The 67303-nt window shown below is 35.7% G+C and overlaps 8 protein-coding genes and 1 long non-coding RNA gene across 9 annotated transcripts; 6 read left to right on the forward strand and 3 right to left on the reverse strand.

Annotated features, from left to right (window-relative positions):
- The first annotated feature begins 2761 nt into the window (after positions 1-2761).
- On the forward strand, positions 2762-6134 carry LOC117920301 (CASP-like protein 5A1). Its single transcript, XM_034837737.1, has 3 exons — positions 2762-3056; positions 4282-4414; positions 5576-6134. Exons 1-3 carry the CDS (start codon positions 2845-2847, stop codon positions 5765-5767), a joined length of 537 nt encoding a protein of 178 aa, XP_034693628.1. The 5' UTR covers positions 2762-2844; the 3' UTR covers positions 5768-6134.
- Positions 6135-8806: 2672 nt separating this feature from the next.
- Positions 8807-13926, reverse strand: LOC117920303. The gene is made up of 4 exons (XM_034837738.1): positions 13685-13926; positions 12289-12400; positions 9857-9928; positions 8807-9545 (listed from the first exon to the last, which is right to left on the reverse strand). Exons 1-4 carry the CDS (start codon positions 13804-13806, stop codon positions 9465-9467), a joined length of 387 nt encoding a protein of 128 aa, XP_034693629.1. The 5' UTR covers positions 13807-13926; the 3' UTR covers positions 8807-9464.
- Positions 13927-16767: 2841 nt separating this feature from the next.
- On the reverse strand, positions 16768-17936 carry LOC117919815. The gene has a single exon (XM_034837078.1). The coding sequence runs from the start codon at positions 17821-17823 to the stop codon at positions 17332-17334; it is 492 nt and encodes a 163-aa protein (XP_034692969.1). The 5' UTR covers positions 17824-17936; the 3' UTR covers positions 16768-17331.
- A 4242-nt stretch (positions 17937-22178) lies between these two features.
- On the forward strand, positions 22179-22987 carry LOC117921257 (60S ribosomal protein L12-like). The gene has a single exon (XM_034839099.1). The coding sequence runs from the start codon at positions 22263-22265 to the stop codon at positions 22761-22763; it is 501 nt and encodes a 166-aa protein (XP_034694990.1). The 5' UTR covers positions 22179-22262; the 3' UTR covers positions 22764-22987.
- A 6622-nt stretch (positions 22988-29609) lies between these two features.
- On the forward strand, positions 29610-31210 carry LOC117921322 (probable aquaporin PIP2-5). Its single transcript, XM_034839189.1, has 4 exons — positions 29610-30018; positions 30175-30470; positions 30584-30724; positions 30827-31210. The coding sequence occupies exons 1-4, from the start codon at positions 29712-29714 to the stop codon at positions 30944-30946; spliced, it is 864 nt and encodes a 287-aa protein (XP_034695080.1). The 5' UTR covers positions 29610-29711; the 3' UTR covers positions 30947-31210.
- Positions 31211-33233: 2023 nt separating this feature from the next.
- Positions 33234-47693, forward strand: LOC117920270 (V-type proton ATPase subunit G-like). The gene is made up of 4 exons (XM_034837701.1): positions 33234-33318; positions 45574-45681; positions 46834-46934; positions 47225-47693. Exons 2-4 carry the CDS (start codon positions 45594-45596, stop codon positions 47366-47368), a joined length of 333 nt encoding a protein of 110 aa, XP_034693592.1. The 5' UTR covers positions 33234-33318; positions 45574-45593; the 3' UTR covers positions 47369-47693.
- A 2374-nt stretch (positions 47694-50067) lies between these two features.
- Positions 50068-53610, forward strand: LOC117920267 (serine/threonine-protein kinase-like protein CCR1). Its single transcript, XM_034837698.1, has one exon. The coding sequence runs from the start codon at positions 50877-50879 to the stop codon at positions 53178-53180; it is 2304 nt and encodes a 767-aa protein (XP_034693589.1). The 5' UTR covers positions 50068-50876; the 3' UTR covers positions 53181-53610.
- Positions 53611-58782: 5172 nt separating this feature from the next.
- LOC117920271 lies at positions 58783-60295 on the forward strand. Its single transcript, XR_004652227.1, has 2 exons — positions 58783-59295; positions 59420-60295. It is a non-coding gene; the product is annotated as an uncharacterized LOC117920271 (long non-coding RNA).
- A 375-nt stretch (positions 60296-60670) lies between these two features.
- LOC117920268 (putative serine/threonine-protein kinase) lies at positions 60671-63034 on the reverse strand. Its single transcript, XM_034837699.1, has 6 exons — positions 62763-63034; positions 62485-62606; positions 62136-62352; positions 61814-62051; positions 61540-61690; positions 60671-61314 (listed from the first exon to the last, which is right to left on the reverse strand). The coding sequence occupies exons 1-6, from the start codon at positions 62842-62844 to the stop codon at positions 60928-60930; spliced, it is 1197 nt and encodes a 398-aa protein (XP_034693590.1). The 5' UTR covers positions 62845-63034; the 3' UTR covers positions 60671-60927.
- Positions 63035-67303: the final 4269 nt, after the last annotated feature.

A 67303-nucleotide genomic window follows, 5' to 3' on the forward strand; every position in this document is an offset into this window, starting at 1 on the left:
ATGCTTACTCTTCAGCATCGACATTGATCATTCACCATTCATGTTGATCCAAATATGGGTCATGTTTTGACTTGTTGACACTGGTTTCATCGAGAGTGGGTTTTGGATGATCGTGTTTGGCCATACATTATACAGTCAGGATTTTATGTCTTTCATCGAGTAGGTCATGTTAAGGTTGATTAACCTTTGATTACTGCACTGGTATAAAGATGGCGCCTAGAGACGCACACATTCCACATGCTAGTTGGTGAGATGACCATCACATTGCGGGACGTAGTCATCTTATTTGGATTACGTGTACATGGTCATCATGTCACTGGTTCTACAGATATTGATTGGCATGCACTTTGTGAAGAGTTATTAGGTGTTCAGCCGACAAAGACTAATATTTGTGGAACATTCCTTAGAGTTCGTTTTATTACTACCCATTTCTCTCACTTACCACCAAGGGTTGTAGATGAGGTCACATTACAGCGCCATGCTAGAGCATATCTTTTATTGTTAGTTGGTGGTTCATTATTTCCAGATAAGAATGGAACCTACATCCAATTAGCAATTCTACCCATGTTAAGAGATTTTGGTGAGACTGCACAATATAGTTGGGGGAGTGCAACACTAGCACATCTTTATCGAGAGTTATGTCGAACTAGCTTAGATAGTGCAATTTATATATGTTTACTGGATATTTTTTGAGACTTTGATTAAACTACTAAAATTTACATTTTGTCGTAGACTTTTTCTAATTAATTTCATTAACTAATTTTGTCAAAAAATCTATTATTTCGATAAAGATAAATTTGTTATAATACAAATAAATTAATATCTTAAAAAACAATAAATTAAATATCTTAAATTAATAAATTATACAATTTTATATATTATTTATATGTTATATAAATTTATTATTTTAAAATTATTATTTATTAATAAATAAAATATTCATTTGTAATATATTCTATTTATCAATTTATGTTTGTTGAAGTAATACTAGATTCTTAAGTTTAAACATAAATAATTTATTATTAAAGTATATATTTTTAATTTCAATAATAAATTATAATTTAATAGTTTTTAATTAAATTTGAAAGTAAAAAAAATTATAATTGAAATCTCAATTACAGTTTAAAAATATACTATTATTTCGATAAAGATATCTTAAAAATAACAAATTAAATATCTTAAATTAATAAATTATACAATTTTATATATTATTTATATGTTATATAAATTTATTATTTTAAGATTATTAATTTATTAATAAATAAAATATTCATTTATAATATCTTCTATTTATCAATTTATGTTTGTTGAATTAATACTAGATTCTTAAGTTTAAATATAAATAATATATTATTTAAGTATATTTTTTAATTTTCAATCATAAATTGTAATTTAATAATTTTTAATTTAAAAAAATAAAAAATAAAGCCTCAGTTGGCAACTGCAGTTTTAATTAAAAAATGAAGCCTCAATTGCCAATTGAGCCTTCAGTTTAAAATTGAAGTCTCAATTAGCAATTACGACTTTAGTTAAAAAAAATGAAGTCTCAGTTGATAATTGAGGCTTCAGTTTAAAAATAAAGTCTCAGTTGGTAACTGTAACTTTAGTTCAAAAATAAAGGTTTAGTTGAGAACTGCAGTTTAATTCAAAAACTGAAACCTCAATTGGCAATTGCACATTCAATTCAAAAATAAAGTTTCAGTTGTCAATTGAAGTTTTAACTAAAATAATGAAAAAAAAAATTATGACATGGTGCATACATGACATCAAAGAAACCAATTTGAACATAAGTTTCAAAAAGTGGTTAGATGTTATATATTTTTTTAATAAATGTATCATTTTGACCCAAAACTCAGGAATTGAAGATAACCTAATAAGAAAGGTAGGTATTTTATATGCATGCATTAATAAGTGCTTGAATAACTTTGATTAATTTAAATTTATTTATCTTCAAGACATTAAATACATAATTTTAATTTTAATTTTTTAATATGGAAATTTTTGGAAGGAAAAATTAAGATATTTTATAAATGTAAAGTGTTTTAAATATAGAAATATAATATGTTTTAGATGGTATAATCCAATAAAATAAATTGTTAATCCTTATTTTGGTATCAAGTATATACTATTATCTTTTTTATGGATACATATTATATTATTATCCAATACTTATCAAATTTCATCAAATGATAATTTTTTAGAATTCTCTTCTAATATTTTTTATATTTTTATAAAATTCAATTAATAATATTTGACTATGGTATTAGTGGGTACCTATCAAAATTTTCATCTCTAATATAGAAGATATACAACAGAAAGAATAAAATTAAAATATAAATAAATTAGATTAAAATGCAAGCTGTAGCATTGCCCATGTGTGAGCTGACAAGTGCAACGCATGATGTCATGGACTTAACATAGACTAAAAGAAAAGAAAGGAAACTGACTCAATGATCCCAATAATGTTGTCCACGTAGATATATTTGATTGGAGGTTTTGATAGGTACTCTTCCGGAACCCTTAATTTATTTTTTTATATTTGAAAAGAAAAGCAGTTGTAAGTTTGTAACTTGGTTCACCAAGTTAGGGTTTGCATGAGATGGTACAAAAAAATGGGTGACCAATAGGCAACATGCATGTGGCCAAAGCGAGAGCCCAGAGGAATGGGTCAACCTCTTGTCAGCTCTGAAAATGACAAATATAATATAAATAAATAAATAAAAATAGAAGGGGAGGAGATCAAAATTGACTCCGCTACAACTCTACTTTACCCACAGGCGCAGCACTTCTCTGTCCCCTTGACAAACTCCTTCAGAGTCTGTGAATTGAATTGGATTTGACGAAATGTTTGTGAGTAGGCCTGTGGTGCACCCAGTGGAAGCGCCACCGCTGAGAGAGGGAGGCAACAATGCTCCCAGAGTGAGGATGAAGGACGTTCAAGGCATGGCTGGCACGCCTGGTGGCCTTGTTCTTCGCCTCTTCCAATTCCTTTCCGCCGTCGTTTCCCTCTGCGTTATGGTTACCATCTCTGATTTCTCCTCCGTTACAGCTTTTTGGTGTGATTTTCTCGTCCGTTTTCCTTTTAAATATGTAATTACTTTGGAGTTGAATGTTGATCTCCTGTAGAGTAAAACTCTGTTTGGTAAAGGGTAATGATTCAGAACGCTAATCTAATTCTGTCATAATCATGAACTCGGTGTAAAGCCCCCCATCAGACTTGTAAGAAAGGTGATATGATCTTATTTGTGAGAAGATGAAACGTGAAAATTTGGTGTCTTTCCCCTTATTGTGTTGTCTTGGTAATTGCCCAGATGGGGTTTACCCAGAAAGAGAAATTGATTGGTGGTAATTGTGAGGGTTGATGATATGATCTATGAAGCTGATACCATGAGCGCTCACTAAGTGAACAGAGTGAACCCTTTCTCTGGGTGTATTTTGCTTTTGCTGCTAAAATTCGAATACTCCTGTTGCAAGCTGTAGCATGGATGTATATTGATTCTGTAAATTACTCTTCTATAGGTTGAAAAGAAGACTCCACCATGTCAAACTAGCTTTGTTGTTCTAAGTGGTGATGTGAATTGCATTCATTCCATCCTACTACACTTTCCTAATCTGCTCCATGTTATGGATAACATTGGGTGGTAAAGTCAAGTCAAACTCTAGGTGGGTGTTGTATAAAATAATGACCTGTTAAACCGGTATCTGGATGAGGTGGATTTGTGGAGCTGAATATATTATTGAATTAGTTTCCTTATGCTTTTGTTTCCATTTCGTTATTGGCTATTGGAAACGATTGTATATTCTCATGCTAGAATAAGCTTTGTCAAATTGTTGTCCCACCTGCAATAATCATACAATAGGTGATGAGGATCAAGGCATTCTCACAGTTAATGTAATTTAGTATAAGTATGAAGAACCGTCAATCCAGTCTCTGTCTGAACCTCTATCCTCTTCCTTATACTAACTCAAACTTCAGCTTCATTGCATGGAGTGCTGATTAGATCAAAAGGATTTGTTGGCTCAACCATAGGGCAGCTAGATGGTTCAACTGTGAAATCTGGTTCCACCAGAGTGGATTTGATCCTTTTGTTTCATGAAAAACCCCCATGACTAAGTAATTTTCAATCACATATGTTATATACTGCCAAAAGAGTTTCATTACAGTGCCTGATGAAGTGGTGCAATCTGATGTCTGGTTTTCAATTTAGATTCAATTTGCCGCTCTTGCAATTATTTGTGAACAAAGATAACATACAACTTTTGTGTTTTTTTCTGTGTTAGCTATCTTGTGGTGGCTGTGAGCTTGCAAAGTTTGTGGAGCCTGTCACTAGCCATTATGGATATATATGCCCTTTTAGTGAGACGAAGCTTGCGGAATTCTGGAATTATCAGTGTGTTCACTGTTGGTGATGGGGTAAGAGTGTTTAAATGGTCAATTCAAGAAAAAATTGCATGTTTATGGCTTAGTTGGACCTGTTCCTCAAACCTGGTTAAACAACATGAGACAAATTTATGGTATGTTTCCCATCGTTACTCTTTCCATGAGTTAAAAGGCAACTGTTGGGTGGAATAGAAAAAATTTGTGTTTCCAAGTGAGAAAGTGCAGTTTGGAGTCTTAAAAGAGGTTAATTGTTACAAAACTCCAGGAAGTTGTATACCATATCCAACTTATCCCTCCCAGGATGCTTGGTGGGATCAATATTGATTAATGACCTTACAGGTCATTTTCAATCCTTATAGACACTTTTTGTGTGGTTTCCCTGACCAATGCTGTGTCATACCAGGCAAATTCCATCTTGTGGGTGAAAGATTCTGGTTTGAATTATTGGTGTTAATCTGCAATTTTTATTTTCATTTCTAGCTACCCAAAATTTCATGATTTAGAAACTGGAAACTGTCTATTAGGAATGCATGTGAATTATGTTGCCTCTAACCTGGCTTGGTTGAGTCTACTGAGCATTTCTTACTACATTGTACTCCCAACATTCTCTTTTCTTCTTACTTTGCTTTTCATTTCCAGACTTTTGGTTTAATTCCATTATTGCATCTGACCAAGTTATTGGTTGACTAGATTCAGTTCACTGATTTGAACTGCTCAAGTGGAGTTCCATTGGTTTCAAATTCAAGATCATTGATTGACATAAAACTCTAACAACATTCCCTTACTCCTAACAGGGGATGGCTTTCATCAGCTGATGTCTCTTTGCATCCCCCTTCTCTCTCTCTCCTTTGTTTTGCTGGGAAATGTTTCTTCTAGAAAATCTGGGGACTTATATTTCTGTTTAAGGAAAGAAGGCCCTTATCTTCTAGGATTTGGAAATGAAAATTGTATTAAAAGTTCATAGAAATCATATATAACCGGTGCTTATTTTTCAGTATATATTGCAAACTATCTGAATGATTACTTTCTGACATTTTATGCCTATGCAAGCCTTTAGGAGTATCCCTGTTTCTATTCTGTTAAAATCTGTGAGGACAACAACTACAAAATATCTTTTAAAATGTTGCCATGGTATTTCAGAAATTGATTTAGTTCTCATCCCAGCTTACAGATATGAGCATTATTCTGCTGCAGATCACTTCCACGCTTACATTTTCTGCTGCATGTGCATCTGCTGGGATCACCGTCCTCATTGAAAATGATATGGACAGGTGTTCCATGAACCCCTGCACAAGGTTTGAGACTGCTACAGCTATGGCTTTCATCAGCTGGTTTGCTGTTTCACCATCCTTTTTCTTGAACTTTTGGTCACTGGCTTCCGGATAAAAAGAACTCAGAACAGAGAATCAACCATCAAGTACATTTTCTTTTGATATCTATACCACCTGCTTTCTTCTATAACACAACAAACATTGGAGATTTGCTAGCTCCTACTTTGTATATAAGCTAATTTTTCAGGAAAAAAAAATGGTGAGGTAGTAGGTACTCATTTGTGGGTGCTATAAATCTGTCCTGGCAATATTAAATCTCAAGAATATGGAGGAGATTATTTGCATGATGACATGACCATCCTCAAGTTCACAACCGGTTACTAGTCCGTTCTGTGTGTAACGTCTTGGATGTATGCTTACAACATATCCCCACTCCTGTACAGATGATTTCTAAGTGGAGATGCACTTTCTTTTCTTCCTAACTTTTGTTTGAATATCTTGTGCTATTATTTTGTTTATATTATATCTGATGAAATCCTCCACATTATTTTAGGAAGTTCAACAACTTTAAGGCTTTGGACTGTTTGTAAGAAAAACTTGAGTAAACAGTTTCTACAGCATAGAACCTTAATCATGTGGTACCACTCCATAACTCTTCTTCACTAGAAAGTCTCTGCAGATTTATCTGTAATAATCTTTTTATTTAAATGTATGATCCTATATGTTCTATTGTTGTAGTTCCCTAGGCATTGACTATTCCCACGAAATTGAGGTCTAAGTGGGAAGTTCAGTAACATGAGAAATGGGCAGCCTGGCAGCCGTTAAAACTTTCATTTGCTTTAGATGATATTTTAATCATTTGAGGCATGAAGTACATGTTCTTCGGTTTTATTGTCTTCTGTCCCTGTCTGTTTTGATCTCAATGCCATGGCGACCCCATTTTTATAGCCCATGATAACATTTTCAATGTGTTCTCTTTCTTTTGATGGAATAGTGAATGATATGGAAGGGGAAACATAACACAGGTCTTCAAAAGTGTTCCAAGTTCTGTTAGAATTGACATATGTAACAAACCAGAAAATTTCTCTATAAATTGACCCAATACAAGGAATGAAACATTCTGTAATCTGTGAATTACCACTGTTGTGTGTGTTGTCATTTTCCTTTGCTTTCTACCTGTTCTCTGGCGTTTCTGTTAGCACTTTCTTGGTTCCCAACCATTGCTTTCATGCAATCCTTGTGACTATTTGAATGGTGTGATATCACTTGACTTTTTACCCACTCTGGACCTCTATTATTTTTGTTTATGGACCATGCAATACCTTGAGATGCCATAGGCTCCAACTATCATATGTCTTTAGCATTGAAAATATATCTAGTTTCTTTTTTCACTGTTCTGTCTTATGAATATCTCACTTTCTGGTACGACTTTCTGAAGAAAACACAGAAACAAATAGTTGTTGCAAAAGGAAAGTGAAATCTGGTGTGATGATACACTTTTGAATGTATCAAAATATTATGAAATTTAGAATGTATTATCTGCTAATATGACAACATGGGACATCCCATATTGATAGAAATTTTGATGAATGTAAGCTTCTTAATGTTTTTTCCAAATGTCGGGGGCGTTTACTTGATGGGGTTATCATGAATGGATGGGTGGGACCCAAGTAACATTGGGGATTGAAAAAAAAGGAAGAAAAACAACCATAGTCATCCTGCAAATAACTGTGTATTAATTGTGAAATGATGAGGTTTCCTCAAGTGGAGGAATGCTGTTTCAAGAGATAGATGACAAGATCAGCACCCATAACCAACCCATGAATTTCATGCTCCCATACACTTCTCCCAAGTCCCACCACATCCCTCTCTGGTCTCTGGGTCAGCACTAAATTCCCATTTTCCGTCTTCCAGAGAGATGAGATGAATGATGAGGATGGGCTTCTGATCACGAGGACTGTGCTTTAGTCGTTATGGGATAAAATAATTGGAGGCAAAAAATAACCGCCTCTGGATCCCTCCTAACATTATCCTACATGGTAACGTCCATGTTGGTACGTCTGTTCTCCATTATTGCAAGAAGTCTCTTCTCATGCTAACCATGCAGCTCACCCTCCTGCCATTTCACATCCCTTAAACTATATATAATTACTTCACAGCTCTCCCCTCCGTCTATCTTTCAAACGTTTTCTGTTTTGGAAAATGGCTAAGGAAGATGGTGATGAGACAAGGCTGTATCAGTGTGTGAGGAAGTATGAATTAATGGTAAAACAGGTGATTTCATGCCTCTTACATCAAATATGCTACACCACACTTGATATGCTTGTACATTTTATTTTGATTTTCCTTTCTTCTAGTTTTAAAGAAGTGATACGTTAAATGACATGAAAATATGACATATAGTCATAACCAGTGGTTTTGGTTGAAAAAGGTAAAACACCACGCTAAATGAGTGGGGTGGCGATGGGCTGATTAGAATTGTGGACATTCTGTATTTTCAGTTTGATGAGCTGATTGAGATGATGAACACTAAAACAACAAAACTGCCAAAGAGGCGGAAGGTGTCCTCTGTGAGTTCTTCTAAACAACCAACCTTTTCTCCAAAATGATGTGTGTTGTTGTATATAGCATCATGTTTCTTTCTTATGTGATAATCCATCCTGATGATGTACATATATTTTTAAACCTTTGTAGAGTACAGCAGTCCCTGCTGCTTCCGCAACTCAACCTGACAGCAATGAAGCATTGGTGCAGACCATCACCAGATTTCTCCATGAGTTGAGCCCTAACCCTAACCCCACTGATCCTAATTGCTCAGCAAACACCCATGATAGTGATCCCCGGTAATTCTCGTCCCTTGAATGTAACTATTAACTATCGTTAACATGACAGGGGAAAATTGTTGTCAACTTCTAACTGATTATTGTACGTTTATGGCCTAAAGAATGATGATAAGAGTGAACGAATTACAGTAGTTATAGACGGCTTGGACCTTGAAAATTTTAATATTTTCTTCTTAAGAAAAATGTCGTAAATCGTTTGGTCATGGAGGTGGAATCATTCTCATTCAATTTATAATCGTCATTAGCCAGTACTAATCCTGAAGTTATAAGCAACGTACATTTATTGGATATGAGCTGGATCAACATGTCCGTTAATCAGGTTGGAACTCAAATTTAAGCCTAAAACATTTAATCCAAGTACAACACAACCCACTAAAACATTGAATTAGAGTCCAAATGATTTCGAATAGAAACACTCTCCAAATACACTTTTAAGCAGGGTTGGCCAAGGCCTGCCCTATTGATCTGCAGCTATAGATTTCAGGTTAAAAAAGCAAGTGAGAATAAACTATAGGGAGCTTCATTTCTGTAAAACACACATTTTCCAGCTCTAAATTCATGGAGGTTGAAAGATGACTGATTTCTTGATTGAAAAAAAAAAAAAGGAGAAAGGAATTTGCTTTCTTGGAGGGAAATAGAGTAAAGAGAAACTATGTGCAAAACAACCGCCATTGCCGATACATGAACTCCTTTTATAGCTAAGAATTGGTGACAAATAATTGTAAAGAGTAATAAAAGTTCAGGAGTACGTGTATCTTGTCCAAGAAAAAACCATTTTTATGGCAAAATTGACAAGGATTGACAAGCTCAGTCGGTGAAAATTGAGCTCAGGAAGTATTTGTCAATGAGAAAAAAAAAGGCCATTTCGTTCAAGAATGGAGAGCAATAACACCAGTTGACCATGTGAAGGGGAAGCTTGTATGCAGAACTCTCTTGAACCAGACACCGAATTTTGATTGTCAGTTAAATCTATTGTAAGCTGCACTTCAACTTCTCAGCTTCAAGCTCTTGTTTTAAAGATTCCACCCGCTCTAGCAAGGCCATGTTTTCCTGAAAATGTTAGGAATAGTAAGCCAACTAACCTGGATTCAAAATTGAACATGACTACCAGATTGTCACTCAGAAATATTCAGTAGAAAAGAAACATTGTATTTTAAAGGCAAATCAACAATTGCTCCTGTTAACTGCAAATGTTTGCTAAGCTCTGTTTATCTGAATCATTTTATGAGAGACTGGCTCTCCTTATGGTTATTTGCATAATAGAAATGAATCATCCTAACATAATAGTATAATACAATAAAAACCAGGCAGAAAAAAGCCAATGAGAAATGAATCATTGGAGAGAGGTTTAAGAGAGTCACCTTTTGCAGCATTGCCAATTTCTGGTTTGTGCTAGCAGCATCCTCCACCTTCTTCTCAGAGGATTCCTTAACCTGTCAAGGGAAAGCATGCTCATTCAATCCTCAAGAGAAGCAATCCAATTTCACCACTTACAGCCTTTGTAAGGGGTCAAGTAAATCCATCATTCTATTATATTTCACTGCTTTATAAGAGTAAAAGATAGAAGAAAAGGGGGAAGCTATCAGTTTTCAACAGGCCAATTTTTTCTTAAAACTCCACCTGCATAGGAGCTCCAAACACAACTGAGTAGTTTACCAACCACTCCAGTACCTGAAACCTCACGTATGTTGGCAAAGCCATCTATACTACAGATCTATGTTGCATGGTTTCAGATGCAGATGTTGGCTGTGGAAATTTGTCCAGGTGTTTGATCCTTCATGCTTCCAATTTTAGGATACAGGAACTCAGCCAAAAAGGATCTTAATAGTAGTTGCAAGTACTTGGATATGACAAAACAAAAGGGAAAAAGATTAAAACAACAAAGATTCTAGACAAAAAAATCAGCATCTTTTCTCTCTTATTACTACTATCTTTTTGCTCTTATCCCCAAATATTCTTTTAAAAAATTACTTTCCAGTAAACTCTGTTTCTACTTAAGAAAGTTAAAGGTTAAGAAATTAATTAAAATCAAACAGTCATATATGAAGCAAAAATAGGAGTTCAAGGATTCTATAGCCACACAGCCATACCCATGTCATGTTGTGTCGATGTGAAATTCAAGACTCTGAGCATCATAGCTGCAGATTCACCAGATCTCTGAGCATGAATCTATTTAACAATGTCATAAGCAGCCATTTGCTAGTCCTAGGAGAACATCTGACAAACTTTCTAAAACTTCCTCGAAGCAGTAGAGCTAAACCCTTCCTATACCATCTTTTTTAGCTTCAACTCCAAATGCCTTAGTTTTAGCATAAACACATGAAAAATAAATTATACATCATATTGAGATAATACCTTAAAATAATACCCACATCAGATGAAACAACGCATTCATTTACAGGAAATCTCAACAACTTTTCAAACCAGGACTTATACAAACAGGAACATATCAAGTGCCGAATAGTAGGCACCAATGCCAGAGAAATCAATAAAGTAGTCAACAGAAACCACTGATTACTTCTATCATACAACCCAGTGACTCTAGCCATCAAAGAAAAAAAAAAGAGCTGCATAACAATAGAATAGAATAGTCAAAAGTGATAGAAGTATATTTCATGAAAATGATACAAGGACCGGGATAGAAGCATCACTGTTAAAGTTAAATCCTACAAGTTAATCCATGGTATCCTAGAGTTACAAAATCCTGTAAAGAAAGATGGAGAAAAAATTAAAAAGAGAAAGAAAAAACGAAAGAGATTGACATATTATGGTATTTATCCAATCATCAGAAAAATGTTGATGACTACTCAAGGAGAATAAGTTTAGATTCTCAAATTAAACAATTGAGGAGAAGTTAGTGAACTACTACTGAAGCACTGTGTAGCTAGCCTTGTGAAATACTCATACTCTCAAGCCACCAAGGGGCCACATAACCAGGGCTGGTAACTTTTGAAATTACCTGAAAACGACCCTAATAATTTGCATTTTTGCAACAAACTAATTAAGAAAGTAGGTTAAATAACAACTTTTATTGGCTTGAAGTATTAAACATGCTAAATGGATCATAAATATGTAAGTAGGTCATAACTTATTTGGTCAAAACATAAGTTAGTGGGTTATGTAGATCAACTTCGACATATTTGACCTAATCCAATTCAGCATACCATACTTATTAAATGGGTTCTAGAAGTCATGTCAGGTCACCTATATAATAAATGGATCATTTGATCTTATCGGAGGATCCTATCCCAACTCTAACATGATTATTGAAACGATTGCATTTAGGTTGAGCAGATTTTTAGGACAATCTGACTTGAGACGACCCATTGCCTCACCTAGATATAACCCAGCCTAGCAAAAGGGTATAAGTACCTCTTTGATTATTTACATGTGAATTGATCATGATTGCTTTACAATTGAAGCATTACAGGTCTGATCTCCTTTTGGGAATCAAAATCCTATTGCACAGACACTCGAACTACCCTTTCAACAAATTGTAACTACATGATCAAAGACATGCCTCTTGCTAACAATTCTTTGGGCAACAACGCTGATAAAATCTGACTACCTCCATCCCATAGTATGATATAACCATACTATTAATACCATTTTATCTAGTTACATATTTAATTATATTAACATAGATAAAATGTTGAGAAATTTCCCATGAATCAGCAGGTTTTAATATAAACCTAAAACAAGTAGCAGACAAGTTTAGTACTGTAAAACATTCCAAACTAATAGGACAAACTAGTAAAGATATATCATTAAGCTAATTAGGAAAAGCGCATACCTTTATCAATTCATTTAGACACTTGGTAGCCCTCTCTACTTCCTCGTCATATTTCAGTCTCCACTCTGCAGATTCATCCATTGCTTCCCTATTAGCAAGATCAAACTGTCTTCTGCAAGTGTGAGTAAACAGAAAAATTATTTCATCGAAATTAAAAATTATTCCCATTGGAACTTGAACCACGAATTTCCCACAAGCCATCCCTAACCCTTTACCACTTGAGCCAAACAACAAAGTACATAATATTGCAAAAAAAATGATTTTATTCCTCATAGGCAAAGCTATGAGGAAGGTATTCAAGCTGAGGCAGAGACTCAAATCCTATTCTGGAGTATATCCTCCCCACCCCTCATCAAGAGACCTTCTAAACTAGCAAACATTTCCAAAAGTGCACAGACAGAGACCATTAGCTATGAAAAGACCTCATCCAGCATAAGATAGAGACTGCATTGTTTCTGTCATACTTTCTCATATAAGAGACTCCATTTGACTAGACCATGTTTCCATTAATACTCTGAGAATTACAGGAAAACCCAATTACAATGGGAACCTTGTGTTTCCTTTCAAATGTACAGTTTAATACCAAATTACATGGGAACCTACGTTATTGCCAACATCATAATATAAACTTGTATTGTGTGTGTGAAAATTTTATTTCCAACATCATTAATTTTGTAAAAACTTTAACTCACCGAACACCAAAAGGGTGGGAGAAAGAAACTGAAAAACATCACACCTCCTCTTGGAAATAAAAGTCATGCAATGTATAGTAAGGCCGTACACATAACATATCTTTTTCAATCTAGTATAGGCATATTCCTAGATACATGGTGAAGGAACCCATTCTAGAGCTGAAATCAGTACTCATTTCAAGCATTTCCTTTCACACGATAATGATTTTGAAATATGAGGAGTTCTGTAAGATAACATGGAAAAGCAATCCATGATCTCTATAATGATTCATACGGTTCTTCAAAGAATCAAAAACTGTAAGAGACAGCATTAAAAACCTGAATCAATAAATCTCCCATTTCTAAAAACCTGAATCAAAAACTGGAAAAACACAATCATTTCTTTTCTCATAAATCTCACTTGTTGTAAAATAAAAAAAAATATATTATATTGAAAATCATGACCAGTACTTAATCAATAAAGTCCCATCTCGTCAAAAAAAAAAAAAAAAAGAGAATCGAATCTACACTTTATCTGTCCTGGGTTTCGGAAGATTGACTCAGCTCAGCTAAACCAAATAGCATATCTTGAATGGACTTCCCTATTCTCTTTTATTCTTCTAAAAGATTTTCTCATCGACCAAACAGATCAAAAGGGGCTTTTCCTTTTACTGAAAAATAAAATAGCCCTAGAATTGAAAAAAAGAGAGAAAATTGAAACAAACCTCAAAATCTCGGTTTCATCGGAAGAAATGGTATAATCAATGGTCCAGAGCCTGAAGTAGATGGCGCAACCCAATACCATAACCAACACCAAACCAACCAGAATAGGGCTTCTTCCCCCCATTTCTCTCTCTCTACCTTCTCTTTCTCTAGATCAACACCGACATCACAGCCGGCTACCATTTGGAACACATCCAAACAGACCTTTCTCCGGGTTCAAATCCAGTGCATCGCTGCCCTTTCCAACTTATTACACCTTCCTTCCCTTGCTTTTAACTTTCCGCTGAAGCCAAACTCGATTACATTATTATTAATTTTTGGGATTTTTCTCAATTTATCCCCTAAACCCTTTTTTTTAAAGTAAATCATATCTAAAACCATGCTAATTTACGTTTTTAATTTTGATTTTTATAATTTATCCTAATTTATGTATATATCCTACAATATCATACATACCCATAGAAAATATATATTTTAGAATAATATATCATATGGATGATGTATTATGTTCTATTTATATTTAATTTATAAAATAAATTTTCAAAAATAAAATATATTATTTTTTCTATATGTAATATTTGTATAAAATAAAAATTATATCTTATTCAATTTTGTTATTAAAAAATGCACAAATTTTCTTACAATAGTATCAACTATTAAGGATTAAAATGTTTACTATTTATGAATATTTTTTATATTTTATTATTTAATATATAAAAATAATTTATATATAAATATATATTAAATAATACACATATTAGTATTATTTTATAATACATTTTATAAATATTTTTAATTCATTTTTTAACCATAAATTTTTATTTTTTGATCAAAAATTTTTATTTTATAATATAATAATATAAAAAATAAAAAACTGATTAAAAGATAAATTTATGTACACTTTATATTTTAATTTATCCTATCGAAATATGAAAAGAAAATAAATTCAACCACTTATTTTATTATCTAAATAATAAGACAACTGATACGATAATTTATCATATCTTGTTATCAATCAATCATTTATATAAGTTGTTATCTTCTCTCTTATCTTATCTTATGTTATATTCAATTAATTAAACATGATTTTAGGATTAACATATGTTTATTTAAATATAAAATAAGAGAAGTTACGAGATAACTTATCATATCTTATTACCAACCAAACATAAAATATGATATAATACATTTTTTTTTTATCATATCACATATTATATTCAGTCAACCAAATATGGTATCAGAAGATTAAAAATAAAATATAATAAAAAATAAAATAATATATCCTATATCTTATGTGATTAATAATGGGATAAGTTGTGATGTGATTTATTAAACCTTATATTAAATTAAATATACGATAGGATAAATAGTAAAATATATATATATATTTTTTTTTTTTTGGTTATTTAATATACAGGTGATAAATTCATTGGTCTCATTAATTTTCTTTATTATTTCAATACTTTTATAACAATCATTTTGTAAAAAAATATATAGATAATTAGAAAAAATAAATTAAATTTTAATATATCGTGCAGTACAAAGAACTAAGTTAGTTTACTCAATCTAAAAAATAATGGAAAGGGATTTAAGCAAGCATCATATATTTAATATTTTACAAGAAATGAGAATGTTGATTGATGCCTACAAGGTAAGAAAAATACTATTCATATGATTGTATATCATTAAATTGCAGGATTTACTAGGCATGAAAAAAGAAGGGTGGGGTAATATTGTCAATGTAAAATAAGAAGATAAATCACAAGATCATATAATTACCTTAATATATGCAATAATCAAACACAAACCGCCTTTTAAGAGAACCTTTATTATTTTGGAAAAAAAAAAAAACCTCATAAATTCTTTCCAATTTAAAATATTTAAAAAAATAAATGAAAGATTTAAGTGAAAAATGAAAGATTAAGGTAAATTTTTTAGGGAGAGCAAGTAAAAGAAAAAAAATAAATACGTTAGCATTTAAAAAAATAAAAAATAAAGTTGAAATCTAAGGGTTTGTTTCATAATTATTTTTGAAAATATAAAACACTTTAATACATTTTTTTACAACAAAATATATATTAGTAATAATTAAAAATATAAAAAATACTTTAAAATTTTGTATACAATACTGAAAATATTTGAATTCTTACACAATTGTGTGGCTCAAAAGTCAAAACTGTTTGTTGATAAGTGTAGTATAAAATATGCTGAATGACGGGTGTAGGGTTGTTTCCAATGAAATCTGTGTTTTCTGACGGCCTCACAGTGAAATGAGTGAATGTGGTGTGATGGCTTGCTGAACCAAAGGCCGTATCAGAGAAGCTGAACCCTTAGGTAAATACTGCCCATACGGAACCTCTATATACACTCGAATCAGCTTTTCCAAGCACGGCACTCACTCCACAAGTAATGAAGGCTAAAAAGTTGATTATTGCACTGGATTGTCAATTGTCATTTGTCATTTGTCAGCCCAATCTTATCCAGTGGTGTTTAGGAAATACATTGAGCATCCAATTCCGTATCTAAATGTATAAACCAAGCTATCACTAATCCATCAACTAGAGCCCACAGCTTTTGCTAAAATGCGCTTTCGCTCAAGCTAAGTTTTCAAGCGAATTCAACATCCACTTTATGTTGCAGTCACATTAGACAGGTGACCCAGAAGACCCACGGAAAAGAGAAAGATAAAAGGGCAACGGAAGGAAGCTTTTCTCTTCACGGTTAAACATTCCAGCCATTCAACTTATCGCCGTCCACACCACAGCATGAGCGCCACCATCAAACATCCTTATGGTACAAGTCTTGTTTTCTCCATCACGCTACTCAAGTATCAGGTACCAAAAATAAAAAATAAAAAATGAAAAAGTCCAAGCAGCGCCCCTTGTTTGATCATTTGTTAATTGGGATTTGGGCATTGCCAATTGAGATTGAAACGGTCAATTGGGTGCGCCTTACATAAAATTTGAAAGCGGTACGTTTTTAAATTCAGTAACTTATGTCATGTCTCGATGTTGAGCTTTTAAATGACGTGAAAACAAAAGGAACCGATTCAATTTACGTATGGAATGGCCTGAAAACCACAACAATACAAAAGAAGGCGAGAATGACTTCATTTCCATGTCACTGCAATATTACAAACAATATTTTCACGGACTTGTACTATAAATTAAGCAGCATAAACGGTTCCAGAGAGTTATTACAATTTACAACTCACAGGTGACGACAAACATGAAAATAAAATAAAATAAAAACAATCTGTAACTTGATAGGACATGGTTTTTACTTAAAGGCTTGTTCTAGCTACTATGTAGCTTTCGTACCAACCATCGTTTCAATGGAGCCAAACGCCTGCGGATTCATTTCCTCTGCAATCCTTTTTCCTCCGATTCCCATGCCAAATCACAGAAGAAAGAACCCCCCACCCCCGTCTAAAAAAAAGGTGTTCATCTGAAATGATAATTGAGATTTGTCTACCATCTCAACAGAGTTAGATGACATGCATGAGTGATCCACTGGATCTAACTCACACACGCCCAAAACCCAGAGGACTTGGAAGAAAAGAAAACAAACCCCAGGAAAAAAAAACAAAGAGAGGACTATGGGTGATCAAAATTTCTGAAAATATTAATTTGTATATATAGAAATGGTGTTAGTCTTCAAACCCGACCTTCTTCCAAATTGCATTCCTCACCCGACTCAGGTCCCTCCCCTTCAAAGTCCTTCCAATTCCTTCATGAACCGAGAAAGAAGCCACTCTAGTCCTGGCCAAATATTCATGCGGAGGAATCCTACTGTCATGATCATCGTCCTCCTCATCATCATCCACATCTTCGTCACTCTCCTTCCTCTGACTCAGCCTGTAGTCATCCCTCAGGATCTTGGACCAGTCCGGTATGTTGACAGGCAATGATGTTGCAGTCACGGAGCCCATCTTTTTCGATACCGGTTTCTTGGATGCCCGTGAACTGGGAATTGGCTTCTTGAAAGGATCAGGGGACGGGACTTGGCCGGAGTTCCAAACTTCGGATTCATCGAATTCCAAGCCGATGTCGTCAGTGATTTCCTCGTTGTTGCTGCTGCTTTTCTCCCCGGCTAGGTACACGTAACTGGGCCTTGTGAGATAGCTCCTCCTGGTTGCCATTGACCGAGGTGTTGACGCGCTCTTGGCTAATGGCTTTCTCTGTCTATTCTCTTCTCTCTGATTCTCTGGCCTGTTTAGCTATTTATAAAAGTGTACTGGATAAGCTCTCTCCCCAAACAGGATTATACAAGCAAGCAAGTTACTATATCATAACTAAAAGAAGAAAAATTAGCATAATTCCGATAAAATTTCATTACTGGATTATCATCTCTTTATCGGCTGCTATTATTTCAATTCCATTTCTCCTTCCAATGGCTTGAAAAAGGAAAATATATAGACATTTACATGTTTACTAATATAAATTAAAAATATTTACTTAATTTTAAATAGAATCTTAATTCTTAATAATGTTAAATATTAAGTTGTTTATTTTTATAATATTTTATTTTTATTAAGTATTAAATAGTAAAAAAAATTAATATGTTTTTTTCTATTTAAAAAAAGTTATAGATTTTTTTTATTTGATAAAAAATTTATAATAAGTTATAAAAAAAAATAAATTATTTAAATTCTGAAAACAAATGTTTTCAATAAAAGTAAAAAAAAACAACAAATACAAGATATGTATTTATTAGGTGAAAAAAAATTATAAAATAAAAATAGCCGAAGGTGTTGTTGAAAACAATTTACATGAGGTAAAACTATTTATGGAAAGGAAACCGAAATAAGGAAAGAAAAAATTGATATTTATTTTAAAAAATAGAATGACACGGTACGATTAGATTATCAACTTGTGCTTTATTATATAGTAATGGTGGCAACAGAGTGACACGTAGGATAGCGTTTTTTTATCAATTTAATTAGCCTATAAAATAACTATAATTCTGTAGATGGCGAGGAATTTGTGAGGTTTATGACCTCACTGAACACGTGGACCAATCACCTCTCCGCTTTCACCAGCCCGTGTCATTGGTAGTTATTCACATATGACACGGTTTCTAGAGTTACAGTGGGCCCCACCGCCCATTGCCGTGCAGTCTGGATCACTATGTCAGCGTCGCGACACGTCATGTACGAAAATTTAGTGTCCGCTGATTTTCAATTCTTGTCGCCACGCGGAAACTTGGAGCCAAACAGGGATTATTCCCCTGCGCCCCACTCTCTCCACTTTGGATCCTCTAGATGGAGACATACACGTGGAAGGAGGACAATGGATGGGGAAATTTATTGAAAATGTGCAAATAATTGGCATTTTAGCCACGTGCCGAGGTGTGACTTTGTGAATGGTGGGTAAGGTTGGCACCAGTAGGGCCCACAGCGACGAGAAACAGTGCCGGTGGTCCACTCAGCATGACTCAAAAGAGCAAGGCGTGCATTACAACAGCCCTCACTTAATTTGAACTAACGGACCATCTTATTTTCTTGGGAATTATTTTCTGCTTCTCCAATTTTATCCTATGATTTGACAATTCAATTATTATTGTTGATGAAACAAAAATCACACTAACATCTTCCGTGATGGCATCATGCATGTGTTGATTTGATTGAATGAAGCCGATTGTCTTCCTCTTTTCATCTTACGTTATCTCACGAATCATGATGGGGTTCCTACTTTGAATTTGACCATAATTATCGACTCTGCACTTACACATACCATATTAAATTATTATTATTTAAAAAAAAAATTAAAACATTTATTATGAAAACTAAATTTATTTTCAGAATAAATTATATTAAAATATGAGAGAGGGCGAATCAATTGAGAAAAAACGTTTCCGGATGAACAAAGTGCTTGATTCATAAACGATGGAGGTGGAGTACTCCAATGATGATGCTACACACTAATAAAATTTCAAAAATAAAAAATAAAAAATTAATTAGCAACCATTAAAAAAATAGTATTAAAATGCATCGATTGCAGCAACCTCCATTTTTCTTGAATTTTATAATGTTAATTTCCTATCATTAAAAGATAGGGATTAAAATATATCGATTGCCCCAATCTTGAATTTTTTGACTTTTATAAGGCCTAGTTTTTTACACCTGAGACATGAACATGAAGAATAAAGAAAGAAGTAAAAAGTTTGTCAATGAAGAATAGGATTAAAAAACTTTGGCAATTCACGAGAATGCATGTTACACAATAGTCCAAAATTATCATTATTAAATAAATAAAACCATATTTAGTAACGGTTTTTTAAAGTTGTTTTTAATGTTTGTTTGGTAATTTAAGATGATTTATTTTATTTTATTTATTTTTATGCTTTTAACATATATTTTAAAAATAATTTTTCTAAGTAGTGGTCCATTTTTAACAATTTTTCATATTTGTATAATCATTTTTTAAAATATCATTCATAAAGCAAGTTAAAACAATTGAAAACAATAAAAATATGTTATCGGAAACATTTCGTTTTTATAAATATAAAACTAATTTTTATTATCTAATTGTTAAACGTATTTTTCAATTCTTTTATTTTGAAAAATAGAAAACATGTTTAACAACAAAAAAAATAATATATTTTCAAAAAATATCTTTTAATTGTTTTCACTTATCTTTTAAAGATCGTTTTAAAAATTAATTATAAAAATATTTAAAATAAATATATTACATAAAAAAAATATTAAAAATGAGTTTTCAAACGGACTTTTATTTTATAAAACATCCTAAAATGGTTTTTAAAAACTGTTTTCAAAAAAAGTTTTTAATCAGACCCAAAAAATTCAAGCTTTCTCAATCGTATCTAATGTATTTTTATTTATTTAATTTATTTTGGCAAGTAGTTAGTTAATCAATAATGGAGGCCTTAATGTAAAAATAAATGCGGGTGGAGGGGGGCCCTTGTATAGAGCCTGGAGGAAAGTCTCGGAGTAGAAAAGCATCACTTGTCTTAATCAACATTATTATGAATTATATTTTGGCTCATAAAGAATTGTAGATTCGATTATTGGTGGATTGGAGTGTTTGTTGTTTGTGAGCTGAGTGGGAAGTATTCGCCAAATAATTTTCTGGTTGATTGAGGGTTACCGAACAAATTCATAAAAATGAGCCATGACGTCATCAATCATCATTGTATCTTTTTGTTGAGGGGAGGTCGAGTCTCCAATTTCCCATTTGCAATCATTTTTTTTTTTATTCTCTTCTTACGTACTCATTAGAGAAGCTTATTTCCCATCTCTACACCCATTCCTTACATTTCCCATATGAGTGAGGTTGAGAAAATTAAGTATTTATATATAATAAACAAAAAATTGCAAATGAAGAGTACAATTCTAAACAAAACAAAATAGAGCTAAGTTGTACCGAAATGATAAGTTAATGGGATGAATTGATGAGTAATTTTATTATAATTTCACTTTTATTTATTTCAAAAATCATGTTTTATCGGGATAAGATATAATACGAGATAAGATAATAGATGAAACAATATATCATATTCTAAACATGATTATTAGATAGGATAAGTTAATTCATCACTTTTTATATCTCATGTTTGAGAGTGAGGATGACAATGAGACGAGTTTTTCTAGATGTCTACTTTACACTACCCAATTAGGGTTTGGGATAAAAATAAACAGGTTTAGGGTGAGTTAAATCTAGCTTTGACATGGAAAAACTTAACATCATCTAGGAACACTAAGCTACTAGAAAAGAGAGTAAAAATATTGCTCAGTCGGTTGAGCCAATCGATTCAACTAGTTCCTCCTTACCTCGATCGATTAGATTGTAAAGCGTATAAAAGATTTTAATTTAAGGTTTGGAACTTCTAATAACTTGTATTCAACTTTTTAAAACATTTTAAATAAATTTAAAAAGTATTTGACATAAAGTTTTAATTGAAAACATAAAATTATCCGATTATAAAATATTTTAAAGCAAAACTTTAAAATGATTTTAGTGTATAAGTAAAAGATGTAATGCATAATGAACTTAATCCACCAACAATCTTACGAAGAGATCTATTGAAACTTAGTTTTTAAAGGTACTTCTCTTCATGGTTTTTTTTTTTTTTTTCTTAATTTATATTTGGTATGGTTTTGTATTTGTAATCATTACTTTGGAAATCTGATTCTTTAGTCATTTTAAGTATGGTTTTTTTATGGGGCAATTTTGTTGAAAATTAAATCTTCATCTTCCTTCATTTTTTATTTTTGTCAAAAATGTCAATCTCTTGGAGATCGAAGAATCCCTTGTCTGAGTTACTTGATAGTTCATACTTGGTAAATTTGGGCTCTAGGATTATTTGGGCTTTTGATGGTTCCAGCTACACCATATATAACACTTAAAGAAAGCCCATCAGAATGAATGGAGCCCAACCCGTGACCACACTTAATACTGAAAATTCGACCAAATTTCAGGACAAACTGGTCATTTAATTTTGTCTCCAAAACCCTAGCTTATATGAAACCCTAAACTCCTGGTCACTTCCATTGCCTCTCTGGTTGCGCCTCCAGGAACCCTCTCTCTCAGCCTAAACCCTAATCGCCTTCGCCTGAAAATGCCGCCGAAGTTCGACCCAAGCCAGGTAGTCGACGTTTATGTCAGGGTCACCGGCGGTGAGGTTGGGGCGGCCAGTTCCCTCGCCCCGAAAATCGGTCCCTTGGGTCTCTCCCCTAAGAAGATCGGAGAAGACATAGCCAAGGAGACTGCCAAGGACTGGAAGGGCCTCCGAGTGACGGTGAAGCTCACCGTCCAGAACAGGCAGGCCAAGGTCTCCGTCGTCCCCTCCGCCGCCGCTCTTGTCATCAAAGCTTTAAAAGAGCCGGAGCGCGACCGCAAGAAGACCAAGAACATCAAACATAATGGCAACATCTCCCTCGACGATGTCATCGAGATCGCCAAGATCATGCGGCCAAGATCAATGGCCAAGGACCTGAGCGGCTCAGTGAAGGAGATTCTAGGCACGTGCGTGTCCGTTGGGTGTACGGTCGATGGAAAGGACCCTAAGGATCTGCAGCAGGAGATCGCTGATGGCGATGTTGAGATTCCTCAAGATTGATCAAATACGTTCATGTAAGGGTTTCGTTTCTGCTTCTTGATCAGTTTTGGATTTTTGAGGAATTATAATTCTGTTATTAGGGCTTGAAACAACCAAAATGAAATGTGGAGAATTTATTTGAACGCAGAGGAGATGTAATGGCTATATTTAGTTGTTTCGGATTGCTTATTTTCTTTATGCAACTCTATAGTTTTTTGAATTATGCATCTTTTCTAGCTTTTTCATGATTGAATGTCCATGTTTCTCCTTTATCTCTGTTTATTGAATTTCTTTTCGACTACTATCTAGTGATGAATTCCATATGTGAATATACACACTTATTTCCAATAACCCAGCCCCGATAATTCTTTCTTTTTTTGCAAATGCCATGAATTATAAAACCTATTTAGCAGTATTTCCATCTGGGGAATGCTTAACAACAGCCTTGTAGTCTCGTATGCTCATTTGGTGGGATATCTTCCATTTTGTCTCATTTAGTGGGATGATTTATTTTCTGTAGTCAACTTCGTTGAGCAAGTAATTTATCAATGACTAGGACTGGAAGAGTGACTGTCTCTTATTTTAATTGGAATCAGTATAGGGGTTAGGATTTTCTATGGCATCTTGTTTTGCCATCTTCCATGTTTCTGTGTGAAGTTGGGCTCATGTCATGTATTATACCAGTTTCTTGGTAAGTGTTAAGCTAGCATTGTGATTAGGTATTGTAAGATTCCAAGTTTTCATTTCCTGCTGTTTAGCAATCAAATGAAATCAAATAATCCAATTGATTGGCATCCCTCAACCAGGGACTGATCTTCCGAATATCCATTAGAACCACCAATGGTGGTTGGGGGTAATTTGATCAACCCAAGCCTAATATATTTATATGTATTCAAAAGCACAGATGGGTGCCATCCCTTTTGGGGGATAATATTAGTTATTAGAGGATATTTTACCATTTATCTTCCAGAAAGTATGGTTTGTGCATATTCAAAATTCTTTAGTGTATAAGTTTCTACAGACTTTCTTTTTTGGTTTTTTGATATCAATGCATATTTGATATTTTGTTGTGCTTGCCCTTCAAATCCTTAATGGAATCATTTTTGAACCCAATCTCGTTTGTATTTCTTGGCTAGTATATCTTTGCACTTTGTTGACATTGAGTTCTTATATTTGAGCTTAAACAGCTATTACCCAAAGGCCCAACCTCAACTTAACTCATGTTTCTCCTTAATGAAACCCATGCCTCATAATCCTACTAAGATCTCCATTTCAAGAACATGGCCCTCGTTCACCCCAGTGAAATGCCTGTCCTGGGATACTTGCCTGCTTATCTTCCTTAATAGCTTTCACATGTTTGACTCCTTGTTATAATCCATATCCCCATTTGTTAACATGTTATCTTTAACAATGTTCAGAAAAAACCCTCAAAATCTTTTAAAACAAGTCATGGTAATCTCTGAAGTTGAAGTTCATCATGTCAACCTAAATTTTGGTTGCCCACTGATATTTGCCTGAAGATTCTTCATGCACGTCTAAAATTAGGAGTGGAATTCACTGAGTCCCTACTTGAAATGGCAAAGGATCCGTTTGGACCATTCATCTGATGCTGCAGGAAGTTTCTGTTTTGCTCTTTTTAGTTAATTTTAACTGCACCATCACGGCCACGGTTCCCTTTTTTAAGCGAAAATGGCAAATCTTAGTAGATGCATGCTAACCACCTTTATGTTCCCCAGGTACTTTCACGAGAGGCCTGAATCTTTGTAAGTAGACTAGATAGTGGCAACTTTAATTTTATGTCGGCCCTCTTGGGGAAAAGCCCTTTTATGATTGTGCTCCATTACTGAATTCTTAGCTCATACTTGTTGCTAAGCGATTGCATGATTTTTGTTTTGTTTTAACAAAGTGTGTTCGAGCTCTTGTATTGAAAAGAGTTAAGATGATTTTGCCATTTGTGTGGCTTGCACCTCATCTCACCTTACCTTGTTGACTGGGTATAAAGAATTCTTTGGTGTTCTCAAAATCAAGGTTTTTATTTATTTATTTTTTATTTCCTTAATTTCGTTTGTTCTCTTGCTTTGCGCAATGTAGGAAACTGTTTCAAGTGTTCTTTGGAACAGAAAATGAAACCAATTGGTATATATATATATATATATTTTATGGGAAACGGTTTTTTGTTATTTGTTTTGAGCAATCTGAAGGTGTTTTTAAATGGTTTTTTTGAGCATTGTGAGAAATAATGAAAAATATGAAGAATGTTTGAGGAACTTTTTCTATTATAGATGGGGGCATGATGATAGTTTTACAGAGAATAATTTGGTTTTACATTTGGATTTTCACATAAATTTAAAACTATTTTGAAGAATTGTATTAAAAAATTATTATTCGAGTGCTATATATTGAGGGTTAAGACTTATTTTTTAACCATCGCTCTTTTTTGGAAAATGCTATTTTTATGTAAGGGAAGTAGTATTTTACAGAGATGGGAAAGGAAAATTAAAGAAATATTAAATTATGAATTATTGAAAATTAAAGAAATATTAAATTATGAATTATTTATCAATAATTTTTTCTGTAATATACGTTTGGATCATCTTTTTGCTTTTTTGTTTTCCCTTTTCTAACATATTAGAAATTCAAGTGGAAATTCATAACTCGTGTGTGGATGGTATCTTCTTGTATCCTGTATCTACCTGTGAGAGGATTTTCTTTGTTTGTTTGAATTCTGTGCTTGCCGAAATCCAATGTCATGGTCTGCCGAGTGGGGGACCCACTTAATCCCTCCAGAAAGGGGAAGCTGTCTAGGAGCAAACCGCCCAAACCAAAACGGAGAAGTAGGCTTGTAGGCTTGAACGTTCTCCATCGTCTGGGCTTGGGCTGGGTCTTAGCCCATATAACGATGTAAGAATCTCCCGTCTTTTGCAGACTACTTTGACATTCTACCACTGACTTTTTATGAAAACGGTGATCCAGAGAGGTTTTTTTAGAATAGTTTTTTATTTTTAAAAATAAAAAAAATATTCTCAAATAACATTTTTTAATTTTTTTTTAATGGTTTTCACTTTTTTTTAATTGTTTTAAGAAATAATTATATAAATATGTAAAATGATTAAAAATAAAACATTAGATAAAAAAAATATTTTTAAAATATATTTAAAAATAGGTTAATAATATTTTATGTTTTTAAATAGACATTTGCTCTATAAAAATAAAAAAAATTAATTTTCAAAATTGTTTTCTAAAGCAATTATTAAACAAGCTTCTAATGTTTGAATTCCCTCAAAAACATTTTTATATTCGAAATAAAGCACTACAGTCTAAAAAAATAAGGGATTCGTAAAGGTTTAAAAGCTATTTTTAAAAATTGAAAAATCATTTATAATATGTTTTTTTTTCTTAAAAGTATTTTATAAATGATTCTTTTAAAAGTACTTATAAAAAAAATGTTTTTAGTAAAAATACTATAGAAAAAAATATTGTTAAATGCATATTAAAAGTGTGTTTAAGGATGTTTTTAGTAAAATATGCTTAGTATAAATATCTTTTCTAAAATTGTTTTTAAGAAATGATAAGTAATTTTTTAAATTCTTTAAAAATGTTTTAAATTTTTTGTCAAATCAATGATTTTGCTTCAAAAATACCTTTTATGGTAAAGGCGTTTTGTAAAAGGTGTGCCAACCAAATTTATCTTTGTATGATCAAATTGTAGGCATCATACATGTTGATTACTGTTCTAGTACTTCTTCCGGAATATGTTCCAGGCTTTCCAGCTTAGGCTTACCTATTGGTTGTTGTAGGCTTGTAACAGAATCTCTTGGGATGCAGCCTGCAGGTTCATCCCTATTCCCTATTACTGTTCCCTAGATGGAGCCTGGGGAGGGAAATTAACTAGACACTGCTAAAGATAGCACTCCAATAATTCTAGACTTCATTGTTCCCACCAAATGGGGTGGTCCCTTTTGTCGTGGAGGATGGAGCCCAAAGAATGGGATTGGTCTTGTTATTTTGTTGAAATTGATCCAAAGTAGTATGCTAGTTGTAGGGTTAACTAAGTTCAAATATCTCACATGGGTTTAATTTTTTAGCCTGCAAGCAACATTATTCATCAATTCCACCTTTGGAAATCACACTGGATAAGTAGATCCAATACAAATAATATCTCTAAAGAAGGATAGTAAATATCCATGGACTGAAAAGGAAGTTGCATTGACCACATGGACTCCCTCAATACCGTCAATTCACCTTGGTTTCGTCCTCATTTCCAGGAATAATGGGAGGGTTTATCTTGCATAGCCTCACGTTTTAAAGAAATTAAGTTGGATTCGTTTTGGATTGACCACATGGACTTGCTCAGCACCATCCACTTGCACTCACTCATAACCAATACACCTTCCTTGTTTGATATTTCTAGCATCCTTCCTTCATCCCCGCTCTCCTATATAAACTCCTCCTACACCCACATCTCTCTCAACCCATCTCTCATTCTCTGAAAAGCCCCTTCTAAGAAAATATCACAACAAACACCTCTCTTTTCTTCCCTCGCAGCAGGAGGTTAAGAGAGACAGCCATCACCACCACCACCACCACCACCCCCAGAGGGTTCGAGCCCGCTGCTTTAAGTGTTTAGCGTTCTGCGTCGAGGCCTGCAGGTCACGGGTTTGATCCCAAACTTCACTTTCGCTCCCTGTCATCACTCTATGAAATTCCTACAGACACCCACAATGGCTAAAGAGAATAGAAAATTGCATTCGTGGATTGAGGTGGCTCCAGCCCCCATCATATCCCCACATAAGACCTCCAATTCTCCCGGATTGGAGACCATCACTGAGGAGAGAGCTGAGGACTATGACGACGATTCCTAATTGCTTCTTTGGATGGTAACCGGGGGGGAGGGGTTTTGTTCGAGAAAAAGAGATGTAGAGTGTTAGTGTGCATTTGTAAATTCTCTCTCTCTTTTTCTTCTCCCATGTAAATTTTGACGTCTTTCCAAGAGAGAGAAAAAATATATATTTATATATACAAGTGTGTGATTTATCATTTATATGAACTACTCGATTGTTGGTGTATATATGTCAACTTTGTTTTATTAGTGCCGAAAGCGTACCGTCGGTTTGCCCACTATGCTTTATTATCTCTTCACACACGCATTTTTGAAAGTTTCAATTCAATATTTATGTTGTTTCTTTCCCTTTCTTTATATTGGTACGAGAGAGGTCAAGAAGTCATGATGAAAATCTTCAGCAAACAGAGAATCTTGCAAGTTTTTAATTAATTTTTGTAGGTTTATAGCTTTTAGCAAATCCCCAATTCATAAAAATTCGAAAATGTCGAAAAAGTTGGTCCAATGAATTGGAAGTTGATCTCATCATTTGGTTGGGCCTTTGAATCCCATCTAAAAGGGTAAGATTTGGGGACTTGGATTCTTAGGCACATGCCCCCAAACCATTCCAAGAAAACTGCTCCAATGCCATGTTCTTAAATCTTTTCAACTATTATGACCACAAATGCAGTTTGTCAAATCCCCCAGTGAGGGATTTTTTATACTTTCTTCACTTACTGAAAAATCTATTTGTAAAAAATGATAATTATGGAAATAATTTCAGATTTATGACGATTGAAACAACGTTTTTATACAAAATAATTTTAATGCATTTATATCGTATTAAAATTATCATTTAAAATGAATTTTAAATTTCAATTTTTTTTTTTTTTTAAAAGGGTCAGCACTGTCGGCACCACCCGCGAAACTTCTTGTCTTACTTTTGGCACGTGGATTTGGAAGTTTCCAGGCAATTCCCAACCCCATTCACTGCATCAGTACGAGTGCTACTCTGTATGCGAGCGTACCATACGGGCACGCGGGACTAGACTGAGTAGTGGACGGCCCACCGCTCATCTCATCAATCATTACAATCCAAAACCGGCTCACCCAGAGTGCATTACACGTGGCAACCTAACAGCCACAAAGTTTTGAATTAGGAATTGAATGGGTGATTTGCACAGCAGTTGATTAAGCTAAACTTGGGAAACAATGATTGGAGAGTGGGGGGGGCGGTGATACGTGGCAGGGTTTGAGTGAGTGGGGCAGAATAAAGAAGAGATGGCGTGAGGTGGATGGACGGTGGTGGTGAATGGAATGTGATGGTCGGTCGATGCAGACTAAATAGTAAATATTCAATCGATTTGACTTGTTCCCGAGTCCAGCCCACCATTGGGCCACGTGTCGTACTGTGGACCCCCCAAGACCATATCAAGGCAATTTACACCCCGCTCTGGCATCAAGGAAATTCTACATTGTAGTAATTACTAATAGTAATACATTTATAAATTATTTTATAGAGGTTAACTTATATAATTATTTTATTATTTGTAAAAAAAAATTTAATAAATAATAATTATTAACCAAGTGGAAAACATAGATGGTTCAACACTTCATAATTCTAAAATAAATGATTCTTTTGGTAATTAGACAAGGAACCATTAAAGTGAGTGCTTTGAAAAGGAAAAAGGGAAACTTAGCGTTGTCTTGGTAGATTTTGAAATACCTAACCAATCTAGGAATTAAAACAAAAGTAAAGTTGAAGCAAAAGAAGTGGTGGCAGAAAAAGTAGATTACTATTTATGCGTGAAGTGCGTGGAGCATGCGCAATGTTACAGTGAAATGAAGTGTAAAGAAGATGACAGTCTCCCCAAAAGTTATGAACCTGATCAACGGAGAATTGGTGGGGGTGGTGGAAAAAGGTGGGGTCATTGAAAGCCAAGGATACCCTAATTAACGAGAAGGGTCCGCTATTACATAATTATATCAAACCACTAACTACACACTGTTTTCCATCTTCGTATAAATACAACCCCACTTCTCGGCATTTGTTCTCATCCCAACATTTCTCTCACTCTCTTGCTCAAGCTCACTGAGAAGCTAGAAAACACATCTCTCTGTGTTTCTCTCACTAGAAGAGGTGGGTTGCTATGGCCAAGGACATTGAGGTTGCAGGGCACGGAGACCTCACATTGAAGGACTACCACGACCCACCACCGGCGCCACTGGTCGACCCTGAGGAATTGGGGTCCTGGTCCTTTTACAGGGCCATCATTGCTGAGTTCGTGGCCACCCTTTTGTTCCTCTACGTTACTGTGTTGACGGTGATTGGGTACAAGAACCAGACTGATCCCTACCATCACGGAAATGAATGCAACGGGGTTGGTATTCTTGGCATTGCTTGGGCCTTTGGTGGCATGATCTTCATCCTTGTTTACTGCACCGCCGGCATCTCTGGTGAGCTCTCTCTTTCTCTCTCTGTTTGGTTAACAGGAAAGCAAAGAAAAATATGAAATAAGAGTATATTTCAATCCCCATTCAAGTAGCACTTTTTCAACCACAATGATCATCATTCTTTTAACATATTGCGGATCTTCACGCTACAACGCGCAGGAGGGCATATTAATCCTGCAGTGACGTTCGGGCTATTCCTGGCTAGAAAGGTGTCGCTGGTCCGAGCCGTGATGTACATGGTGGCCCAGTGCGGGGGAGCCATCTGCGGCTGTGGGCTGGTCAAGCTATTCCAGGATATTTACTACATCAGATACGGTGGTGGCGCCAATGAGCTCGCCTCTGGATACAGTATAGGAACGGGGTTGGCTGCTGAGATCATTGGCACCTTCGTTCTTGTCTACACCGTCTTCTCTGCTACTGATCCCAAAAGAAATGCAAGAGATTCCCATGTACCTGTAAGTATGCAGCATGTTGGATAATTAGGCTGAACTTCAGATTATGAAACTTAGTATATGTAATTTCTACAAGTTGTTGGTGATTAATCGTGTTCCTTTCGTTTGAAATGAAGGTTTTGGCACCACTCCCCATTGGATTTGCTGTGTTCATGGTTCACTTAGCCACGATCCCCATCACCGGTACCGGAATCAACCCGGCTCGAAGTCTCGGAGCTGCTGTCATCTACAACCAACCCAAAGCCTGGAGTGACCATGTAAGTGCTCTGCTCACTCACACTCTCAGTTTCAGTACTCCATTTTGTTCCGTTTGATGCCACGATATAAAGCTGATGTTAAAATCGTGTCCATGCTTGCAGTGGGTATTTTGGGCTGGACCCTTCATTGGTGCAGCCATTGCAGCATTCTATCACCAGTTCATATTGAGAGCTGGAGCTGTTAAAGCTCTAGGGTCTTTCAAGAGCAGTTCCCACATGTAATGGGGTAATGCATTTCAATCCATATGGTCCGACAGGCTCTGGATTATATGAGTTGTACATTTAGGTGTATAATAGTGGTGAGGATGTGTGACAAATTTGTGGCCCTGTAGGAGCTTGGCACTTGTTTTGAATGTGCCCCGGATCATCATCTGCTCTGTTTTCTTTCCTTTCCCTTTTTTGCCTCGTTTTGTAGTAGTGATGTTGTTGAGATTAATTTATCAACAACTCTGCTCTAATAAACTCCTTTTATCAGTTCATCCATTACCCAAAAGTAAGTACAAAAATACCTGGTCCCTCAAATTAATCCTAATTAAAGAAAACGATACATTAATTAATATTGGAGGAAGCCTTTTCCTTGGTGAAAAACCACACGCCATTTTCAAAAACGATATAAGTATGTGCCAAGTGGCCGCAAAGCAATTGGCACCTCGGTTGACATGACCATGCCCTAAAATGATTTTGCCATAGAACCAATGGAGTACTGCGTCTGCAATGTTTGTAACTTTGCTCAATTTTGGTATTTATCAATTATCGTACACTGCCTTAGCGTAATCATTGAGCTCCCTTGCGCTTAAATGTCCACACGCCTGTGCTCATTTTTCTTCGTGGATCCACGTTAAGTCACTTCAATGATGGGTGAAACTTGAAAGCTTTCGGGCAATGTGGAAAATCATGACCCTATTGTGGTATGATTGATGGATGTTTTTGAAAATTGTTTTAAAAAAATAATTTTTGACAATAATTTTTAAAAACAGGTTTTTGTATTTTTTTTTATAAATTATATTTAGGAACTAAATTCTGAAAAACAGTTTTGACTTAAAAAAAAAAAACATATTTAATTAAGTTAATAATTTTTTTTTAAATAAATAAAACAAAAAACATAAAAGTTATTTTTTTAATTAATAAAATATTTTATTCCATTAATTTAAAATTATAAATAAATAAATTTATTTTATATACATAATTCATTTTAAATGGAAAAAAATTATTCCATTTTAAAATTTTTATATCAGCTATAATTTTCTTAAACGATGACTTTATAATTATTTGTAAGTATATTAATTTTAATAATTTAAGGAAGAAGAAAGGGTTTGCGACTGAGAATATATAATGGTTGGATGAAATTTATCTTTAAGGAAATATAAAAAACAGCTAAGAAAATAGAAAAAAAAAACACGAAAAATAATCTATTATTTGAACCGTAAAAAAATAATAAAAAATGGTTTTTTAGAACACGAAATCCACCTCTTTCTTTTTTGTTTTCAAGAATATAAAATAATTTTTGAAAATAGGCACCAAAACAGCCTGTTGGGTGTTTTTTTTTTTTTTTCAGCGGACGGCGCTTTGGATTTTTTGATCATCATGTCTCATCAGGTCCTGCACTGCACCCCAACCTGGACACCATTCTCCTCCGCCTGCACCATCACCGGTCATCATCTCATCGGGCCGTGTTTTGAGGGTTGACAGAAGCAGAGGCGGTTGGAATTATCATGGGAGCTATTTAAAGTGACCTTAAATAGCCATACCCATTATCTAATTACTTAAAATGATAAAAAACTATCCTAATAATTTTATTAAAGACATTGCATAGTTAATTCAATTTTCCTTTTTATCATATGATTTAGACTTGATAAGTTGAAATTATTATCTCTGTAAAGTCTAGTACGACCACCTTCAAAATTCATTTTGAAAAATAGCTTTTTGTTATCTCAAATAAAAATTTGTTTTATAAACTTAAAAACAAGTTTGATGAGTTTTAAACTATTCTAAATATATAATGGTTTTTAAAAATAAATTTAAGATGCATTAAAATGTTTTATTTAGATTTTTCGGTAAAACAATTGACAATACGGAGAATGAGAATTTTTTTTATAATTATTTTATATGAGTTCCAAAATTTTTAAAAATTGCAAGTAAGCCCTGGTTTTCTCCTAAGCTCTTAAATATTATTGTTATTTTAAGTGATTTTTTAATTAATTAATTGGTTAAAATGAATGAAATAATTTTCATATTTGTGAATTTAAACTCTTTCATATTTTTACTTGAAAAGTAACCAAATTTTAATATAAATGTCCTTAATCATTACAAATTTTTACATGAAGTTTTAAAAAAAATGTTATTTTTATAAGAAAAGAATGAGAGAGTTTTTGTTAAAATGTGGCAAAAAAAAAAAAAAAAAGATGGAGGATTAGATTTTTAAAATTGGGATTTTAACGACCCTTTAATCAAATAACCCATTTTTAATTTATTTGCAAGACTGGGCCCAATACTCTACTTTATGGAGCGGCCCAAGCCCTGTTTTATTTTGTCCAGGAAAGTGCGGTGCGTCGAGTCCCCATTTTTCTCTAAATCTCCATTGACGCCGGCTCCGGGTATGCTCGCATCCGAATGAATCTCTCTGCCATTTCTTTCATGATAAAAATATATAGATATCTCTTAACCACATCCATTAGTCGCTTTCTAATCTTATGGTTCTTACTTCTTACGTCTCAGTTCCGTGGATCATAGATCTGATCAGAATTGTTCTCGAGTGAAATTATTTTTCACCTTTTCTGATTATATTTTTGGTCCAATTCTTTGTGCTACACGAATTCTCTAGTTTTTTTGGTTTCTATCATTACTTATCTGTGTTTCTTTACCCTCTGTTTGTTTGCTAAGAAAATCGAAAGAATATAAAATTTTGAACCCTATTTTCCATATTGTTTTGGTAATATTTGGGAAAAAAAAATGCATTTGACCGTATTAGTCTCGTTTGGATGGACGGGGTTTTGTTTTATACCAAATGATTGAAAATCTACTATTCATTGTCCTTATTTCTTTCCTTTTTCCTACCTTTTCTTAGACAAATGGGGGCAATCTGATTTGTTGGCCTTTTAATTATTGGAAAACGTAATTGGGTCTAATCTATGTCGGTTTGGTTGTGAATGGGAGTATGTATGTTTCCCTAAAAATCCTTCCAGAAAGATGAATGTTGTGGTGACATTTTTGAAAGTAATGGAAAAAGTGATGATTCCATGGATTTGGGGGATGTTACATGTCATTTACGTGAGAATCTTTTCCATTTCTAAGACCGCTTCTCAATTCAATTATGCACATTCAATTTTGTGGAGAGTCATACCGTTGTTAATATTGTTTTTGATTTCCGACCAATTAAGTTACAATTTAAACTACATCTTCACATAAAAAAATTGTTGATTCTATTGGTCTAAACCATTGTAAGAATTTTTACAGCTGTTGGTTCTGAGTTGAGAGTTTCTCTAAGTGTATCAAGATGGATAATTTCAGATAGATTTTGTTGACATCCTCTCTTTCAAAGTTCACATGGGCTAATCATTACACGACATGTCTCCAATGTGTAAATATGAGCTACATCATGACATGACCAATTATAGAGCCTCACACATCTTGAAACTTGGTAGTACATGCTCTAGGCCACTCCCTGCTGATATGACAATTGGTGCACCCTGCCCTTGGTCTATGGACAAGTCCATGTTTTTTCTACATGGCTTCTATGCCATGATGTTGTATCATTTGGACATGGATGCCTATCTCCAAATATATTAAGTTATCCGAATATTCGTGCTACATGAATGTCCACTGTGGCAGATGCTGAATGAGTTTCTCCTACTCTAAAGGTGACATCAGGTACACTTGCGAGGTGATTATTACACTCTTGTTGTAGGAAGGAGTGTATATTTCTTCCAAAATGCTTATGGCTAAATGATATCTTAAATCACTTTGAAGGTGTCACTTTCGACACAGTGTCATGATGCTACCTTGCCTCTCCAAGTTGGGAGTAGGGTTCGAAAGGTCCAAAATAGGATTCACACATCTAAGTGGTGGAGTTAGTTTTCCACCACTAAGTATTTTGGGATTGGTTTGAGGGTCTTAATTTGGTGCATATAGCTAGAGATTCATCAAAGCAGGGTTGACAAGTATCGAGTCTGTCTTGGTCAAAATGTGAGGGAAGGGAGACCATTATGTCTTTGTGATACCTCATATTTAGAGGTTTCCACATCATCCTTGAACACTTAAATTAAGAGTTTTGGGGAACATTATAGAAAGCCCCTATTTCCCACAAAAAGAAAGAAGGAATGAATGGTTGCCTGCTTGGTTGGATTCTCCACTTGATTTAATTGCTATTCTTTCCAACTCCCTCTCGCCTCTTACTTTGTTTCACTCCCTTCTTAAACTTTTGACACTTCATTGTCCCATGTGGTTGACCTCAACAGTTAAGAACCTTACATAAACATTTTTGGTGACTTCATTGGAAGGTAGTACACTAAATGGTGACCCTAAGGGGTAATACCCAAGCCTTTGATGAAGCTTTCAGTGAATCTTATCCACCATTACCACCACCACTTTCAACATTTAACCAAAATGAGAATCTACCTCAAGTATCTAATTAAAATGAAATTCTTGTTGTTATGGTTCCAACCCTCACATCTTTGGCACAAACTTAGAGCCAAATTCTTATGCAGCTTCGAGCTCTTGAACCAAATCAATCCCTTCCTATAAGGATTTACTAGTTATCAAACCTCGCTTATGGATGCGAATCGGTCAAGAGCATATGTTCCTTATCATGTTACAGAGAACATTATGAACATTGTTCCAAACTTGTGTCATGAGTACATAACATTAGCGGAAGTGGAAGTTGTACACCATAGAGAATGTGAAAAAAAAAAAGGCCTTACATCAACATCATGATTATGATACCAGTCCTCCATAACTTATGGAGTTAGTGGCTTTGTAGTCTACCTTATCCAATAGGCTACACAATTCTTATTTTCATTCTTTTCAATAGTTACAACAGGAACACAATTCATTGAGACTCTTTAAATTCATGGAACCAATTGTAACCTTTGACATCGAGAATTCTCTAAATCCATAACTGATAAGGCATACACATGGTATTCTAGCTTGACCCTTAGGTCAGTGTGTTCATGGGGAGAAATGATTGCTGTGTTTCACACCAAGTTTTTCAATGTTTAGGAACGTTTGACATCCATAGCATTATTACAAGAGTGTCAATGTTATGATAAAGACCTTATGGTCCATCTTCGACAATATTGTGAGCTAGCAGTTAAGTTATTTGAAGACACATTAGTTGGAATGTGTGTTGCTAGGATGGTTGCTGAACATAAGGTTCATCTTGAGAATATTCCTATCCCTACATTCTCAAAACTTTATGAAGCTACATGTTGAACTAATTTTTCTGTTCGAATTATCCCAAGCCTTGTGCCAATTCCCATTGAGTTCCATGGACTTGATCCCTATGAATGACTTAGCTCACCATTGGTGGGAGCCTATTTTGGCATAATTAAAGGGCCATGCAAATATGACAAATATAAGAGACCTTTACCATTTTACCCTTCAAAATGGATAACTTGATTTGTGAAAAGGAATCTTGGCTTGGTGTATCAATAGTATTAAGGTACACATTCACCTAGCTCAAGTTCATGTAAACACTTGTGATGATGCATATGTGGGTCTTTGTCATCATATTTAACATCAAGGGTACCTTGTGTGGGTCTATTTTATACTTGATTGTCAAAAAAAAAAGAGGAAAGTATACCTCACATTGTGTGAGGGGGTGAGCTTGTGGCTATGAGGTGGCAACAAAAAAAAAAAAAAAGTGCAAGGTGATGATAGTTATCTAACTGCCTAGCTGCAATAATAGTAGGTGGGGCTTCTTAGCCTATTTATCACATTAAAAAAGTAAATAGCAAGTCATCTTGCATTTTACAAGGTGGTGGTCTAATTTTATTATAAAAATGAAACAGGAAGGCTTTATCCCTACTTGTGCCACCCCTCAATTATTTATTTTTTGTTTATACATACAATTTATTATTCATTAGTTTTATTATTCTATTTAATTATTTGTTCATATAAAAAACTGGCATTATTTATTTATTCATTATTTTTTACCTTGCTTTGTTCATTTTACTTTCTAAAAATATCTATTCATTGTATTTTTTAAAATAAAAAGAACATATATTTCTAACTGTGCTATACAAATGAATTATGCATTATGAGTATTATTCTATTTAATTATTTGTATGATTATTTTAAAATTCACATCTTTTCCTTTTTATAGTGACTTAAATGTTAAGAATTGATTCATTCAAGATAATATTATGTAGCAAGGTATACATTATTATTTATGGCCTTATGAAATGATTCTTTAATCAGTTATGAGTTCCAAAATGCAACATGATTTCCATGAGTATGCAAGCTTGCTCCATCATTGCTAACACTGCCTTTTTAGGAGGTTATTAATGTCCTATTTTTCAAAGTCTACGTGGACCAATCATTATGTAGCATGTGTTCAACGTGTGATATATGCCAATTATGGAGTATCATGTGTCTTGAAACTTAGTAGTGCATGTTCAAGGTTGCTTTCCACTAATATGACACTTGGTGCACCTTGCCCTTGATCTCTGATACATGCAAATGTTCATATTTTTCCTACTCAGTTTCTATATCATAGTGTTACATCATTTGGATTCGGATGTTTATCTTCAAATATATTTTGGAGTTATCCAAATGCTCATGGAATATGGATGCCCTTCATGGCAAATGGTGAGGGGGTTTGTCCTACTTTATGTCTTGACGAGGGTGACATCGTGTACATCTAAAAGGGTGATTATTTCACTCCTTTCATTGGACTGGGTGTATATGTCCTCTAAAATACTTGTCGCTAAATGATCTTCTACACTCCTTGAAGGTGTGACCCTTGACATAGTCAGACAACGGCATGATGCTAACACACTTGCCTAAGTTAGAAGCAGGGCTGGTGGGGGGTCAAAAATGGACTGGGCGCATATTGAACACTTTGGGATTGGTTTGAGGGTCTTGGTTTAGTCGTTAGAGCTAGAGGTTCACCAATGTGGGATTGAAATGTATCAAACCCATCTTAGCCAAAATGAGAGAGAGGAGGGACCATTATGTCTTTGTGATATATGTTTTTTCTAGAGGATTCCATATTATCCTTGAACAATTGATATGGAAGTTATTATTCTGGAGCACTCTAAAAAGGCTTTATTTCTCTCCAAATGATAGAAGAAAGGGTTGCTCCCTCTCCTGGATTCTTTCCTTGATTTCATTGTCATCATCTCTATTTTCTTCTCACCTCTTTCTCTCTATTCTACTCTCTCCTCAAACTCTTGACACCTCACTGTCTCATGTGGCTAACCTTCTATAGGTGAAAGCACTAAATAAATAGATTGAATATGTTAAGAATAGATAAACAAAGTGTTGTGCCATTTAAAGTGTGTTGGGTGGTATAGGGATTTCTAGTTTAGCCTTTGAGAGTGATGCTTTTCAACACAAGAATTGATGTAGCACAGAAAGTAAAATGTAAGGAGAGTAGTGTATACTTGAAAGGACCCTAGGAATCACTCCTAGAAACCTTTGGGCTTCACAGCCAAGTGCTTTTTGTATCACACAAATAAAATAGTGGCTTTTGAAAATTCATTCATTCATTAATTCTTCTCAAAAGATTAGTCAACTACTATATAAAACTTTTCTAGGGACTTATAACTCATTGGAACTAGACACATAGTAATAATGCAACTTGAAAAAAACAAAACTTGGACTAACTACTAGACCACATTAAAGACTATTGGAAAATGACAATAATAATGATTGAAAAGGGTAACTTATAACCATTGACTAGGCCCATAATTTGATTTCTGGAAAGTACTTTCTAGGCTAAACCCATATTGAATTATATAAGATCCCAACTAAGGCCATTATCATCTAAAGAGTGTTAAATTAAAGTTTGGGCCTTGGAGCCTTCTCCTTTGTGCCTTTGATAAACTTTCCATCAACTCCCATCGACTTAGGAAGACTGGACCTTGACGAGTTAAAGACATGGAATCTCTCATAAAGGTCTTGATTCAAGTGTTGGAATTCCCTATATGTGATCTAGGTGCAATATGAAAGTGGCCTCCCTCTCCATTTGACAAGATACTTTTGCTAGCTCCTTCCTCTTGTTGAAACAATTTGGTGATCAATAACATCTTCAATTTCCTCTTTTAAACGAGGAGCTGGTGGTAAGCAAACATTTGGGTCACCATTAGTTGTAACATCTTTAGCATTAGAACATAGGGCAAGGTCCTTGATGTTGAAGATGTTACTAAGGCCCACATTTTTTGGAAAATCAAGAACATAAGCATTAGAGCTAATTTTCTTGAGCACTTTGTATGGACTAGCATTCTTTGAGTGAAGTTTCTTATATGTACCTTTAGGATATCATTCAGGTTTTATCCTTACCATAACCATATCTCCTTAAAATCAACAAACTTTCTTTTCAAATCAGCATGTGCCTTGTAATTCTCATTGCTGAGAGCAATCTTCCTTTGAACAATGTCATGTAAATCATGTATATGCTTACTAAAGCATCAGCTTCAACACTTGGTTGTGCTTCCATTGGTAATGGAACCAAATCAATAGGCTTCTTAGGAAGGAAGCCAGCCACAATCTCAAACGGGTTGCAACCTGTAGACCTATTTACTGTTGTATGCAAACCCAGCCATTGGAAGAATCTGATCCCAATTAGTGACATGTTCTCCAACTAGGTAGTGAAGTAGATCACCTAAACTGCGGTTAACTACTTCTATTTGGCTGTCGGTTTGAGGGTGAAAAGCTGAAGAAAATTTCAGCTTTGTATTCAGCATCTTCCGTAAGCTTCTCCAAAAATAACTCATAATATTTGCATCTTGATTAGAAACAATAGTCTTAGGCAAACCCTGAAGTCGGACAATTTCTTTGAAGAACAGTTTAGCAACATGGACAACATTCAAAGTCTTTGAACATGGGATAAAGTGCACTGTTTTAGAGAAATGATCTACCATGACAAATATGGAGTCATGTCCCCTGAAAGTTTTTGGCGAACCAAAGACGCAATCCATGCTTAGGTCTTGCCATGGCTTATATGGCACAAGAAGTGACATGTATAGTCCAATATTTTTCTTCCTTCCCTTTGATAGTTGACATGTGCGACATTTAGACACATTCTTAACCACATCTATTTTTGAACTTGGCCAATAAAAATGATCTTCTGTCATCGCAATTGTCTTATTTCTTCCAAAATGACCATATGCTCCTCCGGAATGCAATTCCCATATCATTGGCTCTTGAAGTGATGTGTTAGGTATGCAAAGGTGGGTCCTTTGAAGAGTTATCCATCATACAACGAAAAATATGGTTATGCTCTCAAGTTTTCTGCTACTAAGGCAACATACATATATAATGCTGAAATCCTTGCAAGAATTATAATCCCGCTTCAACAAATCAAATCCCACAACTTGTATAGCCATAGAAAAAAAATCATACACCACTCAACTAAGAGAATCTGCTACCTTGTTCTCAACACTAGATTTATGCTTAATAACAAAGGTGTATTCTTGTAAGAAAGAGGGTCATTTCCCATGACGATGGTTATGCTTCATTTGAGAGTTGAATTACTTGAGAGCTTCATGATTAGAATATACAACAAACTCCTTTGGAAGGAAATAATGGCGCCAATAGTGCAAAGCTTGAACCACAACATAGAATTCTTTGTCATAGATCGAATATTTTTGCTTTGCTTCATTCAGTTTTTCATTGAAAAATGTAATGGGATGTCCTTCCTGATTGAGCATGCCTCTAATTCCCATATTCGATGCATCACAAGTTACTTCAAATACTTTTGAAAAATTGGGAAGTTGTAGAATAGGAGCTTTATGTCACATGATGCTTCAAATAACCCTCCCCATGGGCTTATATAGGAGGTGGGAAGCTTCTAGATTACTACACTTGGCTAATAGAGAATTGGAATAGTGTGGGGTGTTCTAGAATCTTCCAAAATCATCTTGTACATACCCTTGTACATAGATTAGTGTTGGAGCTTTTAGATTATTCTTGATTTGTAAGGAACCCTCCAAGGTTCCAGAGAGTTCCATTGGTGCCTCTAAATAGGTGAGAGCCTCATTTGGCCAAGACACCACCCAAAAACCACTCAAATCACTTTCTAACCAAGTAAGTGAGTTCCCAAACCATTTGTAAAGCTTCCTTTGAGCAATAAAAGCTTCCATTCTTCAAGAGTTGCCTACTACGCCTTTTAAAGCTTTTGAGTCGTGAGCATCTTAGCCTAGTAAGCTAAGCATTGGGAGTAAGGCTGACTTAGCAAGATCAAGTGTCTTGACTTGCTTAAGTGTTGCACGAGCTTAGGAAAAGACTAAGTCCGTGACATTTCGTTAACCGCTTCTTTATTACTTCAAAAGCCTTTGTTGTTGCCTTAGTTCAAACAAACTGGTTTTTCTTCATATAATTAGTGATCGGAGCCATGATAGTGCTGAAATTTCTGATAAAGTGTCAATAAAGTGTTGACAACCCATGAAAACTTCGTAGTTCTTGCAATAGCAACTGGCCATTTTAGGATGACTTTTACCTTATCAGGGTCTACTTCCCTTTGGTTGAAACAACAAAACCTAGGAACACGGTAGCTGAGGTCATGACAGAACATTTTTTCAAATTTATGTAGAGTTTCTCTTGTCAAAGGATTCTCATAACTTGTTGCAAATGGGACACATGATCTTCCTCGGTCTTGCTATAGATTAACATATCATCAAAGTAAACAACTAGAAATTTGCCAATAAATGGTTGAAGTACTTGATTCATGAAGCTCATGAATGTACTAGGAGCACTGGAGAGTCCAAAAGGCATGACTAGCCACTTGTAGAGACCATCCTTTGTTTTAAAAGCAATCTTCCACTCATTCCTGGGTCTTAACTGTATCTGACGATACCCACTCTTCAAATCTATCTTTGAAAAGATGCAAGAACCAGCCATCATACCCAACATATCATCAAGCCGAGGAATGAGAAATCGATATTTGATGGTTATCTTGTTGATTGCACAGCTGTCTACACACATGCGCCAGCTGCTATCTTTTTTTGGAGTTAGTATGGCAGGGACAGCATAAGGACTTAGACTTTCACAAATAAATCCCTTGGATAGCAGCTCCTCCACTTGTTTTTTAAGCTCTGCATATTCAATTGGATTCGTATGATAGGCTGGAAGATTAGACAACTGAGATCCCGACATAAAGTCTATAGAATGTTGAATGTTGTAGAGTGGGGGAAGTTCACTAGGCGGATCTGCTGGGGCTATATCCGAGAAGTCATTGAGCAGTTCAACGACCTTTTTAAAGAAATGCTGTCAGCATCTTTCATGCCAACTTTTTTTAGTCACTACAACATATATAACCCCATTTTCCTTGCTCTTATGCTGAAACTTCTTCTTAGCAAGAATATGAAGAGAACTCTTTATGCCTTCAACAACTTTTATTGACTTTTGAATCTGATATTTTCCCATTTCAGCAGCAGTCATTGGTTTCAACACAACCCTTTTGGTTCTTAAACATGAAACTATACGTGTTCTCTTTCCCACAATGATGCACATCTTGATCATAAAGCCAAAGAGAACCAAGAATCATATGTCCTCCTTTCATAAAGGTCACATCACACCAAATAGAATCACTATAAACACCGCAAGAAAGAGAAATAAGACAACGCTGATTTGCTGGAATCATAAAGCCAAAGAGAACCAAGAATCATATGTCCTCCTTTCATAAAGGTCACATCACACCAAATAGAATCACTATAAACACCGCAAGAAAGAGAAATAAGACAACGCTGATTTGCTGGAATAGACTTGTTATTTATCCATGTTACTTTGTATGGTTGTGGGTGTGGCTCAACTGGAAGTTTAAGATGCTCAATTGTGGAGGTTGAAACAACATTCATGCAGTTGCCATTGTCAATAATGAGTTTTTGAGTGTGATTCCCGCATCGGACTAACATGTGGAAAATAGAAGTTTGGTGCCGATCTTCTTCCTCAATTTTGGGGGTTGCAAGAATACGTGTCACAACAAAAGCTAGTAAAATGCCCACTTCATCATCCAAGTCAACAGGATCATCAACTCCATAGTCAAACGAGTTTTCATTTTGCTTATCCTTTTGTAGTTTTGGTTCCTCTTCATGTTCTAGCCCAATATGCAAGTTCTTCTTTGGACAATTGTATGCCATATGGCCAGGTTGTTGACACTTGAAACATTTGATTCCCTTACCCTTAGGATCAGCCATTTGAGAAGAAGATGGCTTAAACCCTATAGGTGGATTAAATGGATGAGATGATCCTGTTTTCATAATACAACTTGTGTCATGGAGCTTCTTATGGGCAAATTCCATGGTTGTAGCTCCTGGCTTCCTGTTGAATGAATATCCCACGTATTCCCCCATGTCTAATGCAACTTGGAAAACATGTTCCAAGCTGTATAATGGTTGACACAACAACTCCTGCTTGATTTTAGGTTTTAATCCAGCTTTGAATCTTGCAAGTGTTTGTTGAGGGTCTTCTGTTATTTGACTCTTTGTTTTTAACCCATCAAAGTTCTGCATCTACTCAGCAACAAGCATGTTATTCTGCCTCAAATTAATGAGCTGGTCACATAACTTATAATAGTAATTTGTAGGCATGTATTTCTCCTGAAGCATAGTGTTCATCTCTTGCCATGTGCTGATTGGTGGTAGCTCCATCCTTCTAATGTCTCCTTCAACACCTATCCACCAAATTTTTGCTAAGCCCACAAGTTTCATTTTAGCAAATCTCACTCTTCGATCATCAATTATGTCATACCAATCGAAGTACTCTTCAATTGCAGCCAACCAATCTACAAATTGAGTAGCATCCACCTTTCCTTCAAAATTAGGAACCTCCACATATCTCTAGTAGTGTCACAAGATTAATGTCTTCTTTCAAGCAATCCTCTAACCCATTCAGGCATAGGGTATTATGGTGCTTGAATTGCCTCTTGCTTCTCCGCATTTTCCTAGTTGGTCTGAGATGATTCCCCTTGCTCAACACGTGATGATTCATTAGTGGGCTGAGATATTCGTGTTTCGACGTTCCTTAGCTGAATGTGGAGGCTATCAAGCTGATCCACAATCCGAATTAGCATCTCATCATTTTGGCTATCAGTTAGTCTTCCTCTAAAACTCATTCTAGATCATGTAGCCATGATATCACCTCGCTCCAATACCAAAATTGATGCAGTATAGAAAGTAAAATGCAAGGAGAGTAGTGTATAATTGAAAGGACTCTAGGAATCACTCCTAGAAACCTTTAGGCTTCACACCCAAGTACTCTTTGTATCACACAGAAAATAATGGTTGCTGGAAATTCATTCATTCATTGATTCTTCTCAAAAGACTAATCAACTACCGTATAAAACTTTTCTAGGGACTTATAATTCCTTGGAACTAGGCACATAGTAATAATGCAACTTGATAATAACAAAACTTGGATTGACTACCAGACCACATTAAAGACTATTAGAAAATGATAATAATAATGATTGAAAAGGGTAACTTATAGCCATTGACTAGGCCCATAATTTGATTTCTGGAAAGTACTTTCTAGGTCATATTGAATTATGTAAGATCCCAACTAAGCCCATTATCATCCAGAGAGTGTCAAATTAAAGTTTGGGCCTTGGAGCCCACTCCTTTGCCCCTCTGATAAACTTTTAAAGGCAGCTGCCACTTGTCTCCATCAAGAATGAATTATAAAAAGACTTGCTAATTTAGAATTTAGTTGCTTATGCTATTTTAGAGTATGTTGAAGGAGAGAAATATGACATATAGCATTGTATTGGTATGTGATGCTGCATCTTGAACTGTTTTTCAGGAACACCTTCCTATGAAGACTAATTGGTTTATTTCCATTCTCTTGTAGAAGAGCTGTGCCTCATCCTTTTAACAAGCATTTAGTGTCAGTTTTCTATTTTAGCTGATGCATGGAATGTGGTATTTTCTAAATGGATGACTTGATATCTGCAAAACTTGGGAGAGGTTTTATTGAACACATTGATCTTTGCTAGAGACAAAGCACGCCACATGAATTTGTCACCTTTTGGAGCTTACATGTGGCATTCTTTAACCTTAAAGATTCAGCCTCTGCACCAAAGAAGGGTGTCCCTTTCCGTAATTAGTTAACTGCTGCTAGTCTACCATCAGAACTTCAATGATAGTTTACATTTGTTGCTGTATGCTAAATAGACCTCTTTGGTTGGGAATGGCTTTTTCTAGTTCCAGTTGTGTAGAACAGTTGAAAATATATTATTTAACATAATGCTTTTTACTCTTTTGAGTAGCAATCACTTAAATTTTAGAACATAGAATTCTAGCTGGAATTATGGGACATAGGCTTGTACCATGGCATCTTCAAATTTTCGAGATTCTGCAATAAGCAGAATGTGCATTTTTCTTCTATTTTTGTGTTTCAATTCCCTGAACTTTTTGAAACATTGATATTGTAAACTATCTTTCTTTTTTCCTTGGTCTTCAATCTATTAGCTGATTATTAGCATTCAACCTATGGTTGATTATGACAGTGGATTAGCAACATCTGCTTTTCAAACTAGATTTTATCTAACCTCATAAGATTGCAGTGACCATAATAAGAATGCACTCTTTCTAGTTTGTCCGTCTGTCAACCTATGTCATTTATTTCTTGTAGGAAACTGTCTTTATGGCCTTTTGTGCTATCCTGATGCTGTTAATCTTGTCTTAAAAATCCAGTGTAGCATTTGTAGGAAAGCATGGAAAGCAGTAGGGGTCCTGGTGGAATTCAACAATTGCTAGCTGCAGAACAAGAAGCTCAACACATTGTCAATGCTGCCAGAAGTGGTAGGCTTGCTACTTTTTGTTTTGACATATTTTCATTCCTGTTTCATCTTTATCTCGATCTATAATTATAAATTGATTAGCCTCTATCTATTTCATATAACGTATAAATCTGTATATGTTTGAAGGACAAGCTTTTCTATGTGGCCTGCATAGAAATCCTTGCTGTGTGGTTTATTGTATGGTATTATGAATGGTTCTAAAATGCCAGTGAGGTATATATATTGATAGTTCAATTCATTCAATGTTGTGAAGTTATTATCATTATTTGCATATATATTTTAATCTTTTGTATCTTCTTTTGATTTTGTGCTTTTATTTTATTTGATTATGACTTAATATGAGCTTATCCTTTCATGCCTAGGGGCTGATGCCTAACACTTATTATTATTATTTTGATAGGCCCTTATGCCTAACCCATATGGAACATCTAATTCCTTATGCTATGCTTTTGCCTTTTAAAGCATTGGATGTTGTGCTCAGTTCACACTTCATACCATCAATTTGACAGGTTTCCCTAGGATTCTTTGGACATACAATTTCCATGTTGCCCATGTAGTACAGCATGTGTTCAAATCCCACTCTATGAAAAATGGATGCTTTAAGTGTGTGAAATTATCAAATAAACATGGCTTCAAAGAAGTGAAATCTCTAAACAGAAGTAGCTCCTGTTCCGTACATAGTAGATACATCTTTATGTTAAGGACGATGCTGTTCTTGATAAATTAAGGTAGGTTGCGTTTGCAAGTGTAAGATATAGATAATTCTCAGTTGTAGATACTATAAACACTGCATTATAAATATGCTTGGTTGCATGTGCAGCTGGTCAGTCTGGTGAGAAGATAAGCAGTGAAACTGGATCTCTCTTTTTTGAGCTAGAGAATTCCATCATTTAATGGAACTGTCTCCTATAGAACTTGTTTTTTTTTTTTGGATAGGTAAATTTTGTTTCTATTGGGACTTGAACCTGGAACCTCCCACAAACCCTCCCCATCCCTTTACCACTTGAGCCAAGCCTCAAGGGCAATTGTCTCCTATGGAACTTAGCATGTGAAAAGCATAAATGCTATTGTTTTTGTTCTTACAACTCAATGTAACATTTAGAACTGGTTTTCCAAATTTTGTTTCCTAATCACTTTGGTTTTTTGCCTTCAGCAAAAATGGCTAGACTAAAACAAGCCAAAGAAGAGGCTGAAAAGGAGATTGCTGCTTACCGAGCCCAGGTTGAACTTGAGTTCCAGAAGAAATTGGCTGAGGTAAGTATAGGTGGATTCAGTCCATTCATAAAGAACTGAGTCAGGTTGACCTATTAAGGCTTCTGAGCCTTCTTCACCCATATGGCATGTCACAATCAATTTCATGTTTGCTTTGAGAATTTGGAGAGCAATGTGAACTCCAAATGGTGAAGGAACAAATTCCATAGTGTCTTTCAATAGTCTCACGCTGCTTATATCTTGATGATGCTTGATTTATAGCCATTTATGTTTTTCTCTACATTCTAACTCTTGTCTATTTCCTGTGGTTATCTGGTGACCATACAATACAGAGCAGCGGGGACTCAGGTGCTAACGTTAAGCGCCTTGAACAAGAGACACAGGCAAAGATTCATCACCTGAAAACAGAGGCTGGGAGAATATCACATGATGTTGTCCACATGCTTCTGAAGCATGTGACAACTGTGAAAAACTGAAATGAATGGCTTTGATGGCTTAATGTCGGACCGTGAATTATTTATTACACATGTCTTTTTTTTCCTGATCCACTTAGATTTCCTGTGGCTGCGGCTGATAGGATCCTTGTCCGTTGTTTACCCTTAGTATAAGCCAGTAGCTGTTGAAAATAAAGAAAAACCCATGTCCAATGTGTTCTTCATACAAAGGATAGTCCATGAAATTGATTTGCTGATTGGTGCATTTGGCGGTAGGCAATTTTACTTTTATGGCTTGTTAATTTTCGGGAGCATGGCCCAGCTAGATGCTGATCCTATCATTGTAAAGGAAATGGACTATTTCCCCTATCATTTTCCTATGACTTTGATTTCCACATATCCAGAAATGGGAGGGTGGGTCAAACCATATATGGAACGTTTGGAGTGGGATGGAGTGTAGTGGCAAAAGGAATAATATGAATGGTCTAATCTGGATAACCGAGGTGCTATTTTGAAATGAATGGTGGGAGGGTCCAGTGGAAAAGGTTTTTATCATTTGTGGACAACACTGGAGGCTGGGCGACAGAAATTGGATGACAGTACATTTTGTGGCTGGAGAAAATGTGTTTAACAATTTAAATGCGATAGAGCTGACCGTCGGCGGACCAATCGTTGCCCTGTTGTTTGGATAGTACCTGTAACGACCCGCATCCAACCATGTAGATACTGTCCGCTTTGGGCCCAAGGGGGCCCTCACGGCTTTAAAACGCGTCTACTTGGTTAAGAGGAGTCTCTACATATATAGTGCCAGGAACATTCTCCCCTATCCGATGTGGGACATCACAAACACCCCCCATGCAGACACAACGTCCTCGTTGTGTCCCATGGGATTGCGGGGTCAAACAGACAAACACTCCTTACTGAGCCAAACAAACCCCCACATCGGGGTCAAGGATCGGTTCTGATACCATTTGTAACGACCCGCACCCAACCATGTAGATATTGTCCGCTTTGGGCCCAAGGGGGCCCTCACGGCTTTAAAACGCGTCTACTTGATTAAGAGGAGTCTCTACATATATAGCGTTAGGAACATTCTCCCATATTTGATGTGGAACATCACAGTACCTTCTACTTAAAATTCTAAATTTTGAAAAATATCCAAGTTCCACAAAAAGTAGTCCATTTAATCACTCTCCCCTACCCCCACCTTTTTTTTTTTTTTTTTTTTTCTTTCCTATTCTCTTTAAACAAAATTTATTAGATATGTCGGTTAGACAGTGGTCCAGCTTTTTTAATATAGAAAATAATCCCTCCACAAAAACAGCGAAACGGGACACCAAACCAAAACATTACATAAGGACAATATTCTTGAATGCCTCTCCTCTTCACAAACGACCTTTTCCTTTTCATGTCGTCTGTCTCACATGCCCTGCCAGCATTCAATTCAACTTTAGCCTGTGCTTTTAAGTAGTTGCAGGGTCGTGTCCTCTACCTTTTACAAATTATGCCGTTATTTAACTGAAACTTAATCTCAAAGAAAGATGCCTGGAATTGTTCTCAAAAAATGGTTTTTTAAATAACAAAAGAGTTTTGTGAATCTGTTCACCTGGGATAGAGGTTTCCCGGTACCTAAACAGAGAAAATCTAAGGTAAATTTAAGTTAAATACTCTGGCACAGAGCAAACCACATGGATAAATCATAAGCGGGACCCAGACAAAAGATCATCTACCTGTTCTACAATCACCATGTGTCCCCACAGCTGATTATTTTTCCGTGATCTGGGGCGGTCACGAGATCATGCAAAATGAGGGCGGCTGAAAATGAACAGAAAGTGAGCACATAATTGAGTGATTACATCACATAAATGGTAGTGGGTTGGGACCCAGAACTATACATACATTGAACTTTCTGTTTGGTTACCCTTGAGATTTTGCGTATCACAGGAATAACATTTAAAATTTTTGAAGATTAGGACACCCCATTTGGGCATTGGCTGGGTATGCCATGTCAGATAAACAGTGAGTCATTCAGATTAAATGGTGGACAGAGAGGTGACAAACCATCCATGTGGTTGAGAATTTCTAGGACATTTTGGAGGCAGTAACATTCTGCAAAAGGAATCACTCTTTTCTGTTCTCTCCCAAATGCCAATAATCATGAATTTCAAACTATAAATGCTAAAATAAAATTGTAAAATTTGGCAATAAAAAGACAAAAAAAAAAAAAAACACTTCCAGTCTCCCACAAGAGTGAAAAGTTACACTAGTGGATAAAGATCAAAGAATGAAAGTCCAATGCGTAATGACAAGAGTAGATTGCATTTGATGCAATTTAGGTTGCTGTTCATTGTTATGCTTGAGGGATTAATAAATTGGTCAAATTCAGGCGTCAAAGCAAAGAGGACAGAAGAAGATGGAGTCGAGGGAAGACGACAGAAGTGATATCGGGAAAGAAAAATATTAGGATCCTCTGTTTGTTTGGCATATTCAAGTAACCTACACATGCATGTACCCATATGCGTTCCTGAACTGGCATCAACTTTTTCACCGCTCAGTCCTTTTCTGTAATGCTCCAAAGCTTGTTTGGAAACATATGCTTTGCAGCCCCCTCTTGACTTTTGGCCGCTTGGGGAAACAAAAGACAGCAACATTTTAAAATCAAAATATGGTCGGTTGGGTTTTTTTTTTTCCAAAGTTTGCACGACAGTGGGGGGATGCTTTTCACTCTCACATTTCTCTCACCCATTGCCTAGAAGGAGAGATGAACATCACTGACCATTAAAATAACTAGGAGTGGAGTTCAGTGAAAGAAATATTTAGGCAAAAAGTAGTGCAGAGCCGTGGCAATCCACTACCAGCTGCTGATAAAGCTGCGGCAAATGATAGGTTTCATTGTACAGGAATGATATGGGTTAAGATTTGAAGAGGGATACAGTTTGAATTGAATAATATTGCTGGGTTAAAGCAAGTGGTCCAAACGTCACCCATCAGTCCAAATGGAATGACCTTCTATGAGAAAAAAGAAGAAAAAAAACTAAAAAAGACCACTTGATCTTAACTCAGGCAGACTTTTCTTTGCTATAATATATATAATATAGAGTAACATTAAGTGGGCTGTCTCTTCTCCTCGCCTTTCTATAATATATAAAACTTTTGAGCTAAATTCAGAAAAATCACAGCAGGGGTTGAAGTGATAGAAGGAGGATTGGGTAGTTTTTGAAGATGGGGGCGGGGGTTGTAACTGAGGGAGTAGGGTTACATTTGGGGAAAGTCTCAAGTGAATGTGAGTGAGCCAGTGAGGTGTCCACAATGCATGTGAATGGCGCTGACAGGCGCATAAAGGATCTTTTCCAGTCCTATGAGCTTGTAAGTTGTAACCACAGTCCTGGGTAACTCCTTCAGTACTTTCTAATTCCAACGGTCATAACCAAACTGTAAAAATGGCGCAACCCATGTTCCTTCATCATCGTCATCACAGCACAACAACACAAACACCCGAGAGCTCTACCTTATCTGTCCATGCCTCCTCTGATCCAAACCCCATTGCACCATGCCTATCCTCAACGCCCTTTCTCCACTTGTCCCTCTTCTCCTTCTCCTTCTCCTTCTCCTTTTGTGCATTCCCACTTCGGGGTTCGGATCCATGGGACCCATCTCCGCCGCTTTCGGCGAACATGGTTTCTTCTGCGCTATCGACGCCGGCGGCGAACAGAATGTAATATGTTGGGGAAAGAACAGTTCTTCGTCTCCCACCCCTTCTGCGTCTTTTAGCAACATTCCTCCCATGGCAGCTCTCTCCGGCGGGAATGGATTTCTCTGTGGCATTTTGGCGAACACGTCGCAGGCGTATTGTTGGAGCTTGGTTGCTTCGGGTATAAATCTCGTTCCTTCGGTGTTTCGGAACACCGCTTATTCACATGTCGCGGCGGGCAAGAATCACGTGTGTGCTATCAGAGGTTCTTATTACTCTGAAAATGATTCGGGGACTATTGATTGCTGGGTCATGAGTGGAAGACCAAATAATAGTTTGGCTTCTGTTGAGAATAGTAATTTTGTTGATCAGTCTATTAATAGTCTTGTTTTTAGGAAGGTTGTGTCTGGGGAGGGGTTTAGTTGTGGTGGTATTAGAGAAGGTGGCATTGTTTGCTGGGGACCGAACGCCTCCAAGTTGGGGGTTTCTGGGGTATCGGAGAATTTTAAAGCATTAGCTTCAGGGAGGGGTTCTGTTTGTGGGATTTCAGGGGTTTCTGGTGAGGTGACGTGTTGGGGCGATAATGATACTTCTGGTGCGCCTCCAATCGGTACTCGATTCGTAGCACTGTCTGCTGGTGCCAGCCACTTTTGTGGGATTAGAGAAGACACTCACGAAGTTGGGTGTTGGGGGAGCTTTAATTCGTCACTGGTTCCAAAGGGTCCTGGGTTTATGGCGATTGCTTCATCTGATTTCACTACCTGTGGTATTAGGGAAGATGATTTGGTCCTTGCTTGCTGGTTTGCTAATTTGTCGTCACCGCCTGACTCTGATCCTCCATTGCAGCTGTGCAGTCCGGGACTTTGTACTCCTGGTCCTTGTGATGAGGGTCAGTTTGCTTATAATGCAAGCATCCTCAATGAGCCAGATTTGACTAGCCTGTGTGTTAGAAAAGATCTAAGCATTTGTTCACCTTGTGGGCTGAATTGTTCTGAAGGGTACTTCCAGTCTAGTTCATGTACCAAGAACGTGGACAGAGTATGCACAGCTTGTTCTCTTTGCCAGAATAGCTCTTGTTGGGATATTTGTGGATTTCAATCATCATCAGAGATGAGGCAAAAGCATCGGCATCAATTTGAAAGATTAGCACTCATAGTTGGGTCTTCTGTTTTGGGTTGCTTGTTGATATTAATTGGTTGGTGTCTTCTTCCTCGTTTTATTGGCACCAGAAATGAAGAAGGGGTTAAAAAACAATTTACTTCTTGCATGGGTAAACCAGTGCTGGAAACTGACATTGATGCGGATTCAAATCTTCCTGTGTCTGCAGCCCCATGTCTTGGAACAGCTCAAGTATTCCGGCTCTCAGAACTAAAGGATGCCACTAATGGGTTCAAGGAGTTTAATGAACTTGGCAGGGGAAACTATGGCTTTGTGTATAAAGCTGTCCTCGCAGATGGGCGGCAAGTAGCTGTTAAAAGGGCCAATGCTGCCACAATAATCCACACCAACAGCCGAGACTTTGAAATGGAGTTGGAAGCTCTTTGCAAAGTTCGGCACTGTAATATTGTGAACTTGTTGGGTTACTGCTCAGAGATGGGAGAGAGACTGCTTGTTTATGAGTTTATGCCCCATGGGACATTACATGACCACCTCCATGGTGGCCTTTCTCCTTTAAATTGGGGTCTTAGATTGAAGATTGCCATGCAGGCAGCAAAGGGGCTGGAGTATCTTCACAAGGAAGCTGTACCTCCTATTATCCACAGAGATGTCAAGACTTCAAATATTCTTTTGGATTCTGATTGGGGAGCACGAATTGCGGATTTTGGGCTTCTTATTCCAAATGATAGGGATTTCAATGGAGACATGAAAAGTGATGTTTACAACTTTGGAATTGTGCTGCTGGAGATTCTCAGTGGTAGGAAAGCTTATGACAGAGATTACATGCCACCAAGTATAGTTGAGTGGGCAGTACCACGCATTAGACAGGGCAAGGCTGGTAGTATCATCGATTGTTATACAGCTCTTCCAAGAAATGTTGAACCTCTACTTAAGCTGGCTGATATAGCAGACCTAGCTGTGAGGGAAAATCCTACTGAGCGTCCCACCATGTCAGATGTGGCAATCTGGTTAGAGCAAATTGTGAAGGATGGATTGATTTTGTAGTTTTTAAGTTAGATATTTGATCCACATATTGAGCAAAATTCAATTGTTAAACAAAATTCATGTCACAGCAGCTTCTCGGTGAGTATCGCTTTCTTGCAACTGTACATTTGTTATGAGCTTATTGTACATTATGTTGCTGAACTCTCCGCCCACTTTTCCTTTTTCTATTTTTGTTTATTTAAACATTACAAAGTGGATGAGGCTGTGTTTGTTGGGCCATACCATCTTCTTTGTTCTTCTCTGGAAGTTTTGTACAATAATTTTGCTGTTTTCTGTAAAGCTATGCCTTCTTGTATTTAAGGAACACACTTTTTCTTCTATGCATGACAATGGCCTGGGGATACTTGTCAAGGAAACAATCCCTTTTGTGTTATGTATTTGATTTTTGAATAAATTCACAATTTAAGTAGTGAAAACGCTGTTCTGATCACTTAGATATTGTTCAGTAAACAATTGTCTTCTATTGGCTAACATCCTAGTAAGTTTTTTATTATTATCTCTCTCTCCTTTTTTATTTTTTGTTTCTTTTTTGTTTTGACTTTAACAATGTCCTGAATTATCATTGTTATCATTATGACTGGAAGAGATGACAAACACCATGCATGTGCACATTTTGAATTCTGAGAAGAGAGAAAATGTGTGTTAAATAATGATAAACGGATAAAAAGAAATAAATAAAATAGATGTAAAGAAATGAAACAGCATGACCCTCAAAAGATACATACAGCTCTTGAAACTTATAAATAATTTTTTTTTTAAAGAAATGAAATAGTATAAGAAGGGAGATACATGTCATTGCATCCAATCTTAATCTTCAGGTCGCTATTGCTTGCATCCATGCTGAAGAAAAGACCAAGATAGGAGAAATCATTAGATATGGAGAATTTTAAAGCAGTTGAGAGTTTAGGGAAGTTGAAGTTGAAAAGGTAAAAAAAAAATGAGATGAAGTTCAGGCGGGAGACCCATAATTTGTTCTTAAAATTTTTCAAATAATATTGTCTTTTTTAATTTATTTAGAGAGCACTGGAGAGAGGAGAAATTCTCTCATTAGCTTTTTACATAGTGTAGATGTTGGGTGAAAAAAGGAGTAATATCCAACTCAGTTAATCATTAAACTAGTCAGTCTTGGTGCTTAACTTTCTTGATATTGTAATATATTATCTGTTGATTGACAAGAATATGGTTTAGTGGTGGGCATTAACTCGTTTTTTGTGCTTTCATAGAGGGGTGGGTTCTTTTGTAAGGGGGTGAGTCGTTTTTTTCTATACTGTAACTATTTGAGTCGCTTCTTTAGCGTCTCTTTTTTCAATACATATATCACTTACTGATCAAAAAAAAAATAAAAAATTAACTCGTTTAACATAATTATCTGTGAGTATTGAAATGGACTCCTCTATGCATAGAAAGTATAAAAAATGTTCCAAGTTCCAACATCATTGGGTTGACACTCTTCTGCATTTTGGACCAATCTGGTACCAGTGGATATGGGTGAATATTGTTAATAGTAATCATAGAAACAATTTGATTTTAGTGCCTAGTTTCCACATGTGGCCTTATTTTCCATCCCCTTTTTTTGTTCTTAACACCTCCAAGAATCTACATTTGAGACTCAGAATCTTGGGTCAATGGGGGTGGATGGTGAAATTTTGGAATTTCCATTGAAGGCAAGGACAATTAAACTTTCAGATTTTTGTGGTGATATTACTCTTTACCTTCAGCATTTTTCAATATATGTTTGTTGCATTTGTCCATTGACAAAGAAAATGAAGTGCGAACTGCCGGACCGACTTCTAATTTTACTCATGCAATATGACATGACAAGATGACATACAGCTTCCCAGTGAGTGACCCAGTTGCAAATTTTTTTACCTTGGCAAAGAAGGCTAGGGATATGAGCTTCCCAACTGTGGTTGATTGAAGTTTCCATAAGATTGATTCTGACAAGAAAAAACAAGGAAAAGACAGAACTGGCAACGTATATGAAAACAACATTCTGATCCATTTGAGCAGGTCTTCCTCCCTCCCTCCCTCTCTTTTCCTCCTTAAAAGATTTTTTTTCTTTTAATCTTGAATGCTTGGTTGGGATGAAAAACAGAAATATGTGGCCAAATGAGAATGTTTGAGAATGTAAGCATGGATCTGGAAGCTATAAAAATGTGTATGCACATTGTTGGCATCTGGTCACTACAAAAAATTTTATGGGGAAAATAATGCAGATTGAAATCATATCAGAGTAGTGATATTAGATTTTGTCCTTGTGTAGTTGAATTCATATTGTGGGAAATCTGGTTTTCATAAAACACACATCTGCCACTTATCCAGATTTATTTGGTTAAAATTTATGAAAAATTTTAACTGATGGAAGTTCAAGAAATTGTTTTCAATCACTTGATTTTTGTTATTGTCTTCTCACTTACAAATCAGTTTCAGTTTCTTATACTTTGAAAAATAAAATAGGTCATTTCAAGAAATGGCTCACTCTTGAGATGGGATGGGATGTTGCATAAATTAGTTGAACTAAGACAAAAAATTTGGTGACGTCAGAAAAATCAGTTTTACATGGGAAAATTCTTATAGATTCATGTGTTTGCGCTATATGCATGATATAATTGTCTCTTTGAATACTGCAGACAGGAGTAAGTGGTATATTGGATGCTATAATCATGGTATAGTTGTCTCTTTGAATACTGCAGACAGTAATAAGGTGTATATTGGATCCCCAGAGACAAAATAGTTCTGTTCTGCTACTGATTTTTCTAATATTTCAGTACTTGTCACACTCGCGTCAACTCTCTCTCTCTCTCTCTCTCGCAGAAGGCCTTCATTTTTTTTTAAAAAAAAAAAGTTACTAAAGCTAGTATTACCATCTTCAGAAACTTCCATGGGCTGATAATTCATGTGAGGTATGTTCTCCCATTATCGTCTCCTTGTATATTGAAAGATAATGATTGATGGCATTGTGTTCATATGGTTTAATGCTTTCTGGTTGGATATTGTTTCTTTTGAATCCTTATTCACAGTCCTGGTTTCATTTAAGAGCAAGTTGGAGAAAATCCAGATAGTTTTCTATGCAGGTTTTGATAATGAGGCCATCAGACTATCTGAATACTATCAGTTTCTGGTTAATGCTACCTTTCCTCAGTTCCTGTCAATTGCATTCATAACTAATAGTAAATCATCATCACATAGGCTCTTTTGCCTTCATTGTAATGGATCTTAGAGGAGGGTATCACTTCAATCAAATGGTGTTAGTATTGGGACTAAAATGTCAATCTATTTCAGGGACTGAGTATTTGCGTGAGAGTAGGGCTGCAAGGAGGCCTCATACACTTGTACTGAACCATCTATTCCCTGCATTTCTGGCTTAGTTTGTCATATCATATACTTTATTGGTTTTTATGAGCTTGTGTTAGCCTCACCTACCTACAACATTGTAGCTCTAAATTCAAAAAAAAAAAAAAAAAAAACTTTTGGTTTTACCCATTGATCAAAATGAACAAAGTGTGGAGTGCTCTACTTTTTAGAAAAGGGGTTGCATTTTGACCCACACAGCAGAACACAAACCCAAATGCCATCACATTTGAGCCAGAAACTGTGTAGAAGGGTCCACTGTTTAACCCTATGGAGCAGTCAGGTGCATGCCATGTTTCCTTTATGTAATGAAGAGAGGGCTGTGTGGCTTCATTGACTATAGAGGTTACTTGAGAGACTCTGAAAGCTGAATTTTAGAAACTTTGCATTTTCCCTGCAAAGGGAGATTCCAATACCTCATTCTTGAGATTGACTTGGGAGGAAGCCATCGATTATTTTTTTTTGTAAGAAATGAGAAATTCAGGGAGAATTCCAGTGGTACATGATTGCTTACTGCTGCTTGCTGCTTCCTACAGATATTGGCAATTCAGTTTCAAACACATTATGAAAGAAGGCAGTACTATATATATTTGGACTTACTTGAGATTTTTGGAGATTTCTAACTAGGGAATAGTTCCTAACCTTATAGGTCATGGTTGATTTTCCTTCCTGTGGACCCATTAAAAAAAATTATGCTATGGAATTGATTGTGGTAAACTTCTCTCTTTATAGTTGTTGATTTTGAATATATATGCATACTGTTAGAATGCATAATGCTTATATGGATTGCCGTACTTTTCTATGAAGCTTTTGGCTTGAAGGAAAGTTCCGTCTTCCTTGTTCATATAAATCATTTCTAGTAAATTACTTATTTCTATGAAGGCTTTAGGGATGATCTTGCTGCAAAGCCAGTGAATTAACCAGTCCTGGACATTTTTGTGTAAAACTTTCATGGTTAAGCTGATAATTTGGTGAGCTCAGGCTTCAAGCTTTGAGTCCTGCACAAAGGATGCTATCAAACTTTAAATCAAAACCCCTCATGATTATGAATTAGTCACAGGACAAACAGAACAGAGGGGCCTGAGGGAGAAGCAGCAAGCCCTATGCATTTCCCTGAGAGAGATGTAAGGCCCCAGTTATCCAAGGCATACAGGTGTCTGCTGATAAAGTAAAAGGAACAGGCTCAGATCTGCATTTTCATATGGGCAATTATGCGAGAGAAAGAGAGAGAGAGAGGAGGGTCCCAGCTCCCAAGTAGCATCCAGCCAGCGAAGTGGTGCCAACCCTTGTGAGTTCTGAGTTCTGGCTTCTGACAAAAGAGAAGGATTCGCGGACCTTGGGTTCCTTCCAACCTCTAAACGATAAATTTCTACCAACTTTAGACTCAGCCCCTTTTACTTTTTCTGTTGTCAACCATTCTTCACAACCAAGGAATGGAAACACTGCAACCTTTTTCCGTTTGACTTACCCTGATTCTCCCTCCTCCTCTCTAGGTTCTGCTCATTGACCCAAATGCAATTACTATCATGTTCGTACTATGTATTATGGAATCAAAGCTGTCTTGAACAGCATATGGATATGAAATCTTGATTCTCCGTGTAATAAGTAGGAAAAAGGTTACCAATATGTAGACATGTGTTTTTCGTGGGCAAGGATGGGAATCAACTTGTGTTCTACTTTCAAAAATTTTAATTTTCATGTAGTTGCAGTTTGAAATTTACGTCTTTTCAAATTAAATTGATTAACACATAAAGTGTTGGCCTGGTTGTATGAGTGATGCACTTACACCATCACAATGATGATAAATTCTTGGTTGGCTTGTATGGCACCTCTATTTCATGCCCATTTTGAGGCTTGGATGCATCAAGGGTAGTGGTGCCGGGGGTTCAGTGAAGCAATCTAGGGGCTGGACTGGCTTTATTCTGTTGTGTATGGTTGTTTGAAAAAAAAGGAAGCCAGCTGACGTGCATAACTAGGGTTGTGGCTTTTTTCTGCAGCAAAGTTCAACTTCACGGTTTTACAGCAGAGGAATTGGATCTCTGACTCTGGAAAAGAAAAAGGGAAAAGAATGAAAGTACCATTCATTTCAGCCAATGGTATTATTGGCATGGGCTTCAGATTGTGAAGCTCTTGGGTTTGGTCTAGTCCTATATATGAGTTGGGATCTGAGAGAGTGGCAGAGGTAGCAGGGTGAATAGAGGGGGGAAAAGAGGCTTAGAGCCAATTTAGACTTTATCCTTTTTTTTTTTTTTTACATATTGGTTATTAAGAGAAACCAGAGGCATGCAGTGTAGTGTGTAGATTATATATAGTATGATAAGGAACTAATTAAAGATAAAAGCAGGCATGAGGAAGAAAGAAACAAGAGAGAGATGGGAATCCAATTCATCCAACCACTCCCAGACAAATCAGTTTCAGAAGAGGAGAAGGAAGCTTTGCTTTATGATCCCATAAAAGAAGATGATGATCCGCAAAGGCCTTAAAACCGTAACCCAGATTTCTCACCTAACCCTTCTCTCTCGGCGTGCAGCTGGGGGATGGGGGTACATCTTTGCCCCACCACCTCCTTTCTTTCTCTCTTTAAACCCCTCCCCAACCCTACGACTTTCTCAAAGCTTAGAGACCAAACTCAAAAGCAGGAAAAGGAAAAGTGGCTGGCAGTTCAGGTGGAGTTGTTTCTTCTCTGGTGTCTACTTTATTGCCAATTTGCCAACTCAAAAGCTACTTGCTCACTTGCTGGGAGAAGAAAAGGATTGAGAAAGAGGTATGGGAGCATAATATCTCGATCAATTTTCAACTGCAACAGACCTCTTTTTCTCCTCTATATATATTCTCCTCCATATCCCCCCCACATATACATTTATTCAGGTGTCTTTGTTTCCCCTCAGATCAAGATGTGGTGCTTCCCCAATGCAGGAAATTTATTCTAATGCCACTAGTGCAGCACTTCAGATTGAAATCACCATCCTGGGCGTCGTGGTCACACATGAAGAGAGAGAGCTGGGAGTATATAATGAACATACAGATATACCAGTCAGTGTCAGTGTAATGAATTTTTCATTTAATCACTTCTGATTCATTCAGCTTCAGCAGCATGTCCATGCCTTCCCTTGCATACTTACATGCCTGGCTCCCTGTATGCCATTTGCAAAGTCCACCCGAGGATCGGTAGCCTTCGCGGATGGCGTGCGAGGAGCCATGCATGCATCTTGCTTAACCATTCCCTCTCCCTGCATGTCTCTAATCTTCTTCTCACTCTTCTCAATTTTATGTGCTGTTAGAGCTTTTTTGTTCCGTTGTTACTCCCACATGCACAAAGCTACAACATGTAAATCCCAAAGAAGAACATTTATAGATTTGTTCAGGCTTTGGTACTTGGTTAGGCATTTAGAAAACCCACATTTTCTTCCTTGTTAGCCTTTATAAAGGATCCTGAAAAGACTGAAACTCAAGTTCCAAAGTAATAAAACCGTCCTCAAACTTAAATAGTAGGATTAATGAATTTGGGAAGGTGTGGGGTGTGCCTGCCCCCATTGCCCAACTAAAGATCATATCACCCTATATATGGAAGTAAGACTAAGTACACCGCTTTTGATGTTTTTTCTTGCGATATGTAGCAATCATAGGTACTAAGTGCACCATAATGAAGCAAAGCCTCGGTCACTATGCTGACAATATCATGTGATGCATAACTTGTGGGACTGGAAAGCATTTATATCTTCTTGGTTTTATCCCAAAATCATTGACCAGTTTTAAAATTTTTGTGAAGTTCCCTGGTTTCATCACAGAACGGTTCCACAATTTTGAAAATTTTGTGCCCCACGGCGCAGAAATCATCTCAACCCTTGTATATATAAGGGTCCCCTCCCCTAATCACACCCATATGGAATCAAACATCCCTCTTGCAAACAACCATTAAGGTCATCCTTGGACAATAGTCTCCAATGACTGCTAGCCACCAAAGGCTTTTGACCGAGATGTCCCTGTCCTCTTGAGAAATAAACCAAGTATCACGAGCCCACCAAATTAATGGAGTTGTAGGGGAACATTCTTGTTTACCACGTGGATGAGCATACCTCATTTGAACCAATTAACACAGTTTTGAGTCCTAATTGTGACCCCTTTCATCAGGTATTGCATTGATACTCTCAATTCTTTTTTCTCTTTCTTCCATTATAACTTTAAGAAAGCCCATTGGGCTAGAAGTTACAAGCACAGTTTGGAGTAGCCAGGATGGCTGAATCACAGCGGGGGATCACCCGATTAAGGTGCGCTTACTGTGTTCAATTACACATCTTCATGTGACTCTCAATTTTGCTACTCCTTTAATTTTTCGTGTTTGTTAATTGATGAATGGAATTCACTATGACGTGGGTCAAAGAAACTGCAGAAACTATCAATGAGACTGAGATTTAACATCAAATAATACAGCATCCGTGTTAAGGGGACCAGAGCTCCCAGTCAAGGATGGGTTTGTGCTGGCGCTCTGCGTGCTGGTACTGGTGGAGGCCTTGGAGGAAATGGTTGGAAAAGAGCGCCTGTGGCCTATTTTAACGGCGGTGAGATCTGAAAGAAGTCCCGGTTGTGATATATGAACATCATTAACATTGATCTCATTAGTCAACATCTTCACGGCTGCTGACATTCGGGGGCGAAGGCCGCTGATCTCTTGCACACAAAGTAGGCCCACCTTTAAGAATTGAATAGCTTCTTCTTCAGGGAAGTCCTTTAGCGTGGGGTCGACTAGCTGCAGAAGTTTGTTATCCGTGTACATTTCCCATGCCTGCACAAGCACGTATGCCCATTGGTTCGTGCTGCCAAAATTACCTTACTCTTTTCCAGATAAATACAGAATTCTCTGCAGTTGTTCCCTTTTATAGCAGTAAAGGATCATATGGTTTGTAAAACAAAAGGTATATGTTTCTTGTATTTTAGTAAATTTGAGGTGGTTCTGTATGCTCTTGGGCAGCCTCAGTTCAAGGGTAGTAAGAATGGATAAAAATTTTACCTTTTCGACCAAATAATGTTCGCCGTGTTCTAAGTCATATTCCACGACTGAGTGGCCACTGATAATTTCAAGGAGGAGCACTCCAAAACTGTAAACATCTGATTTTCTTGTCAAACGCCCGCTAAGAGCATATTCTGGAGCAAGATAGCCTCTTTTGCATTGGCCATTGCAAGAAACCCCATTAGCATTAGGCTTTTAAAAACATAAGTAAACAAATATACCAAAAGACAAGGGTAATGGAAAGCAATGGGAGGAACCAATCGTTTCAACTTACAATGTCCCGGCAACACGAGTACTAATATGAGATCTGCTATCTACAAACAGCTTTGATAAGCCAAAATCTGAGATTTTGGGGGCGAGATTCTGATCTAGAAGTATATTGGCAGCCTTAATATCCCGATGTATGATATGGGGTTGAACTTCCTCATGGAGATAGGCGAGTCCCCGACCTACTCCCAATGAAATGCCCCGCCTTGCTTCCCAACCAAATTCCATCCTGTTCTGCTTTGCACCTATTAACCACACAAACAACATCAGTGACTTGATTTCATGTTTGCTTCAATTCATAGAGGGATGAGAAAAAGAGAAATGCAGACCAAGTAAGGTTTGTGCAAGGCTATTGTTCTCCATATAATCATAAACCAAAAATCTGCTAGCTCCCTCGACGCAACATCCTTGAAGGGTAACCAGATTTTCATGCTTGATATCTGTCAGTGCGGATAACTCAGAGACAAACTCCCTCTCCCCTCGCATCGATTCAATTTCAACTGAAAGTACCTTTACAGCCACTGTGGTCCCATCTCTTAGCTGGCCCTTCAAAGTCCAATCAACCCACATCCCAAAAAAAACAAACACTTTTATCAGCATCTCAAAAGGTGCCATTACCCGGATGTGTTAGCAACTAGTTTATATTATATTCCAATAATTTGCAGGTGAAGTGACAACCTTGTAGACAGAACCAAAGCCTCCTTCACCAATCTTGTTTGATGGGTGGAAGCTATCTGTGGCGATTTTCAATTCTTTATAAGAGAAGACTTGAAAATTTTCACTAGTGTTTCCTCCTGTTTCTGCAAATATGCGCAAAAAGCAATCAAAAGCTGATCCTCAGACAAATGGAAGAACATGGCAGAGCAGAGATTGAAACATAAATAGATGATCAACACAAATGATAATAAAGGGTAAGTGAGAAGAAACAGAAAGGAAGCAGAAAACTCGAAATTTACCTTGCCCGCTGCTGCTGCTTCGATCAACTTCCGGCGGTGATGATGGGGAGAAGCAATTTGAGAAAGAAAAAGAGAACTTCATATTGAAAGTACCCTCAATCGAGCTTGGTTTCTTGAAATTTTGGGTTCAGAATCTGATTTTCCATGGCTGATTGATGTGATGGAAAAGATAAAGATTGATAACAGGGAGCATGCAGTAGAAAATCCAGACGTCTACATAAAGGCGCTGCTGTACACAGAGAAGGTTCTGAGTTACCCACCAGTCTCCCATCTCATTTGTTATTTATTTATTAAAAAAAAAAAAAAAAACCATCTGACGAATTTTCATTTCTTTCCAATATTTTCCCATATCTTTCATTGTTCTGCCAATCATCACGTGGAATGAACGTGATTTGACCAAGTTCACCCCCTGCTTTTTGACTGTTCTATTCCAATATTTAATTATAAACCCTACCTAACAGGGAACTTGTGTTTTGATGGGGTGATTTGGTAAATATCTATTCCATTGCCACCGCCTTCTTCTCTCTTAGTGATGTCGAAAGAGAAGGAAGAGAGAGAGGGAGATTGTGCAGCTGATGATGATGCCGGCCGGCCGGCCGGTTTCACTGGAGAGGGAGGGAGAGGCGCGGAAGGAAAAAAAGAAAAAAAAAAAGGGTAATCTCGCACAAAAAAATTGAGCCGGCTCAGAGTGCAAAAAAAAAAAAAATTTTCACATTAAAACTAGTTTCCAGATTTTATAAAATTGGGTTCTAAAAAATATATATTTACCAAATCACCCCATCAAAACACAAGTTTCCTTTTCCAAACTTCCATTTTTAATTTCCTGTCTTGACTGTTTGATCGAAAATGAATGCAATTTAAAAATTATTATAATAATCCATCCAAGTTTATGATAATGGATTAGTTTAAATACATCATGTCCTCATCACCCCCACAATTATTTTTGAGGTTAGCTATGAATGAATCATCATCACTGCTTCCGTTGCAGCAACCATGGCCTTCCCCTGGTGGTGAATCTGGTCATTCCTTTTTGTTTTTTATCTTTTTGTCCTTTCACATCTGTTTTTTTTCCTTTCTTCTCCTTTCACACTTGTTTTGTTTACTCTCAAAATGCGAGGGGAAAGACGTAATCGTAATTTTAAAAAATAGTATTTAAAAATTATTCCTCAATTTTTATAAAATAAAAATTGAAAATATAAAATATTTTTAATAATATTAAAAATAATTTTATATCTAATATTTTATTTTTAATATTTTACATATTTGTATAATTATTTATTAATACAATTCTCAAAAAACAAGTAAAAACAATACAAAATAATTAAAAAATAGTTTTGAAAAACACAATTTTTTCTTTGTTATGAACAAAGAACATAAAATTGTTTTTAGTTATTAAACAGGTTTTTCAAGGCTTTTTGTAAACTTATCTAAAATACGGTTCCAAATAAACCTTTAATGTATTTAAAAATTTTATATTATAAATTTTTGAAAAAATAAATATCATGAAAAAACTATTTTCTTTTATATTTAGTTTATTGAAATATATAAAAATCAAATATAATTTAAATTTTAATATTTTTAAAGTAATTTAATATTTATACAAATAAAAGTAAAATAAATTTATTTAAAAAATATTTTATTAAAATGGATAAAATAATACTCAAATTTTAAATTTAACTCTTTCCATGTTTTTTCTTAAAAAGTAACATATTTTTAACATAAATATCATTTATCATTTCAAGTATTTATATGTAACTTTTAAAAGAAATTATTATTTTTACAAGAAAATAATCAAGGTATTTTTTTCAAATGATGTAAAATAAATAAATGATTAAATTTCAAATTTTGGGTTTTCAAATAGAAATATTTAGTTAAAAGTGATGAAATAATCCCTAAATTGTGAATCTAATCATTTCTATGTTTTTTCACAAAAAGTAACTTATTTTTTAAACAAATATCATTTATCATTTTAAGTATTTACACGTAGATTTAAAAAAAGAAAGTTATTTTTACAAAAAAAAAATAATAAAGATTTTTTTTTCAAATAAAGCAGAAAAAAAAAAAAAAGGATAGAATGTCAAATTTCAAATTTTGGGTTTTTGAAAAAAAAACCCTAAATTTAAATCCATCCATCAAAATAATTCAATAATTTTAAATCCATTTTTTTCAAAAAAAAAAAAAAAAGTAATGCAAGAGGAAGGGAGGGTATTGATAATTTGATATTAATTGATGTCAACAGAACTTAACTAGGAGCAGCGAGTCCACAATCCAAAGACCATTTCCCAGCCCGTTGAACTGGATCTTGAAGACCGCGTACAAAAATGAAAATGAAAATTTGATATTCCAAAATTTTGAAGCAGTCAAAGGACAACAATGGCTTGGAACCACCTCTCCTAGGGATGTTTTAAAATTGAACTGCTTTCAAAGGACAGATTCACATGTGGAGTCTAGTCTTCGAACTTTCAAGTTTTGAACCAACATAGTTGGTTTGAGCACTAATTGTCTTCTTAAATATCTGAAAAAAAAATTTGAGGGACGAGGGAAAGATTAGAAGCCCGATGATCTGCCAACCCAATTTCGTTTTCATTCCGCACTGTGGGAGACCCGGTTGCAGTCACCTCTATTTTTAATTCTTACCTTTGAAAATGAGGTCATAGTTTTGAAAGACCATGTGATTGCGAGACGGTCTGAAAGGGCAAACGAGTGGCGCGTGTTCAACACACCGAGTTTCTAGATGGTTGGAAATTCTTCAAAGTCATGGGCTTGATTTCTTGGCCAAACATAGAATGGGTTTCATGAAAGCCTAGCCTTTGCCTTTGATTTGGTATTCGAGAGTGACAAGGCGAGAGTATTCGAGAGAGAGAAGCCGAGAGTATTCGAGAGGAATGCGTCTCCTTTGCGCGTCTTCTTCAGTCTTCACCCGACCCCGTCTTTTCTTTCTTTTTAATCTTTCACTTTGAATACAAATGTAGAGTTAGAAATTTGAATAAAGAATGTGGAAAGGCGTATTAGACTAAATACTTGGTATATGATTGCTATGTTTATTAAATCTTTTGGAAAACATAACGAAAAGAAAGTGAATCGAAATTGTAAAAAAGGAAAACAAAATTGGAATGAAATTAGAATCACATATTCCTTCAAACATTTATAAAATTAAATGAAAATAAAAACAGTTCAAAGGGTTTATTTATTGGAATAATTGTGACATTTATGACCACATGAAATTAATCCCCATTATTCTAAAAGTTTGACCAAAACTTTGAACCTAATGTATTTACATTTTCCATATTATACGTTTAACGTATGTGAAAAGTTTAAATATATGAGGTATATGAAAATACACCGTATTCATAACTAAAGTCATGATCTTATCAAATTGTGTTAAGACATAATGGTCAAAGTTATGTGCTTCCGTTCAAGTTTTTATAGATTATGAATATTACATGGAATTGAAAAAAAGTTAAATCATATAATCTAGTATGAAATATTTATTTGTGAATCTTTATAAAAGGTCATTTGGTATGACATAAAAGGGTTTTTGGTTCCTCTCCCCACACTCATCTTGAGTTTGTAAGGTTTTTTATTATTTCTACAAACATTGAGTGAAAGAGAGTAAAGAGATGTAAGATACAAGGTGTTAATACAAATACAAGGTGATAAGGTGCTAATCAAAATAATTCGATAAAACTAACCTCACTTTTTTCCTCCCTCTCCTACTCAGTCTAGATCTTCAAACTTCTTAATTCAGTTTTTCCCTATTTGAAATAGGTGAATGAATGAAACTTTGATTTTTGATTCTTATTTGATCAATTCTTAGAAAGTCTTTTTTTAAAAGAAAGTTTTTTTTTGAAGGCTTTATATAAATTTCTATACGAATATGAGATAGTTAGTTTTTAGAAAATTATAATAATAGGTAAAATGTTTAACCTTTTAAAGGTGGGAGGAAAGAAAAAAGTAAAGTTGACTAAATATACTACTTATATTTTACGCTTTTGATGCTATTTTTGTTTTAGTTCATTAGTGGTGATCTTCGATAAAGGTATTCATTATAATTGTGTAGTTAACTTTATTATATTAATAAACATTACTTTCAAGTGGAAGGCATAACGCGTCTTTGAATTGGACACAAATTCAAAGCCCACTACTAATGAACAAGTAGTCCCATGACTCCCATCCCATGCCTTACTCTTCGAATGGTTTGGGCATAGTTTACAAAAAGATTATGATTGCCATTCCACTAGCATGAGCCACAACTCTAGACAAATATTGTGAACATTAAAGAAGGGTGTATTTCACACCTAAGGAAGTACTTACAAAGGAAAGGGTAGTCTTGGTTTTGGGCCATGTCCAACTCCCGTCGAGCATCAAGAACCCTGCTCCCTGTATATCGAACCACATTGGGTCACAGGGCCCAAGAACTCTCCTCCCTGTATACCCAGCGTAAGGAAATCATATTCCAACATTGTAACAACCCTAAATTATTCTAAATTATGGTTCTAAGTATGAAATAATGTAAACCTATCATTTTACTCCTCTTGGGT

This window comes from Vitis riparia, chromosome 8 (assembly GCF_004353265.1).
Source record: "Vitis riparia cultivar Riparia Gloire de Montpellier isolate 1030 chromosome 8, EGFV_Vit.rip_1.0, whole genome shotgun sequence".
NCBI lineage: Eukaryota > Viridiplantae > Streptophyta > Magnoliopsida > Vitales > Vitaceae > Vitis > Vitis riparia.

Coding starts and splice junctions, on each gene's coding strand:
- LOC117920303 (XM_034837738.1), bottom strand. CDS start 13,806: ATGGGGGGAAGAAGCCCTATTCTGGTTGGTTTGGTGTTGGTTATGGTA. Junction 9,929..12,288: donor GTCTAAATGAATTGATAAAG/GTATGCGCTTTT, acceptor TTCCCTTGACAG/GTTAAGGAATCCTCTGAGAA. Junction 9,546..9,856: donor AATTGGCAATGCTGCAAAAG/GTGACTCTCTTA, acceptor TAACATTTTCAG/GAAAACATGGCCTTGCTAGA.
- LOC117920268 (XM_034837699.1), bottom strand. CDS start 62,844: ATGAAGTTCTCTTTTTCTTTCTCAAATTGCTTCTCCCCATCATCACCG. Junction 62,607..62,762: donor AAGCAGCAGCAGCGGGCAAG/GTAAATTTCGAG, acceptor GCATATTTGCAG/AAACAGGAGGAAACACTAGT. Junction 62,052..62,135: donor CCTTGCACAAACCTTACTTG/GTCTGCATTTCT, acceptor TGTGGTTAATAG/GTGCAAAGCAGAACAGGATG.
- LOC117921257 (XM_034839099.1), top strand. CDS start 22,263: ATGCCGCCGAAGTTCGACCCAAGCCAGGTAGTCGACGTTTATGTCAGG.
- LOC117920301 (XM_034837737.1), top strand. CDS start 2,845: ATGTTTGTGAGTAGGCCTGTGGTGCACCCAGTGGAAGCGCCACCGCTG. Junction 3,057..4,281: donor TCCTCCGTTACAGCTTTTTG/GTGTGATTTTCT, acceptor TTTCTGTGTTAG/CTATCTTGTGGTGGCTGTGA. Junction 4,415..5,575: donor TGTTCACTGTTGGTGATGGG/GTAAGAGTGTTT, acceptor ATTCTGCTGCAG/ATCACTTCCACGCTTACATT.
- LOC117919815 (XM_034837078.1), bottom strand. CDS start 17,823: ATGGCAACCAGGAGGAGCTATCTCACAAGGCCCAGTTACGTGTACCTA.
- LOC117920267 (XM_034837698.1), top strand. CDS start 50,877: ATGCCTATCCTCAACGCCCTTTCTCCACTTGTCCCTCTTCTCCTTCTC.
- LOC117921322 (XM_034839189.1), top strand. CDS start 29,712: ATGGCCAAGGACATTGAGGTTGCAGGGCACGGAGACCTCACATTGAAG. Junction 30,471..30,583: donor CAAGAGATTCCCATGTACCT/GTAAGTATGCAG, acceptor TTTGAAATGAAG/GTTTTGGCACCACTCCCCAT. Junction 30,725..30,826: donor CCAAAGCCTGGAGTGACCAT/GTAAGTGCTCTG, acceptor CCATGCTTGCAG/TGGGTATTTTGGGCTGGACC.
- LOC117920270 (XM_034837701.1), top strand. CDS start 45,594: ATGGAAAGCAGTAGGGGTCCTGGTGGAATTCAACAATTGCTAGCTGCA. Junction 45,682..46,833: donor TGTCAATGCTGCCAGAAGTG/GTAGGCTTGCTA, acceptor TTTTGCCTTCAG/CAAAAATGGCTAGACTAAAA. Junction 46,935..47,224: donor TCCAGAAGAAATTGGCTGAG/GTAAGTATAGGT, acceptor CATACAATACAG/AGCAGCGGGGACTCAGGTGC.